The sequence below is a fragment of the Malania oleifera genome, chromosome 4 (genome assembly GCF_029873635.1).
Source record: "Malania oleifera isolate guangnan ecotype guangnan chromosome 4, ASM2987363v1, whole genome shotgun sequence".
Lineage (NCBI taxonomy): Eukaryota > Viridiplantae > Streptophyta > Magnoliopsida > Santalales > Ximeniaceae > Malania > Malania oleifera.
In genome coordinates this window covers 122,155,968-122,228,056 of record NC_080420.1, presented here as the reverse complement: position 1 = coordinate 122,228,056, position 72,089 = coordinate 122,155,968, and the positions used below count along the sequence as shown (strand labels likewise).

At 34.6% G+C, this 72,089-nt stretch overlaps 1 protein-coding gene and 2 non-coding genes across 3 annotated transcripts; all 3 read right to left on the bottom strand.

The window, feature by feature from the left end:
- Positions 1–14,588: 14,588 nt before the first annotated feature.
- Positions 14,589–60,562, bottom strand: LOC131153189 (protein SUPPRESSOR OF QUENCHING 1, chloroplastic). The gene is made up of 28 exons (XM_058105326.1): positions 60,166–60,562; positions 58,392–58,492; positions 58,246–58,302; positions 58,073–58,167; positions 57,129–57,228; positions 51,728–51,786; positions 51,337–51,461; positions 50,362–50,494; positions 47,139–47,226; positions 46,909–46,987; positions 46,119–46,179; positions 45,883–45,955; positions 44,882–44,992; positions 43,486–43,581; positions 35,266–35,388; positions 32,982–33,179; positions 31,434–31,538; positions 31,162–31,226; positions 28,377–28,470; positions 27,931–28,088; positions 27,143–27,192; positions 26,934–27,055; positions 26,720–26,827; positions 25,143–25,235; positions 17,592–17,628; positions 15,974–16,221; positions 15,669–15,818; positions 14,589–14,957 (listed from the first exon to the last, which is right to left on the bottom strand). The coding sequence occupies exons 1-28, from the start codon at positions 60,560–60,562 to the stop codon at positions 14,796–14,798; spliced, it is 3,288 nt and encodes a 1,095-aa protein (XP_057961309.1). The 3' UTR covers positions 14,589–14,795.
- A 2,513-nt stretch (positions 60,563–63,075) lies between these two features.
- TRNAF-GAA (transfer RNA phenylalanine (anticodon GAA)) lies at positions 63,076–63,148 on the bottom strand. Its single transcript has one exon. It is a non-coding gene; the product is annotated as a tRNA-Phe (tRNA).
- Positions 63,149–63,160: 12 nt separating this feature from the next.
- Positions 63,161–63,231, bottom strand: TRNAG-GCC (transfer RNA glycine (anticodon GCC)). The gene has a single exon. It is a non-coding gene; the product is annotated as a tRNA-Gly (tRNA).
- Positions 63,232–72,089: the final 8,858 nt, after the last annotated feature.

Sequence of the window (72,089 nt, the reverse complement as noted above, 5' to 3'; positions counted from 1 at the left end):
ATTTAACGTTTATATACTGAAAATACCTTTCATTTCTTACGTAATTATCCTGAAAATATTTTCCACTTTCATCAGTTCATTTTCGCATATACGTATCTAATAAACAGTCCTAAACTCAAAAAAATATAATTTAAATGGTTGACATTTTAAACCCATACCGTAACATATACACATATATATAACACAATTTATTTTCCATTAAATTCATAAAAATTATGATTTAATATATTTTTTTTCCTTTACCTGGTTTTTTGAACTATACCAACAAGGACCTCGAAAAATACATGCAGCACTCACCTGAACCCTGAATCAAAAATCCCAAATCCATTAAATCAATCCTAAATAAAATACTATTTTAACATTTGCTAGACTCATAAATTCTCAATAAATAATTATACCCTCAAATATAACCAATTTACTTAATTTTTCAAATCCCACTCTCGCTTTGGAGTGGGGCCTGAAAACCTTAATTGAAAATTTACTCATCCCAAAATGACGATGATCACGACTAACATTCCATGGTGGTGTCTGATCATCAATTTAACGGCAGATTTAAGGAAAAAATTTAGGATTTAGAGGAAATATACCTTTCCCCAAGAGTGGTGCCTACACTGCTCCCACGACAAATCCGCTCTAGTAGAAATGTCGGTGGCGGAGTTAGGAACTCAACCATACCTTCCGTTTTTCGATCAACGCTAGTTAGGCCAATGAAATCCAGGAGAGAGAGGAAGAGGACAGCAGTGAGACGGAGATAGAGAAAAGCAGTGTGGAGAGGCGTCTTTGTTTCAAATTGAAAATGGATTTCAATTGAAATCTGCCCAGGTAAGCTTCCTTTATTCTTTTTTTTTTCCTTTACTTACTTTAACTTATATGATAATAATATTTTATATATATACTTTAACCATTACATATATATATATATATATATATCATATTATTTATTCAACAAATCAAATTTAACAATACTTAATTAATTAATTGATTAATAATAAATAATTTTAATTTAATTTAATTTAATTTTTATTGTTATTCCTTTTATTTGTTTATTTAATACATTAATTTAATAATGTTTAATTAATTAATTGATTGATAATTTTAATTAATTCATTTTTTAAAATTTTTTTCTCGGGTTATTACAATTTTACTCAGGAGTGTCTGTGCATGAAGATTGATGTATGTTGCCATAAAATGTGAGTAGGGTGGAAAACTCAGTAGAAGTAAATTCTTCCCCCCCCCCCCCCCCAAATCGCACCTGAAACACTTGATGACAGTTGAATGTTGTGTTTGAATCAAAGCACGAAACATTTTATAGATGCTGATGAAATCAGAACGTTTCTTCAAAGGTATATCCAAGTAAGACAAGTATAATCATCAATGAAAGAAACATAATATCGAGACCCATCCTTTGAGGCAAGAGGAGCTAGTCCCCAAATATCATAATGGATTATATCAAAGGGTGAAAGAGACACTGATGTACTTTTATTAAAGGGCAAAGTAGAGAATTTGGCAAGCTTACAACCACTACAATCAAAAAGGTCATGAGAAGATACATTTCCTAAGATACCTGTGGAAGCCAAAAATCTCAGTCATGAACTAGAAACATGTCCAAGGCGAAATGTCATAAATAAAAGTCAGAAGAATTTGAACTCAAATGAAATGAAGACAAGTCAACACTAGAACTAGCAAATTCCTTGACCCAAAACTCTTCTAACACATACAGTCCCCCCTTCATACGACCTGTCCCAATCAACTTCTTGGAACTTGGATCCTACACAAAACATGAGGTTGAAGTAAAAAAAACACAGTATCTAGAATCACAAAGTTGGCTAATAGAAATCAAATTCAATGAAAGTTGAGGAATACAATAAACATTAGAAAGACACAAATAAGATGAAATGATGGAACTAGTACTTACCAATGGCATTAGGGTACCATTGGCAACCAAAACAGATGAAGGTGTCGAGGTAGAAGATATTGATGTAAATAAAGAGATGTTATTTGACATATGATGAGTAGCACCCGAGTCAAATACCCAAGTAAACGGAGATATACCTGAAGTGGATGAGGAGGACAAACCTAGGGAGGAAGAAATAGATAAGACTTTAGGCTTTGATGTAGAAAGAAGCTTCTGCAACCGCTCTGCAATAAGAGATAGTGTAGGCATGGTGGGAGACGACTCTTCTGATGATGTAGTGGTTGCAGTGTGATAATGTCTATCCTTCAAAATCGATTGTTGTCCCTTACTCAAAGTACTAATGGGCATTGAGCCTTCCAATGAACCTTTTTTCTTGCAATAACTACATTCATCAATGGCAACAACTATCTTCAAATACAAAGAACTACAAAGCTGACAGGAGCTTTGGTGAAGGCAAAAGCAAAAATAAATAAATAAATGAAGACGAAGACTATTCAAGCCGAAAGCGGCAACAAAGCCAAAGACGGAGGGGAGGTATGTGAATTAATTGCAAACTAAGGAACAAAAATAACATTGCGCTTATTTATTTCAAATTGAAAACACTTATTGATTTCAAGCCAACGGAACCCAAGTCCTCTAGAACTAACAAATTCTGATGCGGCAATTCTTAGTTGCTGCAAATTCAAAAAATCTCCATTCCACATTGAACACCCGCCACTGCCATTGTAAGTATATGTAGAGACCCGATGAGTTATAGCAATTAAATAATAAAAGGAAGGAAAGGAAAAGGAAATTTTAAAGGGGGTCTCAGCAAGTCCTCGTCAACGGATCGTCAACGGGGACATGTGTCTCGTCGACAAGGAATTACCGAGAGGGCTATTTCAGAGCCTGAGATTCATCGACGATGAATAAGTGTTCATCGACGAACTCTCTACTTGGTCTCGCCAACGAAGTGACGTGTCTCGTCAATGAAGGCAGGTGTATAAATAGCTCAAACTCGGGTTTTCAGCGAGAAAACCTGCATGCAAACCCTCATCTTTCTCTCTTTTCGTCTTTTACCCTTTCTCTCTAAGTTTTTGGGCCGATTTTTTTCCGGTTCAATGATCCGAAGCTGCCACACTACTCCTGGGAAGATTCTCTCCATATCTACTAGAGTGGATCATTGATTAGGCCTACTTGGGAACCATCCCAAAATTTGGGTAAGTTAGTTAATTTCAGTTTTATTAGGTTTTTGGTGTTTCTGGACTGAGAATAATATGTTAGGTAAGATGATTTTGTTGGGAAAAATATCAATTTCAGGGTGTTGAGTTGGGGACCACACGGATGTGATTTTGGAGTAATTCGTAGGCTTTTTCATAAGTCAGGTAAGGGGATAAATTAAGTCAGTCATTTTATGAAAATATATTTACTATTTTACAGCATTTAATTTCAAGTAAATATGTATATTGTATGATTATGTTGGAAATAATGTTATTGTTTAAAAATATGGTTTTCATGTATAATATCAGAAATATGATTTTAGAATAGATTCTTATATTCTGAATATATTCCCTTTTGTGTGGCATGAGTAACATTTATCATAGAAATTATGAAAATGAAATATTATGTTTTCAGCATAAGCATGTTATTACTGCTTTCAGGAAAATATTAAATGATACAGGGATTTTCAAACTAAGGATTTTATATGATATGCAGACGTAAGGGCCGAGAACTTTATATGATATGCCGGAGTAAGAGCCAAGGTTTTATATGATATACCGGCGTAAGAGCCGAGGGTTTTTATGATATGCTATGCCGACGTAAGGGCCGTAAATTTTATATGATATGTTATGCAAGGTTTTATGAAAATATTAACATAACAGATATTATTATGAAATAGTCATGTATCATTATTTGGAAATATACTATATGTTATCAGAACCTGGTTCGCTTGGTTTAGGCTTTCACGAAGTACGGTATCGTAGTTATATGATCACGATCATTTATATATTAGTGCTACCACTTACTATGAGGGGCAATGGGAGATCGGCAGTCGATGTGGTTTTATGGTAGTGCAGGCATCCCTCTAGTGTCCGGACCAGGAGGGGCAGACCCATCGTACTTATGGACTTATGTTGATCTAGCGTGTTCGACCAGCCATTGTTAGGTCCCGCCTTCGAGCCGCACAACCCAGTCATGTGGGGGTAAGACATGACATCAGTCAGCTATCCATCCAAGGTGATTTTCATGTACCGTTATATGAGATGATTTATATGTATAGAAATTTAGTATGCTATACCATGTTATGATAAATTATATTTTTCCCAAATATGATACAAACAGTTTTAACAAGTATGATTTATGTACTGTTATACGTATAAAACGAAAATACTCATGTTGCCACACACTGATATTAGTTTATTTGCTTTAATGAAATGTGTCTCACCCCAGCTCAACAAACATTTCAGGAGCCCCAGATAGAAGAGCGGATAGAGCTTTGCAACATTAGAGTTCGACTATTCTACCCTTTCTGAAGGGTAAGTCATTTCTAAAGTCTGATGAATTTTTGGATGACGATCCTAGGGTACTTTTTGGATATTTTGGAATATGTATATGTATATGATAGTAGTAGTAAAACTCTGGTATTGTGTTGGATAGATAATTTGAAATGTATATGATTTTACGCTCCCCGCTGCTTAGGTATCAATGTTGTATTTCAGGTATATTCCTGATACCCTTGGGTCCAGGTGAATTATATTTTACCAAGTTAATTATATCTTTAAAAAGAATTATGATAAAATAGGCAGGTCGTTATAGTATAAGCACGGCTACATTTTATACGATTGCTCTAACATGAACCCATCCAAATAGAAAGAAACCCCCCACGTCTCACTCCAACACTTTTACGCTTCCACACCATAAGATTCTCTACTCCTCACTGTATTTCAACAAAACACACCAATTGCAGGCACACTCAACTTTACCAAAACAGAACAAACCAAAAGGAACTCCGATTGTTGTCGCCGACTCGTTGAGCTGCGACTCTGCGTACCGTGAGTCCGATCTGAAATTAAGAGACCAGAGACAAGACGAGAGGGAGACGAAATTAAGACTGAGAGTGCATAACGCCGACCGACGGAACAGTCATTTCCACGAGGAAGAACTCTGACCGACGAAAACAAACCTGCTAGAAAAGAACCGAACAAACCAGTATGTGGTCGCCTGCGAGAGAAAGAACGGACGAAATCTGCAACCAAAAATTCTGAACAAGCAAGAGTACAGTGGCGAGTGCAGCGTTGAACAACTGAGAAGGCATTACACCTGCTCTGATACTATGTTAAAGTTCATAATCCAAATGCAAGAGAGAGAGAGAGAGAGAGAGAGAGAGAGAGAGAGAGGGTAGGGTAGCCGCACACAGGCGAGCAACTACACCAAAATGCATACTTTACAACTCAATACAAGTGAATACATAAAAGAATAAACATAAACCTAATATATGTACAGAGACTAAAATGCCCTAGATAATATATATTATTATCTAACATGTCTATCTCTCAAACTTTTGAAATAGTATTATGTCAAAATAAAACTATTTGTTCTCTAAAATTATATGGAAATTCTAAATTTCTCTTTAAATTATCAATCTTCTAAAGGTGAAGAAATATACGGTTAAAAATTAAAAGAGTATATACAAATTTTATGAACCTTTTTCAAAAAATGTATGTATATTATCCCTTAATCGTAATAGCTTAATAGAGTAGATGTCTCCCTTTTTTTATTTTTTGCTTTAGAAAAAACTCTCGTAGTCATTTCTTACTCAACAAAAAATTATAGTAACTCAAATGAAATAAAAATAGTACCACTTGATTACTTTGATCTCCTTCCTTTTTTCTTTTTCTTTTTTGGATTACGCACCGGGTATCCACGCGTCCGTTTTACGATCCACGTGACTAATCCTGCGCCCCTTGAAGTTGACCCCACAACTCCAAATGGAGGGTAAATTCAGGAGTCCAAGGGCGGAAACGAGCTCATAAGAGTTTGAACACCTGATCTCGTGAAAGGCACTCTTGCAACCCGCATTACCACCTGAACCACACCCTGGGGGTTCTTTGATCTCCTTCCTTTCTTCACCATCATGTTGTGAGTGGGCAATCTTGTTAATGAAGGAGGGATCATATGTGAAAGTCAAGGACATCTATGTGGTTGAGTTCAGATTTTTCTTCATGGTGACTTAAAAGTAATAAGATATAAAATTGAAGCGGCTAATTCTACTTGTGAATCATTTTAGGGTTTTGAGTAGAGAAAAGTTGGGATTTATTGATAAAAATTCCGAGGGCGGCCAACAACTTTACAAAGTTATTTATAATTATAAAACCCTAAACAATTTAAATGATTTGATATCACTATAAAAGAATTACATTAAACAAAATTAGACAAGAGAAACCAAAAGCTAGAACTAAAAATTAAAACTAACAATATGTTTGGCTAATGCTTTCCACATTAAAATAATAAAAACACAATTACATTCAATCTTCATTGTTATCCTTGAATCAAATAAAAATTATAAAATATGATTAAAATAATAAAAAGCAAAGAATATAAATTTAAAATATTTTAATAAAAATAAAAACTAACTATGATAAATTTATTTAATTTTATATTTTAAAATTCACCTTTTAGTGGTCCGAGAACAATCATGTAGTAAATGATAAATGTAAAATGCTAAAAAAAAATAATTTTTATTGAATTTTATTACTTTTTTTCATTTTAAGAAAATTTGTGGGTATTTTATTTTAATTATATTTCATCTTAATTTGGGTTGAATGAGTGGCTAAACCACAAAAGTCAATTCGTAATATCAAAGTGCTACAACAACATAAAATTTATTTTTAAATTTTACGAAATGACAGTAGAAACAAAAAAGATAGCAGCACAAATTAACGCATTTTTATAACAAATATATTCATCATACAATAACAAAATAGAAAAGATAAAAACGAAAACAAAATTAAATAGAAAATTATGAAATCTTGAAATAAGATTGTCATAAAATTCTAAAGACGTCTCAATAATAAACGAAAGAACCTCCAAATTAAAAATGACTAAAGTAACAAAAACATCCTAGCTATAAAAAAAAAAATTGTGTATGAAACAAGTTCCAATTTTACCACATTTAGGGTTCTATAATTCTTCCTGGATTAAAAGTTATGATAATTTAAAACTGGATATAAAATATTATTTCTGGTGAGAAGGCTTCGTGTAATTTATCTGTTCATCAGCCCTACTATAATACATATGCACTCGTTATCACAACTTTTCTAAAAATTATTTATAAAATACTTATTCATGAAGGCATAAAATTATTTTTAATGACTTAAAATACATATGCCAAAACACAAATTTTCTAAACCTAGGGGTTGATTGCCCCCTTAGCCCACCCATTGTCTTCCCACTTGCAATTCTCAATCCTCACTAATTATAGATCCAACTTAATTCAATACAATACTTTTTTTTCTCAATCTCTTTATATATATATATATAATATTCAAAGATGATGTTTGAAGATGCACCCATTGTCACAACTTTTTCCATAATCTTTTTCTTTTTGGTAGTTTGACATAAAAATGGTCACATGCAGCTCATGTTACCCACAACCAATTGATTATGAAATTCATAATCCAAAGCCAAACAAGTTGCAGAAAAAACCCTAAAAGTCATATGTGGGAAAACTTGTGCAGTTCTATTACAGTCCTTCATGACCTAATTCAAGGATATTCAAAATATATGCATGTAAGCTGTCAAGCCTTCACTTCAATCCATCATCTCTTTCTTGAGAATAGACACCAGACTTGATTAATTAATTTGGGTACTCCACAAAAAATCAACCATCTGCCCCCATATTCTTCTACCATTCATAGAATCTGCATGTGCAAATAGGATCTGTTGAGAAGATTTGCATTGGCAAAATCCCACTAGGCCCCTTGAAACTTAAGGTGGGCTGAATGAATGTGTTGAGAAAGTGGTAGCCAAAGAGATTCCCTCTTAAGTGGAAAAAAACCCTAAAAGAACCTGCCCATGTTGCGTATTTTGACTTAGGACAATTTGATTTCTAGAAGAAGAAAAAAAAAATACAAATATTGTTTTTCAATGTCTGTGATTTGGAAATTTCAGATTTTCTGAACTTTAATTCAACTCAACAATTGTTTTTGTCCAATGAAGGCAACCCCTTAATGGCTTGCATGCTCTTTCAATCAACCTAACTTGCTTAACTACAAAGACAAAAATAAATAAAATACTTAAAAAGTAATTAGGTCAACCTAAGCCTTCTTCTGGTGCAATGTAATGCAACTATAATGGTTTATTAAGGAACATAGGATGTGTTCGGTATGGTTAATGTTTTATGGTCTAAGTCACCAGCATTTGCAACTGAAAAATATTTACACTATGTTTGGGAGCATGGACATCGATCAAGTCTTGAATTTGGATGTGAACAAAATTTAATACAGTTTTATATTACATCTTATCCAAATTCAAGATCTCTCCAAACATAGGGTTAGATGACTTTACAGGCTCCCGTTCAAGGAGTTAAAGTATTTTGTAAATGGGTAGTGGGAAATCGAGCCGTGGAGCCCTGGATCGGGCAGTCGCGATTGATCAAGCCCGTGGAAGGCCAACTGTTGGCTTGCTATTGGAGCTTACCCAGCAAAGCCATTTTTATTAAACATTTGGAGGCAAAGTGTGTTAGCCCACAAACCTTTATTATAATGAGGAGAGAAAAACACAAGTAATATCAGCATGTGTCTCCTTATCTTGTCTTGCAAGGCCAGTATGCTGTTCTGCATTAATATATTTTCTCTCATTTTCCCTGGAAAATTTGTGCAGGAAAATGGCTTATTGGGTGACTCTGTCGTGTTGGCTTCGGCTGATTGGCTGCGGCGTGGGCCCGGTTGAATTTTGTTTTTTATTCCCTGCAATGATTAGTGGGTGATGTGCACAAATAGGGAAAAAATAGAAAGAAAAAAGGATGGAGAATAAGGAAGGCATGTGGTTGTTTTCATGGCACTTTCTATCACTCTGGCCTTTATTTTGTTTTCATATGAAGGGTTATGGAGTCACCTTGGACAGGTTTGATCCACATTGCCTGCTAGAATGCAGATGCAATTTCCTCTTTTTGTTTTTGTTTTTTGTTTTTAATTTCCTCTGTTAGCAAAGAGTTTTTCTGTTTTTTTTTTTTTTACAAAAAAAGAATTGCATTTTTTTTTGCCTTTTGTGTGTGATTTCATGGCACTTTAATTATGTTATCCTAGATTTTTTTTAAAAAAAAAATTCTAATTCAAAATTTTCTATGTGGGTTTTGGACTCGTTTTCCTTTAGGGTCCATTTAGATTAAGAATTTTGCTTCAGAAAAGAAAAATAAGAAGGGAACTCATTTTTCCTTATATTTTCCTTTCTCTATTAAATACTATCGAAAATGAGAGTTTGTTTTAATATAACTAAAAATTAAGAAAAACCCAATATTAACGATGTGTAAAATTAAAATTTTGTTGATAAGTTTGGTATATTTTTTATTTTCTTTTTAACTTTCCTGATAACCAAATATGGAAATATAGATTCTTTAGTATTTTCTTTTTGTTTTTCCCTAATATTTTATGAGTTCCAACTTCCAAACAGAGCCTTAATGTGTTTCAACAAGTTTGATCCACATAGTGTTCTAAAGGCTCAACCGAGAGTCAAGGCGTTTAAGGCAAGGCATGCCTAAAATGGCTCGAGGCTTATTTTAAAATACCAAATTTCAAAAAAGTTCAATGCATTACGTATCGAGACTTGCACATTTGCACAAAAGATGCTTCTTTTGAGCCTTTCTGGTTGAGGTTTATTCAATTTGGTGTGATTCTCAAGTTAGATTTTGCTACAAAATTTTAGTTCCATGTTTATATAAAAGGAATATCATAATTTGAGTTGATTTCTAAAACTCTTGAGCCTCAATATTTTCAAAATAATTGAAAGTTGTATCTTAAATCTTGAAAATAATTTGAATTTTGATATGGTATAATCATCTCTGGTTATGATTTACATAATGAATTCAAGTGAGCAATTTTTGAGTGGCCAGCCAGTAGTTTGTAATTTTTTTTTATTTTTTAAAAATAATGTAATTTATTTACATATTTTATTTTTTAAAAAAATTTCTAAAGAACTTATACCCTGCGTTTTTTTACCTTTTAAAACATTGACCCACATTGCCAGCTATACATCTTCTTCTATACTACTATAAAAGGGATTCCCTTAGTTGATGACATTTTAATTTATCCCTATAACTTTCCATGATTATTCCAAAATACTCTTTTAACTACTCACAACTCTCCCAAAATACTCTTATAATTATGTCAAATTTATCCCTATAACTACTAATAATTATTTCTAAAGACCCCTATAATTATTTTTCAATTATTCCAAAATGTCATTATACTATTTTATTTATTATTATTATTTTTTAAAAAAAATTTAAAAAATACAAAGCCGTAAACTCGTGCCCATGGCTAGTTTTCATTTAAGAAAGTTCTCTCTATTTTTTCTTTTCTCACCTCCATTTATCCATACTAATAGCTATATTGTTTGTGCTGTGACCAACCTCTAATCGCTTAATAGAGAATCAAATAAAATAAAGCCATACAAACTATTTGTGTGTAGAACAAAAGAAGTAAATTAAAACTTGGGAAGGAAAATGTCAATAGAAGAAAAAGTTAACTAAAATTGATTATTTTTCTTTTACATTAGTATTTTTTTCGTTAATAATAATTGGCACAAAGAAATATATTCTAAAGTTCAATGAACTTCGGCTTGTCTAATCATCATTTTCTAGTAAAATTTTATCTAGAATAGGTTACCATTAGCCTATAAGTTCTTTTATTCACAAGTGATTTCAATGAGATTGTTGAAAAATGATCATATCTCAAAAGTCTAAACCTACGAATAGTCTTTTTTTTTATTGTTAGGTAAAGTTCATGAGATTTGAATTGGAGACCTTTCATGATAAATCTGTCACTATTCTTTAAAAGTGTAGATAGTGAATTTTTATTTTATTTTTTTGGGTTTATTTAATCAGATCTCCGTAAATTACTCGAGAAATGTATGGTAACCCTGAAATCATGATTAGATTAAGTACATGATCACAAAAATAAAGAGTAAGTCTCATAGTTAATGTAGTTTAGATTAAATAAAAAAGAACCTTAAAAAGAGCCACATGAGCCCCATTATGCAATGGACATGCCAGAGAGGCTGCCTCCCCCTGTGAGACAAGCTGTGATGTCAAAAGGGAAGAGTCAATCTATAATATTTAATTTAGAGGTGCACTGCATATTACTGGGATAGATAGAAGGTCACACTCTTTAAAAATCTCTCTCTCTCTCTCTCTCTCTCTCTCTCTCTCTCTCTGTTTGACAAAATCCCATTTCAGATTTGTTCCTTTGCAAATCTACTGACACTCCTGGCTGCCAAGTGCAGCTGTTTTTTTTTTTTTTTTTCTCTTTCTTCTTTTTTAAAGTTATCTTGGCCAGGAGATTTACTCTTAAGCATATAATACAAAGAAAAAAAAATTCATGTCCAGTACATTTTTGGATTCTACTGCAGACCCATCTCTCTCTGCTCTCTCTAAACAATGTGTATTATTTGAAGTAGCTGATTTCAAAGTCAATCACAGAAGAGGGTTCAGTTGAAGAGTATATAATATTTACCAAAAAAAGTACATTTTATAAGTTATAAATTTGATTAAAAAAATTATTGGGATTTGTTAAAATTCTATGACAATTGGGAACCATTCATTATCATAATTGTTTCCTAACTTATGAATAAGAGATATGTAGGATACAAAATAGAAAAATTCAGTAAAATTCACTTAGGACTATTTATTTTGAGTTATATTAATTAATTTTAATAAAAATTTAGTTAAAAATAATAAAATTTTATTTAAATATTACTTAAAATATTCTTATCACGAGAAGTAAATCATCATAAATTGATACATTGGTTGAATAAATACCATTCAAAACATACACCCTCCCATAATAGAATGAGTCAATATTAATAACAATTCTCCTCTGTCTAGCATTTGGTATTTGTCTCATTAAACCACCAATTCTGTATTGGTTTTCCCAATGAGATTCTTACTTATCCATTGCTCCAACCACTTCCCTTTGAAAGTGCCAATGGGGTCTCATTGTCAATTAATAAAAGGGATTATTTTTTGAATCCCAATCACCGAATGGGAACAAGACAAATTAAATCCCTTGATTGGACAAGACAAATAACTCCATTGGGTCTTTGTGCACTGCTCCCTAACATGGGTTTTTGAATTAAATAAGACAGAGTTGTTCTTAATACGCCTCTAGCTATTCTTTAAAAATTATGATCATTAGATTAATAATGATTAGTCATGAATTCTTAAATTGGACAGACAAATCGTTGCTTGTTTTTGTTTGATCTGTCACGAATTTAGGGTTTTAAAAATTGTAGAGCTGCGACTCTAACATGCATATTGTGATTGAAGAAGATTTAAAGGCTCTTCGCGGTACGTGCTTCTTCTTTTCTTTTCTTTTTTTCAATAATTCCTCTGCATTGCCAATTTTTATTTCACTTTAAAGAAGCTTGACCTTTAAAAATTCTAAAATAAGAAGGTGGGTATCCCGAACAGAGGGGTGAGGTGGGGCGGGGCGGCGGAAATGTTTTAGACTGGAATGATGACCCCACTTCCGTGCGAGAGAGAACCATATGTGGTGGCTAGCACATAGAACAACTACTCAACTTGTTGCCCTAGGCCAACATTTATGCCTCAAGGAGTGGAAAGGTGTTGGGTTCAATTTGCAGTTTATGCCTCCCCCAGCCTCATGCCACCCTTCTAGGGTTTATCCCACTAGGGTTTAGGCATATGTGGGCAGAGCATCTGCATATGATTGGTGTTTTCAATAGGGCTTTTTTCTCTTTTCTTTTTGGATGGTCCAATGGAATTTTCCCTAGCTAAATGTGAATGAAAATTTCCCCAATCACTGCTTAAATTTTTTTTAAACAAAAGAAGGGAAAGAAAGAAAGAAAGAGGAAAAGGAAAGGCTATAATAACAATGGGGGGAAGGGTGTGATTGAAAGAATGGTAAAGGTAGATCTAGTTGGGGGTGGAGGGTGCAGCTTTGCAGGAATTAGGGGGTGAAGCTTTGCAAGGACATTTTTTCCACTGGCTTGGTTCTTCTGTTGGCGTTTTAACTTTTAAGGACATTTGAGAATATACTTGGCTCTTTGATCTCATCACATGGACATTTTTTTTACTCTGGCTTTTGCAGGGAAGAACACGAGGCACAAATAACAACTAAACCTTCATTTTAGCAATTTGGGTCGCATATTGACAAGGAAGAGTAGTACCAAAATAATAAGGATTTAAAACATTCACACCTTGGGTGCCTCATGTTCCTTTCTGAATGATTTAGAAACGGGGGAAATATATATAGAGGAATCTTTGAAGAGACCAAATAGCAAATTTGAAGGTAGAACACATTTTCTAGACAAAGTAAAACTTTGTCCAACTGATGATGAGGACCCAAACTAGTCATCCCAAAGACAATCATATGCAAGTGATTCTATGATATAATCATATGAACAAGCACTCAAACACTCATTTTATGATAGAGAAAATGTAACCCAGAAAATACCAAAACAGAAATCGAAAATCGAATATAAAAAACGAAAAAGAAAAGAAAAAAAAAAAAAAGACTGATTAGAACTTGGGATTCCATGGCAGTGTAGCCACAATGTTTGGTTACAAGTTCAGGGAGAGGAAATAAAGAAAGCCAACCAGAAAAGGACCCAGTCAGTGCATAAAATTTACTTGCAGACTGCATAGTGCATTTCAATATATATATTTCAGGCAGAAATGTTGGGAATAAGATAACCACGGGATTTGGCAGGACTGACGCAATTTACGCTGTCAACTTATGATAATATAATGTGTTTTAAAGCTCAAGACCAGTAAACAATTGCAATCCTCTAGCATTATTTGATTAAAGATTGTACTTATCTGATAATATAATCCTTTGCCCGGTATGTGGGGTGCTAATCCGCTCCTCCTGCATCAATAAAAAACTCAGTTTATACAATCCAAAATAATTGACTGCACCGTAATCATTCCGCCAATTAAAGTCAAGTGCGCACGAGTGGTCAGCAATCCATCTGATGATTTTCACAGAACAGAATAATGACAATGATGATAATAATAATATTATTAACAACAATAACACTAATAAAGAAATAAATTGAGAAGGGGAGGCGAGGCGAGGGGGGAGATGCAATCAAGACAGGCATCTGAAATGTGGGCACTGGAGGGACCTAATACAGAACCACAAATTGTTAATTTGTACTAAAGCTGCAAACCCAGATGGCCATTTAATTTGAGAGTAACAAAATACCCAGAGCAAACATGATATTAAGATCAGCAGTGGCAATATTATATTCTAAGTAAATCAAATGGTTCGCATCAACGGTTTGCATCAACCATTAGTACATAAGTTTACAGCACAGAGAAGAATACTGGCTTGCGTCTCCCAGACATGGTAAATTTCTTTTTCTTGTTCAAGCTAAAATATTTTCAATATAAAAAGGGACGATTATTAGGGTAACTATGACCAGAGAGAACATAATTTGCTCTACATGTTACTTCTGTAAGGAACAAAAATCTATTGGACTTCAAATTATAGTAAAATGCAAAAGTAACAAGCTGTGTTGAACAATGATTTTTTTTCCCCATAATTTGAATGCTACCATTGTACTACTTTTTTCAACTCACTGCAACTAACTGCTCTACCCAATTGAATAACAGTGGGTCAGGCATTATGTACAAGTTTCATTTGTGTACGCTTAAGCATCAGCGGGCAACTGGTAGTTGTAAGCTTGTGGAAGCTCTGGGCTTCACCATATATGCAAGGGAAATATTTGAGGGCATAGAGTCGGGAACTTCTTCACCAAAGGGTACTTCGAAAGCCAAGGGTTGGTATAGACAGACCTCATCTTCCTTGCAGTAGTAGACCTGAAAAACACACGCCAAATTGGATGGTACCCAAACTAAAATAACAATTTAGATTGAATTTAGAGCACTACCCATAAGAGCAGCGTGTCTACTGATTTCACGATACGGACTGTTCAAAATCATATAGAATTTTTACAGATTACATGGATTACAATGCCCTAATTTCTGTTTGTTTTATTTTCTTATATTTTATTTAGAAATTTTCAAGAACTGTTAAATTTTGTTTCCTACCATTAACTTGTTTACAAAATTTGCAAGTGGATTGGGGTAATCAACCATAATCATATCAAAGAATAAAGGTGTTTGCATGGTCAATGACCACTCTATACTGGAAAAAGATTTAATTGGTACTTTCTTATTATTAAGTGATCTAAGACATCAGAATATGGAAAATTTTAAGGCCAAAAATCGCTAGAATGTAGGGCCCACAGGATACATAAAGCTAAACTTCTCATGAAACTAGATTGATGAGCCATTTGGTGCTACGACATCCAATAGAAAGTCTCTTGGCAGTCACTAGGATGCATAATTACCAAACAGATATTGGGCCTGAGGCATTAGCTTTACAATAATCAGAATGCACAAAGATTGAACAAAGAACAGGCAGATTTTGGCCCTCCTTGAAATGGGTAAAGATTAAAGAGATCCTAGCAGTCCAGGCATAAAGCAAAACTCTTTACTCCAAAAGCTTATTTCTATAAAGAGCCATACCTTGCAGTTTATTCTCCCCATGAAAGCAGAAGGAGAGGATCTTTTAAAATGAAGTACTGCAGATCCATCTGGTCTAAGATTCCCATCCAAGGGATCAATAAATACTGTATTTTCTGGCTCAATTTCTACAATGAACTTACTGCGTGCTTCCTGCACAAGAATTTAAGGAAAAATGTCATGACATATATAAATGAATCAGCACAGAAAAGATTTACTTATTAATGAGTGCAAGAGGGATGAAGTACAGTTAGAACAATTATAATGCAGTCGGAAACAAGGGTTAGAGAGAGAGAGAGAGAGAAGACCTTTGAGAAATGGTAACCTTCAGGCACAGATATTTCAAGACACAAGTTGCCCTCGCTGGATGATCCACCATTAATCCTAATAGTCTGTATGTCAGCTGATGATCGCTTTCTAAGGCGTTTCAAAGATCTCGATTTTGTTGCAGGAGGCTGAACTCCTTTAAGCTCTAAAGTAAGAAGTTCAGCTTCCTCCTTGCTCAAGTCCAAATATCTGATTACACTATTGTTTGTATCAGCTATAAAAAGTTTTCCTGCAAGATATCAATGTAACACTTAAATAAAGCATATCAATAACAGAAGGTGTGATGTGCAGGAACCTTGGACAATAAATTTCTCTGTTCATCAAAGAATCAAAAAAGGTAGAGATGCAAGAACTCGAACACAGTAACAATGTATAAATGCAACACAATTACACAAGTCATCAAATGCATCCCCAAAAGAGGAGTGTTTCCACAAAGTTCTATTTACAATTAGCTAAAATGAGACAGGAAACTAATCTGCATTTCAAGGTGAGTTCCTCATCTAGGGATCCTGTTCATATTGGTTTGTATGAAATGTCATAAATCCATAATACACCAGGGATCTTCCAGCCAAATAAGGTTTCTCTTTCCACCATCAATTTGACATCTAGCAATTAATGCAATGTCATATCTCCAAAGTACACAAGGGAGTAAGGTCTTCCAGCCCAATAAGGTTTCTCTTTCCCCCTTCAATTTGACATCTAGCAATGGAGTTTGAGCAATTTACTAGGGCAAACTCTGAATATGTCATGAATCATGCTAGAGATTTGAACATTCTGATGAAAAGATATTGATATCAACTTTAATCCTTTCATAACTTTGACTTTGAACCATATTCTTCTGAAATATTTTAAATTCAATCTGCAACCATATAGTCACAACTACAAAGGTATTGAACTTGCACACAATCATCTTTAAAAGATGATCATGTTTTCTGAAATCCAAAAAGTGTTGGGGGTTTTTAGAACTAAAATTCAACTGCCAGAAAGAGATAGGAAATAAGAATTAAATCATTACTTCTTTTACAAACTGAATTCCTAAATTGATCATCCAATGAGATGCATTTCTTGAGCTATGCACAAGGAAAAAGCAATTTCCAAATTAAAAAAGGAAAAAAGTATATAATTCTGGCATGAGACATTCAAGCTTATGCTGCAAATTCACAGTATTGTCATAAATTTATAATGTTTTTAGATATCTTATCTAGAATCCATACTAAATACAAGCACCAAAAGTAGGCTTTCTGTTATTTTCCAGATTTCATTATTATTTATAATTTCCAGTTATAATAATAAATCAGCAATGAGTCCACATGTCAATAATACTAATGAGGATCAATCACTTAAAATCAACATTTTTATATTTGGAAATCAGTTGAACAGTCATCAAAATTATTACATGGGCCAGTTAATTAAGGAAAAAACAGAGCTCAGCCTCATTATGTAAATCAAACAGCATCCACTTTCTTTAATGTAAGTATGCAACTAAAAGGACATAAACTATACACTCACAACTTACATAAACTTCTGAAGTGAAATTCAAGAGTACACTACAGAGCAACTAGTAAATTACTAATGCAAATCAATGTTTAGGAGCATCACCATTTTCTGCTTCAACAAGTCCTGATGGCTCTGAAAGCTGCAACAACAAACATAAATGCATTAAATGAATTTCAGGCTATGAGGTGAAAACAGCTATAGGGCCACACAGCTTCAGTCTAGGAATGAAACAAACATCTCCATTCATTAATTTTGCTTGTATGAAGACATAATACAGATGGCATATCAAGGACAACCAGAATTACAGCTTGACCATGTTCAATATGATGCCTTAATGTTAATATGCTGTCATCTGCATATCAGTACATGCTAATCATATCCTGTCTCCTGGATGTTGTAATGTCTTTTAGAGTGGAGACCAATAAAAGTTAGATACTGTAACATGCCATTTTTTGCTACAGATGGCAAGTGCAGGGTGGTAGTCATTACGGAATATAGCTCATGGGATGTGATGTAAATGGTGTGATCCCAAGAGGGGGGTGAATTGGGTATTAAAATTTCTCCTAGGTTCAATTCAGATCGCAGCCAGTATTATACAACCTAGGGTCTATCTAAGCATTCACAATTCCCTCAATGAATCAAGTATGCTAATATTTAAAATCAATATGACATTCACAGCAAATTGAATATTAGCATACTGAAACCACATTATATCTCATTTTAATTAAAGCGTGTATGTAAAGTGATTAAGCTATGAGTCCATACATATACATGCAACATGTCTCATTTAATTCAAATGTGTGTATGCAAATAATTATAACAATAAATGAATAGGCATACACATATGAAAATTAAGGTGCAGAAAATAAATGAGATAAGGAGAGACACACAATATTTGTTATCAAGGTTCGGCAAAACCAGCCTACGTCCCCGCCTTGGGCATACCCCCCAAGGATTTCACTATCTCTGCTCAGTTAAACGGGTGAAACAGAAACCGTTTACAACCTTTCCTTACGGGACAAGGTAAATCCCAGCTACTCTTATTGGGCGGAGCTATAACCCAGCCACACTTTACAAGCAGTGCCAAAACCCAACTTAATTACCAGGATGAGTTCAACTAGTCTCCCTTACGGCGGAGACTTCCCAGTTCAATTTTCAAGCTGAACCAAACCGGTCTCCCTTACGGGGCAGAGACTCCCCAATTCAATTTACGGGCTGAACCCAACCGGTACAATAAATAAAATATTTTGTACAAAATAAATGTTTCTCAGAAAGCGGAGATGTACAACTTAAAGCTCTACAATGCACTCTCTAATGATATGAAGTAAGCTCAGAGAGTAAGGGTGTTATTTTCAAAATAATATTTTCATTCTTTGAAAAATAATGTATATCATAAGTGCTTCAAAGATTTTACCCTAATAAGAAATTTTCTACAAAAAATATTTTTCAATTCGAAGTAGGAGAACCAAGGGTTTTGGTTTTTCAAATGATTTTTACAACATAAAAATTTATTTATGAAAGCATGGATGCAAAAATAAATGCCCTAAAATACAAATGCTCTCTTTCAATAAATTTTCAAATGAACAAAAGGAAAGAGAGTAAGAGAGTAAAAAATTTGCCCCAAATAAAAGATTTTGCAATAAAAAGTTGTTTGGGGGAACTTTGATTAAAAAAATATTTAAGAGAATTTTAAAGCTAATCAAAGTTACTAATCAAGCTAATGAATGGGGTATTTATAGAATTTCAGAAAATTATGACCGTTAGGGACACGCTCGGTATTTTGGAATTTGTTTAATGAAAAATTAATTACGTTTTACCACGGGTAATTACCGAAACCCGAGAGGTTCGGTCAACCTGTCCAAGTGTCAGTCGGTTGTCCTCTCACAACGTATTTTAAATTTTAAAAGGGTTCGGTTGGCCGAGCAAGGGGCCGATTGGCCGAGCATAGGGCGATTTCCCTTTCTTCATGGATTCGGTCGGCTGGCCAAATGGCAAGTCAGCCGAGCCTTGAAGGCCGGTCGGCTGAGGCTAATTTTGAACTAAAAGAATGGTCGGTCGGGGAAGGTGGAAAAATCAATTTCTTTGGTCGGTCGACCGTGGACGCTGTGTTCATTTTAGGGTTAGTCGGCCTAGGCATAGTCAAATATTTGACTTTTGCCCAATGGTGTGGTCGGTCGACTGAGCTGTTTATAATATAAATAGGTCGGTCGACCGGACCTAGTCAAAACCTAAGTTTAAGCCCTATTTTTTACCTTAAAACATTTTAAAACCTTTTGTATGATTTTGGCTTTTATGAAAAAGATTTGTCTTTGAAAGTTATAGATCTCCTAAGGTCAATCTATGGTCATCTAAGCATTCAATCCATATCATGCAGATGCATGCATTATTACAAACCAAATAATAAAAAGTAAATGCAATTACAATTAAAATCAAATGTCTTCTTTATCTTCTTCTTTGCTCTTCTGACTTCATGGAATGCATCTAATCGTATAGGCTTTAAGTCTTACAAGTTTCTATCTCCGTTTCCTTATGTGTTAAATTAATGGATCTGTTTACATGCTAAATACACACATAAGAAACATGTGCTTTGTCAGCATCAAAACAGAGATAGAACTCAAAAAGTCAACAGGATGGCAATCGAATGGTTTCAGTGCAAGTGTACCATGTAACTTAACTCATATAGATGGTCAATCGAGAAAAGAAGAAGAAAAGCAAAAGAAAAGAGTATGGTATTCATCCCCTAACAACTAAGCTTTTGGGGGCAAGTTGTGAGTTGGTAGGCGGTACTCAGGTAGGTTAACTTGGTATTAGAACTTTACATTCCTGGAATTCCAGGGGCCTAGGTTTTGACCTCATCATTCCTTCCTTGCCCCTATCCCCATCTTTGGCCACCTATTTGTTTGCCTCTCCAAGTGCATAGGGGCGATGTGGAAAAAGTGCCTTAGCCCCATATTCATTTATAGCCCCATATTCATCGTTTGCTTATGCATTAAACAAGAAGCATTTGTTTATCATGCTCTCTTAGTTACGTAAAAACTATAACTTCATAATTGACAAATACAATACAAGAATCAACACATTTTAAAGCCAAGGACTACTACTTGTACTAGAATAGAAGGGGGGCAGTGGGAAACAAAAAACAAAAATAAAAGAAATAAACAAGCATAGAACATAGAGCAGGATTCCATATTAACCGTCTACAATGGAAGCACATGAGACCGAGGTGGGCCTTGGTGCACGAGTAAGACTGCTCCATCACGACCTTAGCGTCATGGGCCTCAAGCCCAATAACAGCCTCCCTGCATGGAGTGATAAGGCTGTATAGATCAACCTTGCCACTTGTTTCATGAGCATTATTATTAGTCTGTACAACATCACCACCACCACCCCCCCCCCCCCAACCAAAAAAAACAATTGTGCCACTAGCCACCAAAAACCTTATAATGTACTATTCGGTTGCATAAACTTGTCCCTGGCCCCTTTTCACTTCTATGAAGAAACATTATTTTTTACATTATTATTAGTGATCAAACATTGTCTATCTCATGACTAATTCTCATCCAATGTCCTCCTATCTTTTTTGTTCAAAGTCATAATTCATAAAGCCTTTGTATAGCACCCAAGTCCACATCAGTTCTTCAATGTTCTTCACAGACAAAGACAAAACCATCAATGTAGACCTTTATCATTTACCAAGGCTGTAATTTCAGTCATGATAGGAATATTGTGGAAACGATTAAACTTGATGGTCAAGAAATTAATCGCACTAGTAGATTTAGATGCTTTGGATCTATATGCAAATGACGTAGAAATTGAAGATGTAATACATAGAACTAAAGCAGGTTGAGTAAAATGGAGAAGTATTTCAGGCGTATCATGTGATCGTAGAATACCCTTGAAATTAAAAGAAAAGTTTTATAAGAGGCTACAAAACTAGCTAGGATATATGAGAATGATGGGTGTCCATAGTCATTTTTTGCCCAAACATTTAATAACCTAATTGGATAGTATAAAAATTAAGCTAAAACAAAGAGGGAAGAAAAAATGTACAAGGCAATCGACCAGCCACTTATGGCGGTCAACGGTCCCTATCTTCCTTGGTATTTTGCGCATAAGCAAAGAAATTTGGGCACCACCCCAATAGTGGTCGAATAATCCCAACGAATGGTTGACCAATTCAATTAATTTTCAAATTTTGAATTCTTTTTATCTGATTAGTTAATGAGTTCAGGGGTGTCAAGTGTCTTCTAAGGCAACAAATCAAGTTATTGTTGGTTGGCAATTGGCAGTTATAATAGTTGGAATTTAAAATGTAAAATTCAAAATTCCTAACCCCCATTTCCCTCCACCATGCATGGTCTATAAATAGACCACGCATGGCCTTTTGTCTACATGTCCTAGTGGGAAGTAGGATGAGATTTCAAAGAAGAAAACTTGGTTTCTTTAAGTGATAAGAATTAAGAAGATAATTCCTACTTGGGAGTATCTGGGAATTATTATTCTCTCAATCTTTTCTTTTGGATCTTGGGATGTGTGTGCAATTCTAAGTGCATCTCCCACTAGAAATACAAGCCCTCACATATTCAAGTCGTCCTATCACCCACCATCTTTAAATTTTCAAGTTTTCATTAGAATTTTGTATGTATAAGTATATTTTTTTTGTTATCTTCCTATGAGATTTTTTTTTCGTGGGTTTTTGTGTATTTGTGTTATTCTAGTGTCTCTGGAGTAGTCTACATGCATATTGCAAAACCACTTTTGGTTTTGGCATCATATCATATGACATGACATTGTTCTTTTCGCAAGTTTTTTGTGCATTTGTGTTATTCTAGTGTCTCTGGAGTATACTACATTTGGTTTTGGCATCATATCATTCAAAAAATGCATTTTTGAAAGAATGGTTTTAATTATCTTTTTCTCCTTTTTCTCACGTATGCATGTTGGTTTTTTGAATTAGCATGTTATCTTGGATAGGAGCGGACAAGATCCATGCCTTAGATTTATAAAAATTGAAATTTGAAATAAATTGGGAAATGTGCATGCAAACAGTTGAACGGTCTCGTGGCACAATCGACCACCCCTACTTTCTTTGCAGACAGTTGACCGGCCTCTAGCAAGGGGTCGACCATTTAGTCCAAAAGTTGTTTTACAACCCTTTTCTCCACAGTTTCTTAGATTTCTGAGTTGTTGATTAATCTAAACACTCATCAAAGTGTGTGGTCGAGTTTGATTGCTGATGGATTGAGGTAGTTTAATGGTTTTCTCCATAAAAACCAAAAATACCTTTATTTAAAGTGTTTTCAAGAAAATAAAATTCTGAAACGAGTGTCCATGATATGACTTTTGGACATTTTTAATAAGTTTTTTAATTCATTTTCCAAGAGATTTCAAGGCAGATTGGTGGATCTCCCACCAAAAAATCAATTTTCAAGTTAATTTAGAAAATATGACATTTTTCAAAATAATCACCTATGAAATGGCCTTAAAAAGATGATAATTTTTCTAAAATGAAAAGATTTCAAGGCTTTGTTTTTACAAACAATTTTCTGAAAAATCAATGCTTTTTTAATTAAAATATGGATTTTTCAACTAAAGTTTTTAAGTGTCCTCAAAATTTCCAAAATATTTTTAATCAACAAATAGAAAATGTTTTGGTGAACTACAGATGACTTGATTCCTCTTTTGAGGAGATGTAGGCAGTCTACTTTGTAAATTCAGCCATAACGACCAAAAATCCTTTCCTTTTCTTTTCTCTTTCTTTTTAGTGTTTTTTTCTTTAACAATTTGAAAAGGCATTAAAGTAGTAAGGTTTTCATGAGATTAAGTCCTCTGCTTATGTCTTATGAAAGCCTTTTCAAAGGGATTTTGGGTGATATACATTTTCTAAAATAAAAAATAATGAGGGAGGCTGTTCTCTACAAGCGGTCGACCATCCATTAGGGGACGGTCAACCAGCCTTACCCGAGAGCAAGGCACAGTCAACCAGCCTCTGGAGGGTGGTTAACTAGTCTCTGTTACCTCCAATTTTTCATAAAATTTTACATATGTTATTTTAGAAAATTAATTTTTCTTAAGGGAGACACATACATACACACAAGTTAATAACGGTAACCATACATAGAATGAATGTTTTAGGGTGCTAATGTCTTAATTCTACTTGAAAGGAATTAAAAAATTACCTTCCCTATTCACAATTGTACTCCCGAACCTACTCTCTTTGAAAATGGATTTCCTTTATTTTGCCTCCTTAGAAAATTAAAACAAAGTGTTGACTCTATTTTATAGAATAAAAAGTGATTTAAATAACCAATTGTTTGATTATATATACTTCACTTATTTTTCCAAATGGTCACCAAACTAGTTGGCAACAAAACAGGTCACTTGAGTCCAGCGTCGACAATAGGCAACTAAGAAACAACATATCTATAAGGTAAAAGTTGTTTAAATGAGAATGCTAAGGTGGATGAGTAGTATAAAATTGAAAAGATAAATTAAGGAATGAACACTTTTATAGTAAGTTAGGCATGTAACTAGTAGAAGATAAGATAAGGGATGGGTTGGCTTAAATGGTTTGGATAGGCCAAATAGAGCACCTATGAAGAATGAGCCAGTTAACATTAGAGGTAGAAGGGGTAGGGGCACCTAAAAACACACTTGGAATGAGATAGTGATTAATAGCCCTCAAATTGTCAAGGAAATTGCCCGCAATCATGTAAATTGGCAAAAAAGGATTAGGCTGGGACTTGGAAAATGATTAGGCTAGGTTTGTCTTCTGTTGTTATTGTTGTGGTGGTGGTCGGTTGAGGATATGTGAAGCTGCTGAATCATTTAAATACAAAATCTGTTAAAAAATCTGCCTTGAGGAGAGGGAGCTGTCAGTTCTCCACCTGCAAGGACAAATTTATAAGTCACAGTTTTGAATTTCAGAGTAATATAATCATCCCAAGGTGCTCTGCTTCATTTGTTACATTTGGAGGTCAAGATGAATGGAATATGCAGGAATAAGTTTTCAGCTTGATGACAAACTACAGAAATGAGAAGATACATTAAAAGACACGTTCTTACAACACATTTAAACTTATTATCCCATCCAAACCTTTGAAGTACTTCTACAGTCTGGTAAAAGAAAAAGTTCCCAGTTAAATTCACAGTTCCATACTACAAGAAAAGGTTTTGCACTTCCGTTTGCTCTTTCTTTTGTACTTGGAATCGGCTTTTGAATGTTGACATGAGCTAACAGGAATTGACACAAACAAGGACATGGAAGCTGCTCAAAATGTAGATATGGGGACATCATTTTTTACATTTATGTTTGTAAATTATGCCTAGCCGTGTTTAAGAGTGTGCAAGTGCACAACATGAAGAACCGAAAGAGCTGACTGAAAAAACAGAAAAATATCACTCCCCCATCCACCCCCCCCCCCCCCCCCCCAAAAAAAAAATATATATAATACCTTGTGCTTCTGCACATTCGTAATTAAGTAAATCTGGACAGTTAGAGCACAGGTGGAAAATGTTAGTCATGTTAGACATTGCCTCATTTCATAGTTATCGGAAAATTAACCTCTTATGGAAGGAAATAACACCATAAATATACCAGATTTTCCTCCAAAATTTTGTGGGTAAGAATAAATCTACTAAATAGATTCTAACCTGAGCTGATAGTGCTGTTCCATCCTTGAAACCTGCTTTACCTGTCCCAGCAAGGGTACTAACCCTTTTACTACCTAGATCCAATTTCCTGATCTGAAAAATAAGAAATAAATTATATTAGTTCACACACAACCGAGCAATCTATTATATCAATTTTTTATAATGATCATTCTACAAACTAAAACAATAAACTCCAAAAACAAGTTCTCCAGGACGTTTGAATTTACATGAACTGATAGCAACCATAATTAATAACTAGCAATTTATATAAAAATACGCATAGCGTATATCTACTCAGTTTAAACCTCTTTGTGTAGGGAATCAAAGACCATTTCAAAATAAACATTCATTATCATTAATCTGCAGTAATTAGAAATGATCAGAAGATCAATTCTATTCTCTTTTTTTTTGGGTTGATTGGAGGCCCACACTGGGCCTGGGCAGCAAAAGATGGGGAGATCAGTAGATCTTTAGATAATGTTATCCAGACAACAAAGGAAAGGCTGAAGATCTATAGATCATGTTACATGTATACTCAATAAAAGAATCTCACCTAAATATGTCTTAGTTACTAACTTACTATGTAAGCTTGAGTTTTAATGATTTTATCAGTGTACTAGTGGGACTTAAGGCTTGGTTTGGTGTTGTTGTATACACTCCACCATATAAAATAGCAATGCATCTCATACATTCACCATATGATCCCAACCAACCCTTTTAAACCCACATGAAATATCATTAGGTATCCCTGACTTCGGAATAATTTAGGCATAGCACTGACCAAAGACAAGATAAGGGCAGGGCAACTTAGATGGTTTAGGCATCTGAAATGCAGGCCTAGTAGAGCAGTTGTGAGGAGTGAGTTAGTTATTGTTTCTAGCATGAAAAGGGGTAGGGGTAGGCCTAAAATAACTTGGAATGAGGTAGTGACGAAGGTTTTAATAATTAATAGTCCTTAATCTAGTAAAGGAAAATGCTCTCGATCGTGTGAAAAGGAGGAAAAGAATTCATGTAGCCAACCCCACCTAGTGGGATTTAAGGCTTCTTGTTTATCCATGCCTTCGCAATCCTCATTTTCCTTCACATTTTCTAAATTAACACACCTTTTTCCACAAAGCATCAACATTTCACCCATTTCTAAGGTTAAAAGCATACCTTTTGGAAACATAGAATTGCCCTATTCACATACAGAAACCAACCACAGTCAAGGCATATTGTCATAAGATGTTTTAAATGCCTACGATAGTTAAAATAGCATGAACAATCTTAATTTTTATAAAAAATAGATTGTTTGAATCTTTCTCCAAAAAAAGACAAGAAACGCTGATGAACACTGTGATTGATGTAGTCATAACTGCAGAACAAATGAGAATTTAATTTCAAAATCAATGGGCAACAACAGCCTTGGCTGTTATATCATGTGTAAAGAAGAGTATCATTTAAAACATGGTACAAGAGGCAAACTTCACCATAAATCACTGAATTGCAATTCCAAGATAAAATTTACTGCAATGTTCAATGTTTCCTAGAACGCATGCTACATTACTGCAGTATCATCTGCACAATTCAAATACTACCTTGTGGTTGTAAGAATCTGCTATAAAAATTTCTCCATTCTTTCCACACAAGACACCCAATGGATGTTGGAGAAGCACTTCAGTCCCCTTTCCATCATGATCCCCATACTGTGAAGATTGAACACTGTAAGATGGCCATAGATCACATGGATATTGTGAAGCTAGAAATTTTGTGTAAGATGGAAACAAGTATCTTAGTTGAAAATGAAAGTACCTTAAACAAATTGTCTGAAAAAACAGGATCACCACCAGCTAGCAATCTTGATCCTCCAGTTTTCAAATCAAGTGCTCGAATGGAGCTACTCTCGCTATCAGCAATATATATCTCCTTTGAATCTACAATACAATACACACACACATTCAGGTTAGCCTTTATTAAATTCTCTGAAAGATACAAAAATAACAAATATTCCAACATATTACCTGGAGATGATGAAATTCCCGAAGGTTGTGCAAATGATGTACTTGTTGGGCTATCTCAATAAATGAAACAGAAATATTAGTAACGTCAAAGTTTCATGCAGATCAATCTAGCAAAAATAGTACATCAATAAAACGGAATTGTGCTGTTATACATAGGAAAGTGAACAGCAAGAAAAGTAAAAAACGTTGCAGTCATATATAAAATGAATCAAACCTAAGAGTTTTCTCAAAAGAACTAAATGACTTGTGACTAAAAAATCAGGGGGGGGAAATCAAGATTAAGAAGTCCTCAGAAGCAATCCAAACAATTCAATATATTTCCCTTATATTTTCACTTTTTACTTTGAGCCCCTTCCAAAGATAAAATTATTTTCACATTATGGACTATTGTCAAACAAATAGAGTGATATCATTGTAAACAGGGTACTTTGTCAAACTGCTTGAAATGTTCATCAATTGAGAATTCATATCATTATTCAAGCAAAAGCCAATAGTTAAGTGGAGTACTACTACAGTTGGGTCAGTCTGCATAAAGGCTACACATCACTCAACAAAATTTATAACCAGACAGAGTCACATGTGGACATCTATGGGGTTGTGAATAAGAAAATTATGCTCTAAAATAAAATCGTTAACCAATCAATTGGACACTTGATGTAAATGATGAAAACATATATATATATATATATATGTTTATCAAAGCAATACCGAAAACAATATATATATAATTGAAGAAAAAGCAGGCAACTTATAAATAACCAGCCCATTATCATCAATCCATATGTCACCTTAACCCATTCAAGTTTCTTTCATAACCATCGCCGCTAAAAGCTCTAGTAAGTCCATCCACTGTACTGTGTTCCCATATCTGATGTTGACCAGCCATTGCAATGTAAACTGTCCCATTGACAGGCTCAAAGCAGACATCCCAAGGAGAATTGAGTAGCTGAAAGAACATGTAAACAGTCTCACTGCAATGTAAACCTTCTCATCTGGAGAGACTGATGTACGAGTTGATCACTCTAAACAAAATCAGAATGTTATTACACAACAATAAAACACGTCAAACAAAACAAAGCACATCTATATATGACATTAATAAGGACCTTTTTTTCCATAAGGCATTGTGGACACAACCTAAAGTAAACTCCACAAATTTTGCACATATTTTCATTAACCATTATAGCTGCAACCTAAAGTAAAATCCAGAATTTTTCATTCCCAATATTCTTGCCTGAGTGGTTCCCTTTCTCCCCCCTTTGTAGTCAGAGCCCTTGGTTCCGTTTCCAGCAAGAGTTCGAACAGTTTCGTCAACAAAATCAATTTCCCTACAAGAGTAAAAGTGGACCACTAATAAGAAGTTTATGACCACAAAAAATCTATCAATACATAAATACTTCCACATATTTTTAAAACCTCAACATCACCATTAACATGGGCATTTTCTTAGCTATGACTAAAAAAATTCTCACACTGCATTTGGCAGCATGGATTTCATGTCCTGGATTTAGATTTGTGGATTTGAATGAAATTCAATATAATTTTTGTTGCAATTTGTCTAAATCAGTATAAATTCAAATACAAATTTCAAACTCCAAGCTCCCAAACAGAGGATTAATGTAAAGATGTTTCATAGGGAAGACGCCAATTGTTAGAACATGCAACTACTATCTTGGAGCTGAACTGGAGGTCTCAGATTTTAAGCTCTAACTTTTAAAAGGAATCGAAGGGGTTTGGGGTGCAAAATGAGCTACACTCATTGTGTACTCAGGCCCAATGGACCAGAAACTGTAAAGATAAATGCCTTGGACTAGACTCAAAACTTTTCATACATTTTTTTTGGGGAGGCAGGAACGCTAGAATCTCACCATGTCTCCTCTCTCTAAATATCTCCTGCTGTTTAATCCACCAAACCCAAGCAGTTTCCTTCAATTTTGGTTCAGCCAAATACAATTTTCTAGCCTCATTCATGTCATAACATCGAAATAGTACTCCAAAGAATACACCCAATCATGCCATCACCATTAAAACCTGAAACTTCTAGTTTAATTCACCTGCTCAAATTATCATTTCTGCCTTCACGCAACTTAAAAAGTACATCCTGTTTGGTAGGAAAATCAATGGGCCTCTTACCCAAGGCTGCAACTTCAGTTGCTAGCCTATTCAAAGCATTAGTAATAGTCTCCAAGACATTCTCCAGATTTTGTACCCTACTGGAAATAATTCCACTCTTGCAGACAACTCAACATTAATCAACATGCTGCTTTTTAAAAATAATAATAATAATAACTACAAGGACCCTTCCGACAATTTGCTAACAATCCTCAATCTATTCATGCAAACCACAAACTCGAGTCTAAAATTCTCAAGAACAACCTTTAATTTCTCCTTTATTGTAAAGCATCTCTTGGAAATTAAACAAATTCTTATGAACAAGTAGACAACTTACAAATTACAGGTCCGATTTTGATATGCTGATGATTCTTCTAAATGTGTACCAAACTCAAACAATCAACCTTCCTATAAAAAAATTCACAAAATTGCAGGGATTTGTGGGGAAAAATTTAAAATACAGTGCCTAGAAGCAAATATTTACGGCTTTGGAAGTTGCAGAACAGGGGAAAATTTTCCCACACACATGTTGCCAGCGCCAGTAAGGTTGTCGCCGTGTGACCTAGAGGTCACGGGTTCGAGGTGTGGAAACAGCCCCTTGCAAAAATGCAAGGTAAGGCTGCATACTATAGACCCATTGTGGTCCACCCCTTCCCCGGACCCCACATACGCGGGAGCTTTGTGCACCAGGCTGCCCTTTTTTACATGTTGCCAGTGCCAAGGTAGATGAGAGGGTGACAAGTTCAGTGATAGTGACGTGATGAAAAGAGCACAGGAGGTTAGAGATTTTGAAAGGCCAACATCTGGGAAGTCTGGGGAAGTGCATGGGACCACATGCTCAGTCAAACAGTGAAGGGTCCCTCTGTCTCTGATGGTGGTGGAGGTGTCATGAAAATCTAACGGAAAGGGGGTGTTTGAAAACCTGAGGGCAAGACTGTAATTTCCCTTTTTTTTTGTAAAATCTGGGACCGGCAAATAAATACACGTGATGGTGGTGGAGGTGTCATGAAAATCTAAAGTAAAGAGGGTGTTTGAAAACCTGAGGGCAGAAACTAAACACACCTAATAAATTACTAATTAACTAAAAATCTAACAACAACAACAACAAGAATTGAAAAACTGGGGTGTTTGAAAACCTGGGGTGTTTGAAAACCTGAGGGCAGAAACTAAACACACCTAAAAAACTACTAATTAACTAAACAAATCTGGGCCAAAATGATCCATACAAATACCTGCTTCTCATCCTACACCACAAACTTTCCTGTTTATGTTCATTGACCAAATTAAAATTCTATACTTGTGTTCTTTACTTGTATTCTGCCATATACCAGTGCCTTTTTCAATACCAACTTAAATGGGAGAGGTGCCCTCATGAAACTCACTAGCAAAGTCTTGCTGATTCATAAACATCAATATGCACATTTCACTGGTATCTCCCTTCATTCCAACATTCATTTCACAAACTTGAAGCAACATGGATTAAATTTCCATGTACTATAATTTTCCATGTATATGTAAACATCAATTAACATAGCTTATGCATTTTACTTTAAAGCTTTTGGCACCGACCATTCCCAAGTTAAAACCTTAATTTTTCTTGGAGGTAAATTTTTTAGCATGAACCGATAAAATTTGAGCATGAGCATTTTTAAAGAATAAAATCCCACTTTTTTTATCAGAAACCAGAATCTGGTGAAGTTTATTTTTCCTTTCAAATTGCAATAATCCAAATTCACGTAGCCACATCTCTCAAATCAATCAATGTTTGAAACGGAAGTCTATGCAGTGACAGAAAGAAGATAATTGCTCAAACTAAAGTGGGAAAAAATTGTCACCATTTTAACATTGAAATTGAGATAACTAGGGCTGTCAAATAATAAAAGGAAATTTTTGAAGTTGCCAACTACCTCAAAGCATGGTTTTCAGTATCTGCAACATACAGGACATTCTTCTTTGCATTATAAGCAAGGCCCTAAAGAAACACAACCATATTATGTCCAGATCCAACACCAAATATCAAACATGAAACATCCGATGAAAAATTTGCGCAGGTTTGTAAACATGTCCGAATGAAGAAAGTACAGAAAGTATTCTGCTGAAAGATTTTTGCATGCTTCACAGTCCAAAAGAACCATTCAAACTTGGACATGATTCTGAAAATGTTAACTGCAATACTTACCTGAGGGCGATTGAACATGGCATCATCAAAGGAACCATCACGTAAACCCTCCTCTCCAGCACTCCCAATTTGGACAATAAAATTGCCATCCAGGTCAGTTAAAACCTGAACTTCAAAAACGGTATGATGGTTCTACATCAAACCCAGGAATGCATCAAGATAGAATAACATGCAAACAACATCCCTCAAGATGGATAAATAGAGCCAAAAGCCATCCAAAGCATTCAGACAAGGCTTCACTAATGTTATTGGTTATTGGTTATTGGTTATTGGTTATTGGTTATTTGTTATTTGTTATTAAGTATTACTATCTATGTTAGTAACTGCAACTTAGTAAGACTATTATTGTCATTGTGACGTACTTGACATACATCATAAATAGAGAGCAAGACCTACTGCTGTGATTAGGTTTCCCAATTTACACAACAATTTTTCAAACCAAACATTTAAGGCCATTGAAAAACTTTTTCAGTATAGAAGTATCAATATCTTGTATGGGACTTGTTGGACAGTTAAACAATCTTTAGCAACAAGTTTTGTGAGCTAGTTCTTGATTTTTCTTGATTTTCTAAAAACAAGTCACTGGAATGCAATCATTTATATCTTGAGATAAGGGGTTCCAAGAGAGGTATATTTTATATCAGCATCAGGGTCACACTCATGCTCAAGGATATATAGATGCAGATTGAACTGGGTCACCCTCTAATAAGATTCACAATCGGGTATTGTGTTTGTTGGTGGTAACTTGGTATCCAGGAAGAGTGAGAAACAAATTGGACCACTGAGTCGAGTATCCAGCCAAGGCCCACACTACACATGAGCTAGTTTGGCTCAAGAATATGTTAGAAGAACTTGGTTTTCCAGCCTTGACCTGTGTAGCTGCTATTCACATAATCACATTGCCCCAATCAAGTCTTTCATGTGAGAATGAAGCATATTGAAGATGACAGTCATTTTGTTTAGGAGAAACTTGTGCAGAAGCTCTAGAAAGAATTGAGGGAAAATGTATCCTTATTTAGGTTGTGACGTTAGTCTAAAAATATAAGATTGTAATCAAATGCATTTATAAATCTGTAGTCAAGTTGCCGGTAAGGAATCACGTAGCCCAGAGGGAAACTACAACTGCAGGTTTTGCTGCTAGCAACCAATGATATAACCAGACTGCATTGAGAGAAATCCTTCTCTAAAGAGATGGTGAAATGACATAACTTCTTTGGAAATATTTGATCACAGAGAATTTGGATTTGAACTTTATGAGAACACATTCCACATTCAGGAAGCAAGTACTTCAGAGCAGATATCAAGTCATGTGCTGCATTTTTCAGGTGAATGGCTAAAACTTCATTCACTGCCTGGTAAATGCATACTTAAAAATGTATGCATAGGCATGTCTGTGCCAGACCATGCATGCAAAACTGCAGATAATCAAGTGCACAAGTGTGCGTGTGTTTTGCGTGTGTGCATATGTGTGTTTGTGTGGGTGTGTGTGCATGCGAGACAGAGAGAGAGGGATACACACAAAGAGAGAGAGAGAGAGATAGACCATACTATGCGGTTGTGGTTACTGTCTGAAATGAACAAACGGTTGTTAAGGACATCAACTGCTAACTTCCCAGGAAACTTTAGAGGAGATGTCAATAAGCGGGGATCATTGTCCTTCTCCAAACGCAAGGGAATGGGCGCACTGTCTAAGAGTTTCTTTTTACCGTAAAAAAGAAGTGCTGCCTCCACTAAATCATCAAGATCCTTGCAGGAAAAGAAAAATAAAAAATAAAACAAAACACAAAAAACCAAAAAACAAAAAAATTTGTCAAATTTTTGATTGGCAATATTTTATCCATTAGTAAAGTCCACAGCAGTACAACTCAGAAATGCATTAGAGCACACAACTGCAGCAATGCCCAAAAAAATTAAGAAAATACTCTCAAGAAATGCCTTTTCAAATCACCAGAAAGAAGCACTGGAGCTTATATCAAGCAGAAAACATTTACAAGACTTGCCTTTCCAAATGACTAGCAAGTAGCACCGGAGCTTATCAAGCAGTTATCAAGCACATTGAGGGGGCATTTGATAAAATTAAACATTAAGCAGCAAATACTGAATGCAGTTTTGAATCCCTAAATCGGTTTCTAATTATAACTAGAGCTAGTCTTTGAATCTCAAAGCTGAATTTTTTCATCCATTTGGTAACTAATGTCTAATTATATGCATTTTTTTTGTTTTGACCCTCTTAACTGTCAAGAGCAAAACTGTTTGTAAAAATAAAAGGCATTTTCACAAATCAAAACAATTTTTTATTATAGAAAAATAATGTCTCTCAAATATAAAACATAAAAATATTAGTTTAAAATATTTTATTTTAAGAAAATGTTATTAAAATTATATTTTTAATATGCTCACCAAACTCAAAAGCCCCTTTCACACCGATAATTACTAGTTCAGAAACCTCAAAATATTATAGCAATATGCTAATATCTTGTCTTTGGCCGCCCAGAAACACAATAAGCCTGGTATAAAGGACAAGGTTTTGTTACTGCCCCAGTGAGACGTCTAGAAAACAGATGATCCAAGAAGGAACAGAAGTAGTCACATAACAAAAAAGTGTATTTTATATCTGAAGCAAACATACAGATCTAACATATCCAAATTCACATCCAAATAACCAGATCGGAGAATTCAAAAAAGGAGAAACCCTATAAACAGGCAATTTACTAATGAAATTGTATCACTTGGCATATGCAGGAAGTCCTGAAAACATCGAATCAATCATGATCAGATTCAAGAACTAATGAACTGCTTGACGGCCTCTGTGCCCTTTGCGTGCTTAGCCAACCTGCCAGGCAGAACAAGCATCAGATGATGGTAGGCTCTTGTTAGCAAGCAATCTGTGAGGCCTCCTAAGCGAGCTTCTCAAAGATGTGTTGCATGGAGAGGAGGCAGTGCACAGGGCTGTCTTGCATGGAAGGAGAATTAAGCATACCAGGTTGGGTTTGGGGTTTCATGTAGTTTGGGTTTTTTAGGGGCAAATGTGTCAAAATGGGTATGGGCTTGGTGCTGACCAAATCAGCAAGGGGCAGAATCTAGAGGACACTGAGCACCTATTCAAAGGTTAAATAAACAACAGAGACTCATGTGATAGTAGACCATTAGGAGCCTAGCCTCTTTTTAGAGGCTATAAAGTGCAAACAAATGCTCCCAGACACAATTTGAAAATTTGAATGAAGGGGAAATTATTTGATGCTATGAGTGATCCAAAAAAAAATCCATACCACAAAATTCATTTTTCAGTAAAAATTGAATCACACAATGACCCCATAATCATATCACATCTCTGAGGGATATCCAGGCTTTAACTGCACTAGTTCCCTCAACACCCATCAAGGGAAATGTCCACTTCAGAAATTGGTTCAGCCTCTACCCATCAGTTTCTCACATTAGATACTCTTTTCCGCTATTGTTTGCTCAATTTTTAAGATTTTCCATCAGATAAACAATGCTTCTAGAAGGTAGCATGCTGAAGCAAACCAACAAAAGATGCCATAAGTTCATTTTCTTAAGTATTAAATAGACGATCAATTTTTTTTTAAGTTCTCCTCCATATTATTGGAAATTTATAATAATTAGGATTTAACCATACATGTCTCTGTGTGTCCTATTTTGAACTTAGATGATTGTCTTTCATCTATGGGTACTGAACCAAAACACGTTGATGTGTGCATTAAAACTATCAAATTTGAGCAGCATTTCCATGTTAAAACAAGGAGGGACTTGATACAAATGTGAATCTGGTTCTCAACACATCTATAGGGAAAGTTGAGGCAGAAACAAGTACCTGTAGGTGACCTTCGCCTGAAATTTGAGCAAGAAGTTTACTGTTGGGCCCAACAATGGCAAATGTAGGCCATGAGCTTACACCTAGCTCTCGCCAGAAGTACATGTCGGCATCATTGACAACCTAAGTCAGTAAGAAGGCTAAAAATGATTAATTAAAATTCCACTAAGATCTCTGAAATCCCATGCTCTAAGAAGTTCCTGGTAGCGCTTTATGATAAAATCCATGGAATTAAACAATATTAAATAGCATGAATTCAAGGAAAGAACATTGACTCCTGCAAGTTACAACCACCAAAACAGAAAAAAAAAAAATCCTTGTAATTGTTTTTTTTTTTTTTTTTTGGATAAGAGAAAATTTAATTACCAAAACAAAAGGACATTAAAAAGAGAGGAAAACGAACCTCCAAAAAGCAACAAAAGAGTACAAACTACAAACAATTCAAACAAGCTAAGCTAAAGCTACCCTCCACTCTTTTCAAATAACAGAGAGATGGCCCCCAAAAGAAAAAGAAAGGGCCCACAAAGACACTCAAAATTGTCAGTCAGATACAGTGCCATAATTAGTCTCCATAATTAGTCTCTCTAATTATGGCATGATTTTATATTATTGTTGTAGATATTCTGTGATTAGTAGGCTGATTGTAGTTGATATTTTGTAATTAATAGGCTGATTGTAATTGCCTTAATTAGTCTCCTAGATGGCTGTAATCGCTGATTTTTAGCCTTGTAACAGACGTTTCTATTTGCTATATAATACGAGAACCCTCAAAGAGAGGTATTCAATCCAATTGACATGGTATCAAAGCGTTATCTCAATTAGGGTTGTTCTAATTTTCTTTTTGGTTCTTTTCTGTGGGTAGCAGCAATTTCTGAGTCATCGGCAGTTTCTAACTGTTGGCAGTTTTTTTGGGTTTCCGGTCGATGTTAAAATGCTATTCGGCAGTTTTTGTTGGGTTGGGATTGGGTGGTTGATTCTGTTTGCTTCAGAATCTTTAGTGGTTGTCGATCAGTGGTGTTCAGTTATCCTTGATGGTGGCTATCGGCGTTCTATTTCTTCACAATCTTTGGTGGTGTTGATCTGGGGAGAGTTTCTAGTGCATATCTTTGCCAATTCAAGTTTCTAGAGGTCCCATCGAAGGTTGTTGACACGTGAATCAGGTTTTTTTTCTTTTTTATTCAATTTTTTGTTGGGTTTCATCATGTCTTCTAGTGATTCCTTTGGGGTGCATTTTACTGGAAAAAATTACTCTGCCTAGGATTTCCAGTTTCATTTATTTGTTACGGAGAAAGAATTGTGGGGCCAAATTGATGGTAGTGATCCAACTCCTACAGAGCCTAAGGAGTTGGCCAAGTGGAAGGTTAAAGATGCACGTGTGATATCCTGGATTTTAGGGTCCGTTGATCCTCTTATTGTGCTCAATTTAAAGGCCTATAAGACTGTGAAGACTATGTGGGAGTACTTGCTAAAGGTTTATCACCAAGATAATACTGCACGTCGATTTCAGTTGGAATATGAGATAGCTAGTTACACTCAAGGCAATCTCTCCATTCAGGAGTATTTTTCTGGTTTTCAAAATTTATGGGGAGATTTTTCTGATGTGATTTATGTTAGCCTTGTTGGCTACACTATCATGGTCTTATGTGTTTTGATGATATTAACCTATATATGGTTTCTAGTGTTTTCCATCTTTGCAAATCATGTTTAGTATAGGTTCAATGGCAATTACATGAAGTACTAAAATCAGAGGCAATGATCGGACCGAGTTGACGTTTGAATAGGAAGATCAAATAGACACATACTCGGAAAGGACTCAAGCACATCCAAGGAAGCTTAATGTTGTATTATATGTAATGGGGTGTGTGTTTGAGGTAGTTTATGTTTAACTCTTACATTTTGTTTCTTGCATGATTTCTGAGCAAGAGTTGAGCAAATGCATGCATACTAGGACACATGAATTTATTGGATTTAACCTGAAGTCACAAACTCATCTTTCATGGTTTTCAAAATTAATTCAAAGAGTTTGTCAAAACATTCATAAACTCAATTCTGTTTTCCAAAGGGGCAAGTTTTCAACATCTTAGTATTTTTAAAATCTTCATACTTAGTCCCGGTTTTATCAAAATGAAGTTTTATGTCCAAAAACTTCAAGAAGTCAAGCATATTTTCATTAAAGGACATATTGACATATAAGATATCAAAACGAGCTTTCAAATATGTTTTATCAAACAAGATATCTTATATTCATGGGGAAACTCTTTCGGACAAGTATTAAACTTAATTAGACTTAATATATTTCATATACTTTTGTCCAAGAATGTTTTAAGTCATTAAGGCTTTTTGACAAGGAAAAACAAAGCAATCATCGACTGACGTAGTGCAGCCTCGAGTCTTGAACACCCTTTGGTATTTTGGGCATAATTTTTGTTAGAAAAGTTCAAAAAGGACGATCTTGGTGTCACTGGAAAGTTAAGAAAAAATCCCACAACTTTCATGTTGATGACTTTTTCTGATTCAAAACACTCGTCGATGAGTGGGGGCCACTAGTCGACGAGCCCAACGGGCAAAATGACGCTAACGAGCAAAAACGGCTAATTTTGTTTGGGAATTGCTCCCAACGGTCCAATAACAGCTAGTTGGGTATTTTGACTATAAATACAAGCTATTAGGCTTGTTTAGACATGGTTTTGGTGATTTATACGAGTCCATAGTAAAAAATATCATTTTATTCAAAATCTAGCACTTTGCATTTTAGTTATTCATTCCAAGCGCTCAATCTCTTGCTCACTTATCTTGTTTGAATCATTCCTTGAGAGAGTAGTGTGAGGTTTGATTGTATTTGATATCAGCTCATTGTGAGGAGCATTGCTTTGTATTATCCATCATCTTGTAAAAGGTTCTTTGTGAACCGTTCTTGGTGAAATTTCTTTGTGAACCGAAGTGAAGGCTCTTGGTGAGCGTGGTAGGGATTTGTTCCCGAGTGTAGGGATTTGTTCCCGAGTTGTAAGGCTTCTCCTCCGTTAAAGGAGTATCCTTAGTGGATTGCGGAATCCTTGGCTTTGTGCTAAGGCGTGGACGTAGGCTTGGTGTCGAACCACGTTAAATACCAGTGTTAAGTTTTTCTCTCCCTATACTCTTTATTTTGTCTTATGCTTGATTTTATTTTATCTATTGTGATATAATTGCTTGCAATCTTGCCAAGTATTTTATTTTGTAGAGAATTTTTATATCCACAAAAGAGTCCATTCACCCCCCACCTCTGACTCTATACTCCCAGTCATGTTTACCCCCATAACTGGGTTGTGCGGTCCGAAAACTGGATTTAACTAACTGACCGGTCAAACTAAATCAACATACATTATCATTAAGCGAAATTTTTCCTATTAAGTCCTGGCTTGGAACCAGGTGTGCACTCAGGAGAAATCTCCTACTATATATAACCACTCCATAAACAGTGTGGGTGCACTCTGATCCGTTTAAACTTTAAGCTACGGTACCGAGCATTCGTAATTTTCTGTATCCTCCGAGCCATAAGGGGTTTTGAAAACATCTTATTATATAATTTATGCAATTAAAATAATATCATGAAAATCTCATTTTTAATCATATTTTCATGAAATACACAACGTAAAAAATAAACTCATGTCATCTTTACTCATATTTTCATGAAATATGCAACATAGAAATAAACTCATACCATACGATTTTCATGTTAAAAATATTTTCTTGAATAGAAATTAATGTTGTAAAATACCCAAGGGGTTTAGAACATTATTTAACTCAAAAATAAACGCAGGTATATTAAAGATAAAACTTGTATAATAAATATGCGTAAAAATAAACTCGAAAAAATTTTATGAAAAATAACTAACATAATCAAAATTTACTTACTCTTACTTAACCCCGTGAGACGGTCACAACGAATATCTTTAAAAATGAGATCAGAAAGAGTGGGTGAGTGAGAATTTTTAAGTATAACAAAAATTCTCCCTCCACCACTAATTCTTTCACTCACTTATCATTCTCTTCCTTTGGAATTTTTTTGTAAAAAATGAAGATTAAGAGCTTCCTATTTATAGAAAAATTTTAGGAAAGAAAATGAAATTTATAAAAGTGTGGGGAGAGGAGTGAAATTATAATTTTTTTTAAATGAAAGAATGGGCATGGAATGGGCTTGGGATGGGGATGGGGAGAGAGGGAGTAGGAGAAATGGATGGGAAGGGATTTTGCCTGGGAAGGGGTTTTGTCTCCTTTCTGTTTTTTTTTATTATTATTTATTATTATTATTATTATTATTTATTATCATTATTATTATTTTTAAGTTATGTTTTAGTATTTATTATGAAAGAAGAATTAAGTTCAAATTTCAAAAACTTATGTGGGCCCCACACAACTTCGAGACCCAAGTGGGCCCCATGTAACTCCAATAATCATCCCATGGTTTCATGAACTCATATGCACTAGATGTGGAAATACTCACGAGGCAACTTAATGTATTATATAATAATTATATATATTTTATCATATATTTCTACAACGTATGTCGGTCGAAGATATTATTTTACTGTGCATATTATTTGTGAAGAAGCATAAACAGTACAATGAGCACAGTAAGAGTCAATTATCGAATAGATTGTTTATTATGAAGGAAGAAGCCAATTCGAGTCCAAGACTCATGTGAGAATAGGATACCTATATTATTATTATTATTATTATTTATTATATATTTCTACAAATTATGTCAATCAAAACATTATTTTATGCATATATACTTGTTTACGTGTACAAACAGTGTCTACCCTATTTATCCTATGAAATTCCATTTTGATCAGACCGACCTCCAGGGAGCGACTAAGCTGCAATGGTCTCTGAGCACTCGCTAAGACAAGATCTTTCTTAGGCATCAAATATGGAATCAAGGATCCTAACAGATAAACATTTTCGTATTGATACTAACTAAATGACCATTTTTATTATTTTATTGTTATTATTATGTTCTACTTGTATTTACATTTTTGGGGTTATCACATGCTACATGTTCTGCGATTGTCTAGCTTCGTGGGCTTCTGGCTGAGCTTGGTTTTTCTCAATTTGATTCTACTCCTCTTCACGCTGCTAATACAGTGCCATTCAAATAGCTGTTAATCCTGTTTATCATGAGCATACAAAGCACATTGAAGTAGACTGTCATTCTATTCGAGAAGCCTTGGACACTCGGATTATATCTCTACCTCATTTTTCTACTCACCTCTAGATAGTTGACGTCTTCATAAAGGCTATGACACGACAGCGCCATTAGTTCCTTGTGGGCAAATTGATGCTTCTTGATAGGTCAGCATCAATTTGAGGGTGGATGTCAGTCAGATACGGTGCCATAATTAGTCTCTCTAATTATAGCATGATTTTATATTATTGTTGTAGATATTCTGTGATTAGTAGGCTGATTGTAGTTGATATTCTGAAATTAATAGGCTGATTGTAATTGCCTTACCTAGTCTCCTAGATGGCTGTAATTGCTGATTTTTAGCCTTGTAACTGACGTTTCTATTTGCTATATATAATATGAGAACCCTCACAGAGAGAGGTATTCAGTCCAATTGACAAAAATACCACTCTTTCCCATAAATAGCTAGGAGAGATTGAATGATCTTCGAAGGTTCCTGCATTCTTCTCAACAACTCTTCCATTCCTACTCTTCCTAGAAGCCCAAAACCTCACTAATAAGAAATCCCACATTCTACTGAGTGTCACTCAAGCTTCACCAAAGCAAGAGAAAAGAGAATTCCAAAGATAGTTTCCAGTCTTTAGTAGCTTTATCAACTAATCATACATTGTCACGTCTTTTATCCAAATTCCTAAAAATCTATTTTTATAGACATAATTTGAGTGTAAATTTATAACACAGCTTCAATAATTATTGCAAATATTCATTTTTATTGTAAGCCATCACAAAATTATTTTTTAAAAAATCCCTTCCTTTAATTTGGGTTATGTGAGCCAGTATTACTTTTTGTTCCTTTAACTCTGTCTATTTTGAGTTAAAATACCATCATCCATTAATAATGTATACATTTATTTATCTTACATATAGCTTTAATCTTTGTTTACATTTTCATTTCCAAGCAATAGTTTTTTTCTCATGTTGGCTGTTCATACAATATTTGTACTATGAGTAACTAAACTATTGGCTAATTAAATTTGATATTTTTATCCAATAACAAAATTACATCATAATAATAAACAAATGCTTCAAAATAAAAGGATAAAAATATTTTTTAGACTACAATATATAGATTTTATTATAAATAAGCATCTAATATTTGGTTCATTTATTCTAAATGACTTTCATCTCTTAAAAAGAATATTTCTTACCAAAAATGAAGATTAGCCAATTTATAATTTATTATGGAATCTTAGTTCAAATTGGATATTCTCTCACAGCTTTGCCTAGCACCATGTGAGGGCTAAAATTTTACAAGCTTCTTGGGCTAGTTCCATTCGTTTCACAAGAAACATTCCCAGGCAATCCTTTATCTGTTGGCTGGTAGTCTACAGAATCCATATGTTACAGAAGCTGTGGAAATGAGGCAAATCTGAAAGGTACTTCAGCAAATCTGTGTAACTCAGATTCCGGAAATAGAGATCATCTTTTCTTTTGAAGTTTACCTTTTTCTCTCAAAATTTACTGCAAAAACTTTCAGGAAGCTGGGGGTCAAAGGCCTTGTCAGAGGTAAGGGACTCAATTTGAATGATTTTCATCTCCTGGTGGTACTAAATCAGCTTCAAGTATCTTCTGCAGGCTTCATGTATTTCTGTGGTATTTGGAGAGCAAGGAACTGGAACTCTAAACTCTATGAAAATTGCAAAGACTTTTCTAGATGATGATTAAATTTTTCAAAGGGTCCTATTTGATGTTAGGTGTTGATATAAAGGCATAACAGCTTTTGATTCCCTTGTTTTGCTGTAAGCTCGTTTTAGTTCTCTTGTCGTAGTAAGCTAGCTTAGTTATTCTGTCCTGCATTATTCTACCCCTGTGCTTAATATATTGATGCTTACCTTCTTCCAAAAAATAATATAGTACAATGTATGCTCAGTAATGATAGAAACCTTTGGTTTTTAATATTGAACTCCTATTAATTATGACATTTTATTTGAAGAAGATCTAATACATAAAATTAAAGTAGGTTGGCTAAAATGGAGAGGTGCTTTAGGCATGTTGTGTGTCTGTAAAATACCTTTAAAATTAAAAGGAAAATTTTATAGGACTGCTGTAAGACCAGCTATACTATATGGATCAGAATCTTGGGCAACCAAGAAACAACATATCCAAAAAGTAAAAGTTGCCGAAATGAAAATGCTAAGGTGGATGAGTCACATAACGTTAAAGATAAATTAAGGAATGAACATATTCACGGTAAGTTAGGCATAGCAAAAAAGAATATAAGGAGGGCCAGCTGAGATGGTTTGGGCACATACAACTTAAGCCAAATAGAGAACAAATGACAAGTGAGCCAATTATTGTTAGCGGTAGTAGAAGGGTTAGCTAAAATGACGTCGAACGAGATATTGAGTAAGAGTTTTTATCAGCCCTCAAGTTGTTGGATGAAATTGCCCATGATCGTGTAAATTGGCATAAAAGGATTCATGTAGCTGACTCCACCTAGTGGGACTTAAGGCCTAGCTTGTTGTTTGTTGTCGTCGTTGTTGATTGTTATGCCCGAACTAGTTTTATTTGCACAAGAAATAATTTAGTTGATTTATTGATTTTATTATATTACTATAGAACTTTAATATTCCTATCATTTTACAATTATTGCGCCTTACATACCAGATAATTGTCATTTTTATGTATTTTACAATACTTTAGTTCTAAATCATGCATTCTTATGTCTACTACCAGTTTCCAATATTTCATAAAATTTCAACATTTCATCACTAATTTCCACCATTTTTTATAAATTGAATTGAAACTTCTATATTTTTGAATCATCAAAATTTTAGTCAAAATCAAATTTTAAAACCCAATATGGACCAATTCTAGTTTTTTGGGAGAGATCATGTCACATATCAGCTCCAACAAGTTTTTCATATCTAAACAGTTCAAGGATGGCGAGTATCGTACAGAAAAGAGCTATTAAGTACAAATAGTTCTGCAAAACCCAAATTGCTTCTAGAAAATTCTAATGCATTACTCATGCCATGTTTCAGAAATTGACCTACCGGGTGGGTGATTCCATAGCGTAATACTGCATTGCGAATGGCTTCCAAGTCTTTCTCATTGTCAAACTTTGCAGAGTGCACTCCCACAACGGTGAACTGACAAACATGAGCACAAAAGTATGTAACAACTATACATGCAACCATAATTTGATTACTGAAACAATCATCTCACAATTCTACACAGAAATCACACTTAATTTGGAGGAATTTGAACAAGAAATACATAAGTGCTCACTGCATGCATAAGACAGAGAGACAGAGGAAGAACAAATCATCAGGTTGTAATTGTTCAATCAACAGTCATTCTCAGGTGCTGTACCTACTCTCAAAAAACTGGCACTTTGAGAAAGGGACTTATATTCATTCAACAAACTGGCTCACTCCCAAATTGAATGATTTTTCATTAATTTTTCCTACAGAATGCAGGAATCTCTTATCCTACTAAAATAATTTTTCAAGACACTACCACAAGGATTCATATGCCTGTTTTCTCATAAGCATTTCTTTCATATATGAATTGACGTTAAATATATTTAAAACTCCACTTGAATTCAAATGAACATACCATGGCTGGCAACATATGAAAGCTAAGAAGGACTTGAAAGGAATGATATGAAGAACCAACAATATTACCATAGCACTATAGCACTACTCTGCAGGGCCTAAATTTTCTGATTTCCCCCAAAGTTTGTATAAGGACTCATGGTTGACCAATTTCTTTTTCAACATATATTTTAGTAATCTCTTGCTCACAGTATAAAAAACTTGGAAAAAAAAGAAAGTAAATGCTGAATATCTTTTCTTGCAAAAAACTTAGGGAAAAAAAGGCAGAATACTGTAATTCAACAAAATATAGGAACAACATAGCAAGATCAAGGTGAATTTAATAGAGCAACAATGTCATTGACAACTATAATCTACAGCAGAAGCACCCACTGGTCTATGTCTCAATTATTTATACACACATTTTTGTGTGTATGCACATTTTCACTTGATATAAGGCATTGTAGTGGTGGTTGAAATTAATACACACACACACACAGATTTGGCCATTCCAGTTCTCAGAGACTGGAAAGCCACTGTTAAATAATGTATTTGTATATTTCCCAACATAAAAGAAGAAATTAAATTTAAAAAATGTTACGTTAGACTTATCATTTTTGTCACATAAGCTATTTTAGCCATGCTGTCAGTGGAATGGCTCCAGTGTTATAAAAATTTATTCAGAAACAAGGCAATGAGTCTAACAGATATAAAGAAGTAAATACAAAAAAGATAGGAACAACACAAAGTGAATAAAACATTTATACATTTGATCGATCAGTTTCACAGAGGTATTATTTATACAAGGTCCTGGGTAGCCAAGAGATGCAAGAGGGAATAAATTAAGATTTACCGGCATATCTTTATATTTTTTCTCCAAAAACTCTAGATCCGGTAGCACGTGCATACAATTTATGCAACAATAAGTCCAAAAATCCAGTAGAACCACCTTTCCTTTCAAATCCTGTTCAAGCATATAAATAGTTTAGACTGAAGCTCAGCTCCAACAAATGTGGCTGTAGGATATAGGATTTTAGTGAAAATAAATAAAATGTACTACTGTTACATAACAAGAGTTCTTCCACTGGAAACTGATTCATAGGGAAAAGAGACACATCATATAGATAATTTTCAACAGATTTCAGAATAATTTACTTTATGACAGTGAGCCCACACTCAATGGTAAGGGTGTTACATCCAAATCTGAAGGTCATACATACATATCACAGAAACAGACTCTCCAAGCATAGAGATAAGACTGTCATGTACCCTGGACCCCGATGGCATGGAAGCATTGTCCACTAGGTGTTACATTTTTCAGAATAATATACTGTAAACCAAGTATGTATTTTCCCAAATTGCAACAATAGCTCTAATAAAACAAGAAATAACCCCTGCCCCAAAAAAACTGTAGCTCTCAGATATAATACTCCGTGGGTTTGATGGATGATATAAAACTAAAATCCAACATTTCAGAACCAGCTTTCAATAACTCACAACCAGAATCAAAACAATAAACTTAGTCAGAGCAAAGAACAATGAGTTATAAAGTAAACTTGCTCAATGGTCAAATGACTACCATTCTTGTGATGTTTCTCTGGTTCACAACCACCAATACAAGTAACAATGAGTGGTGGGCATAGTGCACAATTTTAAAAAAACATATCCAAAACTCATATAACATAATTTGAAATCTTGTTCAATGCTGATACATTGAACAACCAGTAAAGAGAGAGAATCAATATATATATATATATATATGCATAAACAACCACATACAAAAACTAAATTTGAATTTTTTGAACAATAAATAGAAAGTAGCAGCAGGCAAATGGAACCTCATAATGAATTTACCCTGCGTAATTGAAGGGGAGCAGTATTTAGCCAATCAAGTTTATAAGGAAACTCTGGCACAGTAGTAGTTCCCCTTCATAAAGAAAGATGACAGTTAATTAGGTGAAATTTTTATTGAAAAAAATATATAAAAATAAAAAATATAATATCTAACACAAAGATATGGAACATAATTAATAAAATACAATTATAATGGACAGCATGAATTTGATAAGAAGGGGAGAATTTACACTCACCTGGTCTCCAAATCTGAGATATAGTTGACGAATTGCTGGATTCGTGCAGATTGAGATTCACCTATAATGAGTAAAGGAGTAACCAAGGTTTTAAATTTTGATTTCAACTTAAATTTTGGAACTCCAAAATATGGAAATTTCCATGGAAACTTCAAATTCGATGTTAATTTCGATTTTGATTGAAAAAGTAACGAAAATCAGTAGTAAAGCATGAATTCTTTTATGAAACTATAGAAATGGTTATTCAAAATAATAATGTAAGTTTTAACACTAATATATTACAAGTTAAACACATTTATGCTTTGTTTGAGGAGGAAAAGTTGTAATATAATATGTGTATCGAACATTGTTAGATAGTCTGCATTAAACTATTTAGTTAATACAAACGAAATTCATAAATCATTTAAATATTATTTATTATACAAATAATGATAATTTAGACATGAATAGTTATATAAAATGTTAGTGTAAGTTTATTTTTTCATATCATTTCAAAAGTTCTCGTAATAATCTTTTGTTTCAATAAAAAAAAAATTAAGAGAGAAATTTCACTTCACTCCTAAATCTCTCATTTGAATTCCGAGGAAATTTCATTCTATAGTTAAAATTTCAAGGAACAAAACCATGTCTAGTACAAAGAAAAATGATAGGTACAATCAAAAGAATGCCATCTCCGAGAACACAAACATACATTGGTAGAAAAAAGAAAAGAGCAACTGAAACCAAAATGCAAGGTAGGAAAGAACAAACAATGAACCAGATGTAAATATTTCACTAAAAATGTCAGTACCTTCAGTCCGTTTCACAGTAGGACGAACGACTCCAAATAACAAGTCCCAAATAGCTTTTGGTGATGCATATTGCATTGCCTGCAATGCATTGCATTATTGAAATTTATAAAAATAAAACAAGATAATATTTCAAAATTCATAAGATCTACGAAGAATAAAAAATTCAGAAATTCAAAATAGATCTAAAATATGTAATATTTCAGAGTTGTTTTTTGTTAAAAAGTCATACCTTCCAGTTTGACAAGGCAAAATAGAAACAAGATACAGCAATGGCCAAACTCCCATATCTCACAATATCTCGCCGAGAACCCTGCAACCTGTCCATAGATTATTTCTCCAACCTCGAGCTAATCTTGCTTTAGATATCTATGCAAAACCCACAAGTATGAATAGCCAATGATTCGACCTAACCAATCTATACATGTGGATCTGGCATGCAAAATTTCAAGGCATTAGAATATCTACTCTGTAATCTAAACTTTTAATTAATGCACTAGCAGACAAAATGGGATAGTTAACTATATCAATCAAATTGCAACTAGATGTGCATGATATACATGCACAGAACATTAAATCCAATGAAAATCATTCTTTGATTTTCACCTGCTGAACATAGATTATCTTGCATGTATAAACATTAACTTTTGATCACACCAGTTACAGAATGGTGTCAGAATAGCCAGTTTTACACCTGCTGAGATTGGATTATATATATCAAACATCACCATTATCCCATTATCATATCTGCACATATGCAAAAGTTGCTTTAGTAAAATATGAAGGCACCCCAATTTGCATGCTGCAATTATTTATCATGATGACGCACAAACCACTACACCTTTTTTTCTTTTACATGCTCCGGTGGATACAATTCACTAATAGATTGAGAAACTGAGCTACATAATGCATATCTTCTTGATTTTTACAAGTATGATCAACAAAGATATAATTTTCCATTTGTAGTTTGAAGATGATGTTTTGCATCTTTACAAAGCATTCCATGATTCATTGGGGATTATTAGATGCAAGCTTCATTGAGACTGAATGGGGTTCAAATATTAATCTTCCCAAACTGACCCTTTTTTAGTAGGTGGTGTTAACACAATTTAAGAACTTGCAGGGGGCACAAGAGGTGCAGGGCTTCTTCTCTTCCACTTGAGCAATTGAGTCCACCCATGGGAGCACAGTCAAGTGCTCTTCTTTCAAGGATCCAGTGGGTGAAGCATTTTTTAAGTAGAAAATAAAGAGATTTCATTAATAGGAGAAAAATTACAAAAAAGAGAATAAGTCATCTACCAAAAAAATTCTGGAACAAACCAGAAGGAAAAAACTAAAAAACACAAAGAAAGAAAAAGAAACATCAAGTAAGATTCCTCTGATCTCACTGAACTTTCGAAAAGTTAAATCCCTTAAAAAACACAAACCTAACGCACTAAAAAGAGGCCAAGTAGTGAATCTTTTCCAAACCAGCAGCCAATTCAAATTTTTCCCCAAAAAAATCAGTGCATTAGCTCCAACCATAACTCCAACAAAACTGCAAAAATACCACATTTCCGTAACACAGTCCTATCCTTTCTCAATTTTTTCCCCCAAAAGAAAATCAGCGCATTACGCTAACCATAATCCCAACAACATTGCAAAAGTACTACATTTCCATAATGCATTTCCATAACCTTCCTCCTTCCAAAACACTCAAATAAAGTAGCCAGTAGGTGAAGCATTACAAGTACCAGTTTTCCTTGTGCAGAAGAACTTAAGCATGGATAGCATTGCTTCTAGAGCTTTTCGTCCAATCATCCATTTTATTCCAATTCTCTTTTCACCATACCAACAGGAATGCTCAATAAATCAAGCAGGCTGCAGAGGCAGCTCCAGTGGAATAGGAAGATGATGAACCCCGATATCACTGTTGAAGCAAGCATAGAATGTGGGTTTCATGTCAGACTCTAGTTCACATGAACAAAGTGAATTAGGCACGTGGTCATGACACTTTGAGATTTGAAATAGGAAATAAAGAAACGGATGCTTACAAGATTTTTTTATACTGGCAAAGACTCATCATACTCTATGTTTAGGTGAAGGTTTGAAGACTTGTAATTGCACTCCTTGTAGCTAGCTGTTAATGAAGTTGTCGTAAAATATTATCATTCAGCACAATCTGCTAGATTAAAGGGTGTGAGCTGGGTCTAAGTTTTTTGCCTCACGAGTCAAAACTTTTTTCCAGCTCACCATGGCCTACCCTACAAACAGATCCTTTTTCTCCTTTTTTTTCCTTTCATTGGCTAATCAAATTCCACCAGTGCTTTCAATCACATATTATGTTTGGATGAATAAATAAGATAAGATCACAGTAACTGTTCATCTCATGTATAGAAGATGAACTATTCCAAATCGACGTTTCACATGCTAAAAGAGTCATGAATGGGTTACCACTAGTTGATTAATCCCAGCATTAGTCACTAAGGGTTTTAGAACCTTTCTATACAGATACATGGTAAATTTTGCTCACCTCAGGCAAGGAAAAATAAATAAATAAGGATCACATAGATGTAAACAGCTGTTTGTGACCAACAGATCAAGAGATTTTGGAAGCAGCATAAAAGAATTTTAGAGCATGTTAAGCAGAATATCCAGGGAAAACTTAAATTGGAGATCCTCATAAGCATATTCCAAATGGATAAGAAGGCTTGCAACCTGTAAACCATTTTCACAAAATTTTGGTACCCTGTTAAAGTTTAAGATAATTTTGAATAAATCTGCAGCAATGCAATTTGCAAAATTGTTAGATTACCACATCACCTAAAAGCTTAAACTGTTAGGTTGAGAGGCAGCAATGTATATCAAACTTTAACACTCTCTCGCACATGCAGCCCAATTGCATGTGGAGAGATAAACAAATAATAAATAACACCCACTACAGGAAATAAGACAATTTTTTTTTAATAAACGAGAACAATAAACGCAGGCAAGAAGAGTAGACCCAAGACATCCTTGAAACCATGGCTTTGATACCATGTTAGATTACCACTTTACCTAAAAAGTTAAGCTATTAGGTTGTGGGCCAACAATATATATCATGTTTTAACAGAAGTCATATTCCAAATAGAGCCCTTGAAAACGTTTGGTCCCTTTCCTCATTGAGTAGCTTTCTCCCTTATATCGATGGTTCCAAAAAAAAAAAAACATGACTTAAATTCAAAAAAAAAAAAAAAAGAGTTGTGGGATGAAAGAAGACAAAAAAAAAAAATTAAAATTGCAACTATACTGAACATATTTCATGTAAAACAAAATAATTTATGGTGTGATGATAACCCATCATACTTCTATTTAAAAAAAATTTAAAAATTGCAAGTATACTAAACATATTTCATATAAACCAAAATAATTTATGGTGTTATGATGATGACGCATCATACTTCAATTTACTTATCCTAATGCAGAACATGTCTTACCCCTCAAATGAGGAGATCTTATCAGTGGGAGACTCTGTATTCTGGATAGACAAACTATCCATTCCTTCAATGGGCGTTGAGGTTGACACTTGTCCAAAAGAATTAATATACTGAGTTCCCTGCATCTTCTCATCTGCAAAGGTTTGTCTTCACTTAGGTTTCATTATAACATAAAATAAACAATCTTAACCACTGTCCATGAAAGTATAAATAGAGAACACTACTTCTAGTGCCAATTGTAAGATTTGCTCAGCTGCGCTGCCTTTTTTTCGTTAAAAAAAAGGACTTTTTTATTAGTAAAAAAAATAAACATTGATTAAAAAATAAATAAATAAATAAATAAAGAAGAAGAAGAAGAAAGGAATACTAGTCAGAGGATGAGAAAACCTTGTAATTAACAGAAAGAAATGGAAAACAAAAAGGTCAATAAAATAAAAACATCAAACAACAACACTGTCCAATCACATTTATCATCAGTGAAGCAGGCCCTATTTAACAATTTTAAAAAAAAAAAAAAGAAAAAAAAATCTAGAAGCATAAGTCCATAAAAGGGCAAGAAAATGATTCTTTCCCACAACTTCAAAGATAAAGATTGAGAAAAATTGAGTATTTCCCTGGAGCCACAGACAATAAGGCACCCCAAAAATGCACATTCACCCATCTTTTAGCTCCCTTCCTTCCAGAGCCCATGAAAGAATGATCAAAAAGGCCTCCAAGGTCCCCAGACAAACCCAATGCTCTCCAGAAAAAAACAAACTGAACATAAAACTAAACAAAAATACAAACTAAGAATTTTAAAAATGGTAAAAAAGGGCTCACTTTGGCTTAGCAGAAAGAAATAACTTTCAACATGTATAGCGTATTACAAGAAAGGTCCTAGTTATAGTATTCAAGAAATGGCACAGCTGTAGCTTCACCAGTCTACATTATTAATGGTACAAAAAGAGAATTGTAGCATAATCTCAGACTACATACTATGGCAACCAGAGTCACCACTGAGAATATCATCAAGTGAAACACTTCCTATCTCCTTTCTGATAAGGGATGGCCCAGCCGGTCTCAAAGTTTTCTCTGATAATGTTGTTGTCACAGCTATGCATCTGTCCACAGTCGGAAACAGTCACAATTAAGCAGAAGCATAATCCACATAAAAATATCCTATAGAAATGACCAAAACAGACAAGAAACACCCAATTTTCTAAAATTATAGAAAGTACATGTAGGAAAACAAAGAGATTCAATTTGAAGCCGCATGTTGGAACACAAAAGCAAACTATTTTCTACGGCTGGTTCTAGAAAATGCATTGAACATAACTTTCCATTAACATCTAACAACAATAGAAGCATTTAATGTCAGCAGATTTACCTCATTTCTGCAGCTTTGGCAGCTTCTACTCCAGCTAACGCATCTTCAATTACAATACACTGGGGGAAAAGATATGCAAGTCATTTGTTGGGCTAAAAAACAACCAATAATGAATCAACAGATGAGCTGCTGAAGAGTACTAGAATCCCCAGGAATTCAAAGGCTAAACGACAAAAAATTTCAGCAGAAACTCCTTAGTCCTTACAAGGCACACACAAATAGAATGAAGTGCTCAAAAAAATTAATTACGTTTATTATAATTACTATATACAAAAGTAAACACAGCATAAATTATTTATTAGACAAAAAAAAACCCCATATTTTAGAAATAAGACAAAATTTCTTTAAAATATTTAAGTAAAATAAGATAAAAATTTGAATTTAAAGAAATCATTTCAAATAGATTAAGAATACTAAAGATTTAAAAAGAGCAGCCCAGTGCACAAATCTCCCACATATGCGGGGTCCACATGCCTTTGATTTGCTTTGGATGCCAATTCAAAGGGGCTCTATTTCTATAAATAGCAATAATAAATTTGGGTCATTCTAATGGGCGAATACTTATTGGGGTTTAAGATGTTCTATGCGAGTCCTTAAAGGAGTGTTTGCTCAAATATATCCTTTGGTTACTCCTTATAATATATGCCGTGGGCAATGGATCTCAGATTCTTTTTGGAAGATGCTTGGGTGGGTGATTGTGCTCTTTCCATTCCTTTTCCTCGTTTACATCGTCTCTTTTTAACACATAAGAATTTCAACGCTTCTTTTACTAATTCAAATGGGTATGCTTCTTCCTAGGATTCCATTTTCACAGACCTATAAATAATGAGTTAGAGGAACTCTCTTCTTTGTTGGTTCTGTTGTAGGGCTGTCATCTCTTGAGTGAGAGAAATACTTGGGGTTGGGTTTTGGATTCCTCAAGTTTCCATTCTTCAAGCTCTTTCTTTGAGTATTTGATCAGATGCTTTTAATTCCTTTTCCCTTCATTGTTGTATCTGTGTTTACTTGTTGGTTGTTCTTAATAGAGTTAACACCAGCTGCTCGTTGAGGAAAACATTGTGAAATTCCAAAAGGTAATTACTATGCTGAAAATTTTCGAAAAATCCAGGATCAACATGTCCAAGAGTGGAGTGGCAGTTAGTAATGTGGATAACAGAGTTTTAGAAAGGTGTAAGGATAACAGAGTTTTAGAAAGGTGTAAGGCCCTGGTGGGTTGTGCTACACTGCTACCTTGGTGTGGCCACTCAACTATCTCGGTCCCCCTCTTGGTGGCAATCCCAATCCAGTAGCATTCTGGGATCCTGTGATTGAGAGGGTTGGTAGGAGGTTGGAAGGGAGGAAAAGAAAAAGTATTTATCCTTAGGAGGTTGTACCGCCCTCACTAGTGCAGCCATTTCTAATGTTCATATTTACCTTCTATCCCTATTTAGCTTGTCCGAGTGTGTTGCTGAGACCCTTGAGAGAATGATCCATGACTTTCTTTGCTCTGGCTCTATTGAGAATAAGAAAGATCATATTGTCAGTTGGGAGGTGCTGAATAGGCCAAAATCAGAAGGAAGGCTGGGGCTTGGTGATGTGGTTACCAATAGCATCTCCCTTATTGGAACGAAGTGAACAAAAGTATGGGACATGGGACTCATGGAATGGATGGTGTTGACTTTTTGAGTCTGATCCCATTTTGATAATGACAAAACACAATTATCTCATCTGTGCATTGAGCCTTTTTAGCAGGATCATTATTTAGCATGCACGGATGATACGAATGCTATGGAAGCCATGAGAAACTTGAAGTGCATACGACCTGACATATTCCATGAAATTAAAAGAGCAAAAGGATGAAGATATCTCAGATTTTCAGTTGTAATGTATGTTTAGTCCCACTTGTATTTACATATTTTATAAGATATAATTGGGAGCTCAAATATGGCTTTGGATTAAGCATAGGACCTCCAAGTAACATGAAAATTTTTTTTCATAAAATGCCTAACTTATACAAATGTTTTTAAATGGTTTTAAAGTTAAAAGATGGCAAAAACTAATTTTTACAAAGGGGTTAGTTGACCGGCCAGCCGACCGAACAGTATAAATGAGCATTTTTCTCAATCCATAACTTCTTATCCTAACAAGTGTTCAACATAAAAGTTGTGGGATTTTCTCTTAGCTTTCTATTGATACTAGGAATGTCTAATTTGGAATCATATAGAAAAAGTTATGGCCAAAACACTGAAAGGTGTACGCAGTAGAAAAATTTCCTTCATGTTTCTTACATCACATTGATGGGCATTTTTCTTAATCCATAACTTTTTATCTTAAAATGTGTTCAACATAAAAGTTGGGGGATTTTCTCTTAACTTTATGTTGACACCAAGAACGTCCAACTTGGAGTTCTATAGTAAAAGTTATGTCCAAAACACTGAAGGTCGCTCGCGCAGAACGTCGGTTCAGCGCGGATACGTGCAGAATTTTCTTGACTAAATTGATCCAACATCCAAAACCTAACCTAAGGCCGAGAACACTTTTAAATATGACCTCTAAACTCTAGAGCATGAGTTTTTGTCTACCTTTTGAGAGTTTTGAACAGATTGCCAAACTTTTGCATACTTTGCCTACACTATCAAGTTCAAACATCTTTTGGGCATTCTCTCAGCTTCACAAAGGGCATTCACGCACGCATCTTGCTAGCACGTTTGATATTGAGGTTTGGTATACAAGGTTTTATATTTGGGCATTTAATCTTCATTGTAAAAGCTTTTCTTCTCTCATATTTTTATTTAATATTTTATTGAGAGAGCAAGAACCTTAAGTTTCATATTTTTGTTTGAAAAATTTTGTGGGAAAAGTTCATTCTAGGACTTTAAAATCTTTGAAGCATTCTTGATATTATTTTTATTCAAAGATTTAATATTCTTTTATTCGTGCCAAAAGTTATTTGAGAAAACACTAGATCTCCAACACATATTATTTAAAAAATAAATTTTTGGAGATATTTGCATTGGGTGTAGATCTTTGAGAAAACTCATCATACATATTTTTATATACAAAGATCATATATTTGATTATTATTGTAATCATCACATACATTCATTGAGCTTCAAGTTATATCCTATGAATGTGTTTTAGGAATTTTCTTGTACTCATTAGCTTGTTCAGAAGCATCTGAGTTTTCATCAATTTTATCAATCTATTGTATTATCGGTTCGGGTTGTGAACCGGGGAAGAGGAAGTTGTGTCTTTTGTAAGCAGCGAAGTAAGAGGAAGTTGTGCCTCTTGTAAGCAGCGGAGTAGGAGGAAGCTGCGCCTCTTGTAAGCAGTGGTTTGTAACGAGAAGCTCCGTCCGGGTTTAAGGAACAGATTAGTGGAATCCTTGGGTGTTTTGCCCAAGGTGAGGACGTAGGCCAGGTTTGGCCAAACCTCGTTAAAAATTTGGTGTCTACGCTCTCTCTCTGTCCCTCTTTATATTTCCGCACTTATATTCATATTATACCTGCTGTGCATGCTTTACATATTGGTATATATGAATATCTAAAATACGTGAGAATAATTGGGTAATACTGAATTAATTGAGATATCCACAGATTAAATCAATTAAGTTGTATAATACTGAAATCGGTGTATATCCAAGTTTGTGCTTGTATGTTTAGGTTTTCAATTAAGGATTGAAGTACCAAAATATTTTTAAATACCCAATTCACCCCCCCTCTTGGGATTACACCTAAATTAACAGGTGGGACTCTGCAAGAAGCAACAAAGTTTCTCATGCATGCCCATGGAAGTTTGTGTCCTGAGTTGCTTGTCTTTTCTTTCCCTTTATGCATTTCAAAGTAAAAAATGGCAGCAGGGTTAGATTCTAGGAGGATGTAAGGGTGGGAGTGTCAATAGTTATGCTGCTCATTTAGCATTATTAGTATGTGCTAAAGTTATGTTAGTGTGAGTTCGCAAGGATATTATGATCATTGGTATGTACTTGACAAATATTGTAAATAAAGGGAGAGACCTATCATTGAGGTCAGGTCTTCCATTTTACCTTGTTATTCAACACGGTATCAGAACAAGATCCAACCTAAACCCTACCGCCAAACCAAACCCTAAATTTGATCATCCTAGCAAAGTATGACAAATTAGTATCAATTTCTTCAGAAAAAAAAAAATATAATAGATTACAAATCACCTAAACATGACTTATAGACTTATAGTTCTGACTTTGAACATATATATATATATATATATATATATATATATATATATTAGTTTATAGTTTCCACAATTTAAAAAATATAACTCATTAGTACTAGATGAACAGATGCTATAAGTATCATATATTAGTTATTGAAAAGAAAACATAAATTCCTATGATAACTAAGATATTTTTCTTTTACTTTATAAAAAATTTTCATCAATAAAGATAAAATTCATAAACTTAAGTATGGTGTTTAACAATTTAAAGCGAATGGATGGAATTTAGCCTACAACAGTGGAAGAGGTTCCTAAGAAAGACAGAGAAGCTGGAGATCTTACGGATAAAATGGACTTAAAGTAGACTATTTGGAGGAGATGAAGTACACATGGATGGTGGCAAAAGTTGTAAGTTGGAGGGTCAAAGGGAATTAGCAAATTTGAAGAGCGTGGTAAATTATGACGGGAAGGAGTTGAAAAGGGGTCTCCTTGGTTAACTTTGTCTAGAGTTATTTTGAGATCATGTGTTTTTTATTTTTGTTTTTCCATTTTTCTTTTTCTTTGGGGGTTTTTCTTGTTTTTATTTGGTAGATTCCTTGTCCCTGCACATTGTATCTTCCCTTCTATCTATCTAATATAGCTTTTTTATAGAAAAATAATAAAAATAAAAATAAACTTTAGTATGAAGAAGCACTATCAATTACTACAGAAAAAATTTATAATACATACAAATTACCTAAATATGATTTATACTTCTTACTTTGAAAGATTAAATAATTTACATAGAAGTAAAAATCATTCACTTATAATATATTACGATACCTAAACATGATTTATAGTTCTTACTTTGAAAGATTAAATAGTTTACATATAAGTACTTAAGATCATTCACTTGCAATCACATGCAGTGCACATGATACATACCTATTAGTTTATAGAAAATACCAGTGACACTAATTTTTTCCCATTGCAAACTTCATGAAAAGGTGATCCAGCAAACCTCAAAGCTTATCTCAAGAAAATGTTTTCCAGAAAAAAATAAATAAATAAAGTAAACCCTATATAGAAAGTCTATGAATCTCTATGAATCTGTAACATTAATCTTAGGCAAATAGCTCTTTCAACTTTACCAAACAGAAGGACGAGAATAACACTTTCAAGTTTCAAGTTAGTCTCTTGCCAATGATGCCTGCTACAAAAAAAAAAAAATGCATATCTGCTGCTATACCTCGCTAGGGGGCACATTTAGAATCTTTGACGCAGCTAAAAATATATCAGGTGCAGGTTTGAGATTCTCAAAAGCATCCGCTGACACAATAGCATCAAACCTGATAAATGTGGGGCAACAAAATAACATCAAGAAAAACCATGATGCAATAAAAGAAGCAAAACTTAACATTCATCCTTCGAGAGTTCCAAAAAATTAAGACCTATGAAACCCATTCCATACTCAAAAATTCAAGGCAATAATTTTTCCATAAATAGACATCCAAAAAGGGGAGCTTATTTTCTCAGAGATTACCTCTCATGCATCAAATTGTCAGATAATGCACGCATAAACACAAAGGTTATGTTAGGTTTGCATAATGCTTATTCCTAGGAACAGCATGATCATAGTCTAGATATGATAGCTTGCAAACTAAATAGTTTTGCTATCATAGATTCATAAGGCAAATGACAATGCAAAAGCTGGGTTCATCGTACATGGAATAGGATAAGAAGAAGCATTCTAATGGTGAAATGTGGGAATAATCATTCCTTGCATATTCCACATTATGACTTACCAGAAAGATTTTGCATTTTCATTTGCTTTATGACGACAATACTTCTTTTGTAAACTATCAAATTCCTATACTATAATCATTCTATTCCTACATTCTGTAAACCAAACATAATCTAAGCATAATAATTAGGTTTTCCAAACTCTCCTATTACTTCCATTTTGGACAGGCCAAATTTAACTTATGGAATTTTATGCCCCATTACACCCATACAAGATGATTTGTTTTAGGGTTCCCAGAGTCTGAATTTACTGGAATTCAGTTCAGAGTTAAAGATTTAAACCAAGATTGCAATAATTCAATAGCAAAGCATATATAATTATTTCAATTTTTAATTACAAATCACCAAGATGATAAAGTCAAAAGAGGAAATATTACAGACTAAACTTACATGGACAACGATAAGCCCGCAGCAGCTAAATTTGCATCCACCTTGATACGGTCAGCACTAGATGCCACAGCAACTTTAAGGCCATTGTTTTTACACTGTTGGACAGTAGCATTCCCCAATCATTTCGTGCAGGTTAAAGTATCATTTCACTCATTATTCATTGACTCGCATACCTGAGTAACAAGTTCAATGGCACCTGGGAATCCAATTCCAGAGTTTGGCCTTGCATACTGCAAGAGAAGGAACATATTGATTTAACAACAGAGGCCCTCATTGCAGCGTACAACAAGAAAGAAATCAAGCATGATGCTCCAATCACCTTCTCTAGATATATCTCGAAAAACCTCTTCTTCGCAGCTTCAGGACTGAATCCTACAACTCCCTTTGCGGTAGCAACACCTCCCAAAAAGTTTGCTTCCCCTGGACATTAGTATACACATTTTACTGTTGCTTTCATTCCTTCAAATTTAACACCTAATATGCTACAAAAGATCACCTTATTATCCTCAAATGCTGTTCTTGCTCAACCTTACATTTGGTTTGCAAAATCTCTACTCTTAAGAATAGGATGTTTATGTACATGGATTTGAGAGCTTATGAAAGAAAAAGCAAATGCTAATGTAAAAAACTATTATTAATCCATAACATGGAATAGACAAGGAATGATTCCAAAATTTTCCATGGGAATGGACCCAATGGCTATTCCTATTCTCTTCCATGTTTGATGGACTTGCACACACTTTTGCATTGTTGTTTGTTTTATGATGACAAAATTTTCTCCTTTGTAGCAATTAAATCCCTACGTCATGACCATTATTCTTATGAATATATATGCCATGAATCAAGCATAAACTAAATATGTTTCCAACTTCAACTGCCCAAGTTGCCCACAATGAATTAGGTGGACAGTTCAAATTGACAATGGACTATGAATCCTTGTCAATTACTTAGGTCCATTGTCAATTACTTAGGGCTCTGAGGAATTAGAGGGGGATCAAGCACAGACGTAGGGAAAGCAAATGCGAAGCTCTTAGAACCACTATATTCTACCAAAAAGATCCTGGCTATATTTACTAATTTTCCTCGACCTTAAAGAAGAAAAGCATTGTCATTTTTGGCCTTGTAGAATCGGTACAAAACTAACCCAAAAAGTGTTTGGAGGTTAGCAATCCTCTATATCTTAAAGGGGAATTTTAACCTACAACATTTAGTGAATGGGTGATACATGTGTGCATAAATATGTAGATAAATTACATATGCATGCGCATTTAATATATATGCATATATGCTAGTGTATGCATGCGTGTGTGTGTGTGCATGTTTTTGGGCATGCAAAACTCACAGGCACATAAAAACATTGGGCAAATCAACTCCCATGCATTGCCAAATCCACCCTTAAATTAACCTAACATTTTTCTCTTTAATCTCAATCTTCCAAACTCAACACACATAATGTTTAGAAACTACATTTTACTTTAATAAGCATCAAAAGTCACTCAACCCCATGAATATATTTGGTTTGGGGAGAGGGAGTGTTGGCTGCGGGGCAACACACATAATATTTAGAGACTACACATTACTTTAATGAGCATCAAAAGTCACTCAACCCCATGACTACATTTGGTTTGGGGAGAGGGAGTGTTGGCGGCGGGGCAGGCAATAAATGAGCCGCCAACCTGGGGACAAGTGAGTCAACTCAGCTTGTGACCTCCTCGAGCTTGGTTCAACCATAGTGAAGCTCAAGTGAAGCTTTAATAATTCGAGGAGCTTGACAAGTTGAATTTGAATTTGTGGAGAACTTAATAAATCTTGTTTTCATTATTTTATTATTTTTTTAATTTCATAAATAATATATTATTTATTTTATACTTATAGTTAGCATTAGTTTTACCAAAATCGAACTTAATCGAGTCAAAAACATTTGAATTTTTAAAAATCATAAATGAGTAGAGCTCGAGTTCAACAGCTTTAAAATGGATTGAGTTCTAGTCTGATTTTTGAGTTCAAAATTTTCCCTACTCGAATACACTTCTATGCTACATAATATGAACAAAACAATTACGCATTAGACCGGGCGGGAATTAATTAATTACCTGTGCCCATGAACGGCACGAAATCGTCGGCGGTGACTTGGACGCCGATCTCGGCGAACACGTCGACGGCGGCCATCCGCGACGGCTCTTCACTGTTGCAGAGAACTCCGTCCATGTCGAAAAGCACCGCCGACACCTTGCCCCACTCGCTTCCGGCTGCGGCACCCGGAGGATTCCTGTCTTCCAGCTTCACACACGCCTGAGCCGCCATTTTCCCGAGCCTGCGCACGAACGCGTGGCCACTGGGCCGTCGTCGGGTGACGGAAATGTGGCCGGAGATCAACGGCGGGAAGGAGGAGGAGAACAAAAATGTGAGGTAGGATTGAGGAGGAGAAGGTGATGAGAGTCTCAAGGCCATTAGCTCTCTCCAACCAGATGCGCGTAATGCTACTCTCATTTTGTTTTTGTTTTTTGTTTTTCTTTTTGGTGTTTTCTGTTTTTATTTTCTTTCTGTTTTTTTAAAAAAAAAATTGGGTTTGTTTAATTTGATTCCATAAAATTGCCTTCAAATTTTTGTGTCTTCGGCCATTTAAAGCACCTTTCAATGCTTAATTGATTATGAAAACAATAAATATTAAAAATAGTTAACGCCGCAATTTAATTAATATTTTGATAAATTATTTTTGTCTTATTGTAAATTTTTTTTTTAAGTTTTATTGCAATTCATAATAGACAATAAGATGTTGCCGTAAATAGTTAAATTTGATAAAAATAAAATATACATATATACATATATATATATATATATATTATACGCCCAAATTTGATAAAAATATCCATAAGGTTTTGATAGTTATAAAACCAATATTTGATATCTCACATAACTGTTCTTAAGTTACCTACAATCCTAGTAAGCTTAATAATAAGGTTACAAGAAAACTAATATTGATGTCTAACATAAATCCCACTAAATAATTAATAATCACTTGTGCGGTTACAGAAATCGCAATTGATGATTTACATAATCGTTGCATGTAACTTCTTAAAATATAAAGGTACCTCATGAATGTCAAGTTGAATGAAGGTTTGCCTCCACCACTACTATAAAAAGGGGGAGGAGGTAAGAATTTTATTATTACTCGTTTACATTTATTGTTGCAACTTATAGCATCTAACAGTTTCCTAACTTAGGTATCAGAGGAGGTAAGTGCGATTTGCCTCATATCCTTATCAAAAAATAAGTGTGTATTCCCCTACTCAAGCCAAATTCACTATCAACCGTCAATACTTTCACTATAGTGTGACTGCACTAATATTCATCTGTAACTACGGTACTGAACATCCACCACATCCAGTTCATCAGGATTTTTAAAACATATAATTGCAATTTATGTAATAACACGGTATAATACTCTCATAATTTTTCCAACGTAAAATTTGTGATAAATCTCATCATTATTTTCAATTAAACACATAACAAATATAACACCGTAAAATTCCATACATACTTAATTATGCATTAAAATAAATTAAACTTATGTCACATGATTTATATAATAATTATAATTTCATGAATTACCTAAAAACTTCTCATAAATATATATTTAGTAAGTTTAAGCAGGTATGGTCAACTTCACATATCAAAATTTAATCCCCAACCTATTTAAAAACTCAAATATGATCAAATTCTCGTAGTTTAATTGAACTCAGATATCTATTTAAATAAAACAAAATTCGTGTAGTTTAATTTAATTCAGGCATATATTTGAATAAAACCAATATAATTAATTTAACAAACTTAATTTAAACCAAACATATAAATATAATTAAATTCACGTAATTAATTAAAAATATGCATATTTTAAAAATAAAATATAAACATGAAAATAATTAAATTCTCGTATTCAATTTAAATTGGATATATTTTAAAATAAATTATGACATAATCTAACTCACTTACCACAATCTTAGAGTAGTGCCTACGGCGTGCAAAAGATAAAATTTTCCCCGTCAAATCCTTGAAGAGCGAAATTAGGATCCAGAAATGATATTTGCTTTTCAATTTCGCAGAGAAATTGAGAGAGAGTGAGAGAAATAGCGGAGATAATGAAGGGGGGTGAAATGTCTCATGTAGGTTCAGGATTCTTCTGGACCCTACCCTAAATATATATATATATATATATATATATATATATACATAATATATTATTTAATTAATAATTATGATTTACTTACTTACTTAATTAATTAATTAATTATTTTTACACTTACAAGCATATTGTTTTTGGGATCTTTACACCGGAGTACACCCCGGGTTCTCAAAGTCATTCTTGTTTGATTTCTTTTAGGTGGTCACGGTTGAATAACGGTTCAATAAAAGTTATTCGATTTTTTGCAGTAACAAACTTAATTAAATTGGGAAAAAAGCATTCAAAAATAAATAAATAAATTACACACAATTTTAAATTTGAAAATATAAAAAATTGATACTACACATCTATTTATTTATTTATTTAAAAAAAAAGTTAAAAAATATACAACACATGCAAACTTATAGATAAAATAATTGTTTTTTATGTTTGAGAATTATTTTTTACTAAAAAATTAGTGATAAATTGATCGGTTTATATAAAATTTTAATTTTAAAACTTTGCAAGCAAGATAACGTAAATGTTATTTTATCACGAACCAATTTTCATATAATCATATAGAAAATATAAATATAAAATTAGTAATTCACTTATTTATTTATAACTCTACATGAAGGCATTTAAAATTTATAAAGGAAATAATTATTTTTAAATTTTGAGAATTGTTTTTTCATTTTTGGAAGAAATAAATTAGTGAAGGGAGGAGTTTGTAGTTTCAATTTATCGAGGCATTGCATTATCCTCACGGTGACCACTTACAATGGATGAGGTTGGATTGCGAAAAACAAAGGAAAAGGAGAGAATAGGAAAAGGATAAAAATGCGGTGAGCGTGGATCGAACACGCGACCTTCAGATCTTCAGTCTGACGCTCTCCCAACTGAGCTATCCCCGCAAAGTCCGAATTTGCACCAGCCGGGAATCGAACCCGGGTCTGTACCGTGGCAGGGTACTATTCTACCACTAGACCACTGGTGCCTCGTTCCTGAGTGATGTCTACTGTTGTAATTTTTTAAATATATAAAAAAATATATGGAATAGGGATCCGCTTATGACAGGGCTTGACAGCCCACTCTCAAGATTCCTTCTCAGTCTCCAAGACTGAATTCTGCAAAATAAATATATAATTATACTGGACCAAAGCACTTTAAATTTTTTGATTTTATATTTTCAAAGAATTACAATTTATTTTTACCGTTTTTAAATATATATATTTTGACAAGTGTGCCAATTCTTTTTTATTTTTATACAAATATTGTAAAATTAAAAATTAACTGATATTTGTGATTCTTTATAAAAAACTAAAATGATTTTCCACAATTAAAGGCCTCTAACTTTTTCTGAATTTTTGAACCTTATGAACGTTGTAGTAACTGTTATGAAATTTTAATTTCCTATGACCTCACATATTTAAAAACACTTATGTTACTGAGCTATTTTAACATCTATTGAGTATGAGTTTTGCAATATATAGAAATTCAATACTAAGTTAATTTAAAACTGATGGGGTTTTAAAATAACCTAGTATATAAGGGAAACCTAATAGGATTATGGTCCCAAAGTCAGATTTGAAACAATTTCACGTTCTTTCTTTTCCCCATCTAAAAAGAGGAATATAAGTGAGACACTTAGGGATTTGACTATGGAAAATCAAAATTCTTCGCTAAAGGCTGTTGGACAACCAAATTAGATACATTTATGAATCCAGGTATTTATTCCACGTTTAGTATGGATCCAGGTATTTATTCCGCGTTTAGTTTTTCTTAATTAAATAACAAGATGATTTTGGGTTATTAGATTTTATGGATTAAAGTTATTTCTAACAAGTAGTATCAGAGCCTAATCATATTGTTGACTAAGAAATTATGCATTATTTGATTTACGAATGATATTGATTGTATTAAAACCCTAGATCTAGGTGTTCTATTATAAAGTTTAAAGAAAATCTAGATTGGAAATGTTGTGGATCAATTGTTTATAAAATCAATTTTGGTGGTGTGCGTGGTTAATATTTTTGGTTAAATTTTTTATTGTCGTTGGCGATAGTTTTGGTCGCAGTCAACCTAGAGGAACTCGCCGCCGAGATCAAGGACGAGAGACAAACCACAAATTTTCTATGGAAGCTGAAGGCGGAAGCAAGCTGGGAGGGAAGTGCAATGTGGGTGCGGCCGAGCACCCGGAATAGAATATGGCACAGGCGAGGGAAAATTTCACGGCGTAGATTCGTCGACAAAGAGGTTGCAGAGACTTGTCGATATCAGGAACGGTGGGCTCTGATACCATGAAGAGAATTATTAATTTTGTATATATTCTTCTTAATAATACATTGTTGTACATGGCATTTTATACATAATCAATGATGAATGCGATAGCTATACACAGTGAATTCAAAGTAATCTCAGCGAAGATTCATGGAGATAATGGAGGCTTGACCGATGGAGTGATTGACGGCTTGATTGGAGGAGCAATGGTAGGTGTTGACTTATCATGCCCCCATAAAATTGACTGGCTGTTGAGGACACCAATCTTGGTTCGATGAGAAAAAAAGGAGAATCGAGTTAGCGGCTTGGTAAGGGAGTCAGCTGGTTGATCAGAAGTATGAACATGGGAAACGCGTAGGCGACTTGTAGCAACTTGATCGCAAACAAAGTGGAAGTCGATAGCAATGTGTTTCATATGAGAATGAAAGACTAGATTAGCATAGACATAAGTAGCATTCATGTTATCATAGTAAATGACCAAGGTAGAGGTTACGGGTACACACAACTCTTGAAGAAGATTCATTACCCAATTTATTTCAGCTGCAATAGAGGTGATGGCTCAATATTCAGCCTTGGTGGAGGAGCGAGCGACAGTCTTTTACTTTTTAAAACTCCAAGAGATAGGATTGGAGCCAAGAAAAAGAACATAAGCAGAGGTTGAAGTCTGATCGTTAGAATCACCAGCCTAATCAGCATCGGCAAATGCATGAAGTATCTGTGGTGATTTTTTGCGAATCATAATGTCAAAGTCAAGAGTTCCAACCAGATAGCAGAGCAAGCATTTACCTGCGGACCAATGAAGAGTGGAAGGAGAATGCATGAACTGAGATAACTTGTTAATGGCAAAGGACACGTCAGGACGTGTCAACGAGAGATATTGTAATGACCCAAGAGTTTGACGATACAAGGTAGCATCAGTTGGTGGAGAGTCATCCGACAATATGAGAGCTTCAGTAGTTGCAAGAGAGGTAAAGACGGGCTTGACATTTTCCATGTTAACTCGATGCAAGAGGTCTTGGATATATATTTTTTTTATACAAAAACAAACCATTAGAGGTAAAATGAGCTTCAATCCCAATAAAATATGTAAGATTACCAAGATTCTTAAGAGAAAATCGTTTGGAAATATTGGTGATGAAGGCAATCACATGAAAAGTAGAGGATCCAATGACGATGATGTCATCCACATAAACTAATAGATAAAGAACTGTGCCAGAAGAGTGAAGCATAAACAAGGAGGTGTCCGAATGAGAGTTGATGAAGCCTTTCGAGATAAGAAAATTGCGAAGTTCATGGTACCATGCGTGCGGTGCTTGTCGAAGCCCATATATGGCCTTGTGTAAGTAACTGACATGATCAAGAGGATCGAGTTGGTGAAGCTAGGGGGCTAATCCATGAAAACCGCCTCAGATAAGGAGCCCTGCAAGAACGCATTATTTACATCCAGTTGGCGAAGAGACCAATCGTTAGTCACAGTAAGAGTAAGTAATAATCGAACAGTTGCAGGTTCGACAACTGGGCTGTAGGTTTCAGAAAAATCTATCCCAAGTGTTGATGGAAACCTTTAGCCACTAAGCGAGCTTTATAACGAGCGATGGATCCATCAGGATTTCTCTTAATTCTATAGATCCAGTTACACCCAATAACGTTTTGTATAGGATTGCGTGGAACAAGATACCATGTGTGATTGGAGAGTAAAGCATTGTATTCGTCGCTCATGGCTTGTTGTCAGGAGAGGTGTTGCTGGGACTGTTTGAACGTGGAAGGTTTACTAGTGGAAGGAGTGGTGGTTGTGTGAAGGTCAAAGATAAGGATGAGGTTGTGCTAGAATTGTAGATGAGATACTTACCTAGGAAGGATTTGATGCATCCGATGGTGGAGGCATGGAGGAGGGTCCCGAGGATGAAATGGCCTTGTGGGGGAGATTCACTCTGATAAGGAGAAGACTCACCATGTGAAGTAGAAGTAAGAGGAGGAGATGCAGATTCAACTCGAGGGATGGAGGTGACAGGCACTTGGAAGTGATTAGGAGAAGTTGTAGGAGTGGACACCTAAGTTGATTTAGATAACCAATTGGTGAAGGAGGTAAGATAAAAGGTGACGCAGTGTGAGACTTGATATTCTGAAGGGGAAATGTGTGTTCCACAAAAACGACATGTCTAGAGATGCAGAGTTTATTGGTGGAGGGATCAAGACACATATAGGCATGATGTGGAGTTGAGTAGTCAATGAATATACAAGGCCGGGACCGTGGTTGGAGTTTGTGAGAGGTGTAGGGGCGCAACCATGGATAACACAAGCAGCCAAATATTTTTAAGGATAAATAATTAGGTGACTGCTTAAAAAGATGAGAGAATGGAGATTGGTTACGTGTTACTGGAGAGGGCATTCGGTTGATAAGGTAAACGGCGGCTTGAATTGCTGAGGACCAATATTTGAGTGGAACAAATGCATGATGTAGCAAGGCTAGTGCAGTTTCAACAACATGGCGATGTTTACGCTCAGTCATGCCGACATGTTCTGGGGTATGGGGAGGAGATTTGAGATGTTGAATACCAACTCGTGAGAGAAAATGTCTGAGGTTGGTGGCTTCGCCACTTCCATCTGTATAAACTGTTTTAATTTTTGTATAAAAATAATTTTTAACAAAAGATTTAAATCGTTCAAATACAGAAGTAACATCCGATTTTTTCTTTATAGGATACAACCAAGTATATTTAGTAAAGTAATCCACAAAAATAATGTAATAGTGAAAATTATCAAAGGAGTGGAGAGGAGTAGGACCCCAAACATCCATAAATAAAATTTCCAAAGGTCTAGAACAAGTTAAGGACGAGACACCAAAAGGGAGTTTGTGACTTTTATTACATAAGCATGCGTTACAATGATGAGACAAGGAACTGGACTTAGAGAAAAGTAGTTTATGAGATGCAATTATTTGAAAGTAGACACACGATATATTATCAGGATTATGCCAATACTACCTACGTCCCCGCCTCAAACTCACAAGTAATAGGATTCTACTATGGTTGGCTTAACGGGTGGAGCGGCCCCTAATACAACACCTTACAACCTGGTGCGCCTAGTTCTCTTAATCGGGTCTAAACCAGTCCGAGACTATTTGCAGGGCTAGTCTCCCTCTTCCGACCATACGTCGGGAATACAACGGATAATCAAATATTGTGTACAAAGAAATGTTTCTAATACAAGTCGATGTGTACAACAATTACAGCCCAAAATACACTCACGTATGATATGAAAATAAGCTCAATGTGAGAATGGTGATTTTTCTCAAAATAACTATTTGAAATCTTTGAGTAAAATGTATGCAGTGAATATTTCAAAGATTCAATCCCAAAAGATCGCTTCCCAAAAGTATTTGTCAAGAAAAATTAAGTGGGAAAAACTTGAAGGCAACTCTCAAAATGATTTTCAAACTAAAAAGTTCAGGAGAGAGTAAAAATACTTTACAAAAGAATGAATGCCTAAAAATAAGACTCTTTCAACAATCCCTTAAAGACAATCAATTTGCAAGCAAAAGAGTGAATGAACAAATCAAGACTCCCTTGAAAATGATTTTGAAATTTATGAGACAAAAGAGTATGAAAAATAAGCTTTGAAGATGAAAAATATTATAATTATATTTGAGAGAGTTTTTTAGTTAATCATCTTGCTAATTATGAGTAATGATGGGATATATATAGATATTGGGAAAAATATGACCGTCGGGGACATAACGGGAATTTTGGAAATTGTTTAATTATGTTTACTAAAAATTAACTCTATTTAACACGCGGTAAAAATGTCCAACTCGAGAGGTTGCGATCAACTATATTTTAAGTTCGGTCGACCCAACTACCAAGTTCAGTTGACCGAGACACTTTTGAACTAAAGATATAGTCGGCTGAATTAAGGCGATTTTGCAAGCGTTCGAGGTTCGGTCTGTTATTTATATGATTCGGTCTACTCAATAAAAAATGAACTAGAGGTTTAGTCAGCTGAACAATTGGGTATCAGACACGAGCCAGTTCGGTCGACTGTGGAAGGTGTGTTCAAAATCGTTCGGTCAGTTGAACCTTGGTCAAATTGTTGACCTTTTAGTGGTTTGGTCGACTAAGCTGAATATACATAGCTGGGTTCGGTCGACTGAGATCCTTTCAAATTTTATTTTAAGTCTAGATTCTTGCTAGAGTTTACCCTTGATATACATGACATGATTTGTAAGATAGAGGAGATTTGTGCAAGTGATTGTGTAGGGACCTAGGGTCAATTTAAGGTCTTTGAGAGTTAACCCCAAAAATCCAACGTCAGTCGACCGAAGGTTGACTGAAGGTGATAATTTCAATCTATGGTCTTGACCTTACATCCACATCATGCATGTCATGCAATTATTACAGACCAAATTAAAACAAAATACAATACTATTGAAAGAAGATGTCTTCTTCTTCTATCTTGCTCTTCAAGTCTTATGGAATACACCAGGAAGTATGATCTTGAGGTCCTTCTAGCTTCCATTTTCCTTTTATCTCATATGCATGTTAAATATATAGACCTGTTCACACACTAAATGTATACATGAGATACAAACATTTTGTCAGCATCAAAACAGGGATCGGAGTCAAAAAGTCAACAGTTTCAGTATAAGTATATTGAAGTAAAAAGTTGCAAAAGTAACTTCTATTTTATAGACGCGTTTATATTGAAATATTAGGGACATATGTGTGTTGTTTGTGCGAGTAATGATCGGCCCAGAAGAAAGTTATTGTTAGGCCAAACAACTTGCATACTTGCGGTGATAAATACGTTACAATTGTTAGGTTATATATGTGAATAATAAGTCGGTCCAAAGAAAAACTTGTTATTTGATAGGACTTATTTTAAGTATTTGATTACTACACGAAGGATACTACTAACAAGTTAAATAGTCGTTTCTTCCCGTCGAGTGTTTTGACACCATACAAAACCATCGACTATTTTTCTGGACTCTCCCAAATCGTCGACTGTTCTTTTCCCGACAGTCTTCAGCATGAAAGGAAATTTCTGCTACAGACATCTTTCAATATTTTGAGTATAACTTTTTATGTATAATTTAAAATTGAACGTTTTTTGTATCAACAAATAACTAAGAGAAAATCCCAAAACTTTTGTGTTGAACACTTTTTAAGATAAGGAGTGTTTGATAGATAAAAGTGCTCATTAATGCTACTAAAGAAAACATGAAGGGTTTTTTTAAAAAGAACTTGTTTTTGGAAAAAAGTTTTCATGAAAAGTTCAAGCCTCTAAGTTCAATCTAAGGTTTTGGTCATTTTGTGAGAGCTTCAAATTAAATCATGTAAGATGCATGCACATTCAACACTAATTACAATTACAACCCATAAAATAAATAAAGTCTTCATGCCTTCTGCTCCTTAATACTCCACAGAATACGTAGATTGGTGTTCTTCTCAGTGCTCTTTACGATTTCCATTTTCCTTTCCCTTATGCGTGTTTTGAATTATGAACCTGTTCACATACTAAATGCACACATAAAATACATGTGCTTTGTGAGCATCAAAACAGGGATCAGATTCAAAAAGTCAATAATCTCGTATGATTTTAAGATAAATTCAGTTCATAATTGTGTATACCATAAGGTCAGTGGGAGTAAGATTATATTCCTAGTTTTGTATGTCGATGACATATTGTTGGTGAGCAATGCCTATTGCACGAAACCAAGAAATTTTTGACCAAAAATTTTGAGATGAAAGATATTGGGGATGCCTCTTTTGTATTAGGAATTCAGATACATCGAGATCGCTCTCGAGGTATACTTGGGTTATCACAAAAGAGTTATATCGAAAGGGTACTTGTTAGATTTGGCATGAAAGACCGTCACCTAGGAAATAGACCCACAGCTAATGGGAGAAAGGTGCAGTCTCAGTCAATGCCCCAAGACTAAGGTTGAAAAGAAGGAAATGCAAAATATTCCTTATGCGTCAGCTATAGGGAGTCTTATGTATGCTCGAGTATGTATGAGTCTGGATTTGGCGTACATAGTTAGAATTTTAGGTAGATATTTGAGTAACCCAGGATTGGATCATTGGAAGGCAGCCAAAAGGGTTTTAAGGTATCTTCAAAAAACAAAGGACTCCATGCTTACCTACGGGAAATCAGATAAACTTGAGATCATTGGGTATTCTGATTCTGATTTCGCTAGATGTCGAGACAGCAAGAGATTCACTTCGGGCTATATCTATCTGCTGGCTGGAGGTACTATTTCCTAGAAGAGTGTTAAGTAGAATCTCATAGCTTCATCTACCATAGCAGCAGAATTTATAGCATGCTACGAGACATCTAATCAAGGAATTTGGTTGCGAAACTTTGTCATCGGGTTGCATATCTTGGATGGGGTAGAAAAACCGGTTAAGATTTATTGTGACAATAAGTAAGCAGTGTTGTATTCAAACAACAATAGAAGATCCACCAAGTCAAACCATATTGACATCAAGTTTCTGGTGATTAAGGAAAGGGTTCAGAGTCGTCAAGTATCCATAGAACATATTGGGATACACTACATGGTTGCAGATCCACTCACCAAGGGTTTACCGCCCAAGGTGTTTCATGAGCACATTGGTCGTATGGGTGTCGTCTTGTTTGATGATGTTACGGTTTAATGAGAGTTTGTGTTTGGTTTTTTTTTTAATGTTCTTTCTTGTAGACACTTATTTTGGAGTATTTTATACATAAATAAAGTAATAAAGGAATGCATTTTTAATGTATTTGTGACTCTGAATGTTATCTTCCTTTTAGAAGAGTTAAGGACTAAGGAACTAAGGTTGATCTCATAAGGAGTAAAGTCAAACCAGTTGGAATATGCATGTTAAGGTTAAGGAGCCATTGAGTGTATTAGTGGGGTGACCATTGATGGGTTTAGGTACGAATATGAGTGTAACGATGATCCCATGCTAGTATATAAGATGAACAAGATTGAATTAAGGAGATGTTATAAGGATAATAGCCGTATTGTGTAAACTTAAGGTTTGAGTAATATAATTATTTTTGATATTTATGTGTCGCCCAAGTGGGAGATTGTTAGGAAATTTTAATTTCCTATTGTGGGCTTACATATTTAAAAACAATTATGTTACTGGGCTATTTTAACATCTATTAGGTATGAGCTTTGCAATGTGTAGAAACCCAATATTGAGTTAATTTATGACTAATGGCCTTCTAAAATAACCTAGCATATAAGGAAAACCTAATAGGGTTATGGTCCCTAAGTCAGATCATAAATAGTTTCACGTTATTTCTTTTCCTCATCTAACAAAAGAACACAAGTGAGGCACTTAGGGATTTGACTGTGGAAGATTAAAACTCTCCGCTAAAGGTTGTTGGACAATCAAATTAGACACATATATGGATCTAGGTATTTATTCCACTTTTAGTATGGATCCAGGTTTTTATTCTGCGTTTAGTTTTTCTTAATTGAATAATAGTTATGACTATCGTTCACCAGAGCTTCAATCATCGGCTCCCTTGTTATTAGATCACCAACTTCCTTGACCTTCCGACATCGGGCAGACATTAATCTCCATA

What these genes read in the sequence shown, in the direction of transcription:
- LOC131153189 (XM_058105326.1), bottom strand. Translation starts at nt 60,562, where the DNA reads ATGAGAGTAGCATTACGCGCATCTGGTTGGAGAGAGCTAATGGCCTTG. An exon ending in CAGGCGAAGGTCACCTACAG is followed by an intron (nt 33,180 to 35,265) that starts GTACTTGTTTCT and finishes TTTTCCTGCAAG; the next exon opens with GATCTTGATGATTTAGTGGA. An exon ending in ACTTGTTGAAGCAGAAAATG is followed by an intron (nt 16,222 to 17,591) that starts GTGATGCTCCTA and finishes GATATCTTGCAG; the next exon opens with GAAAACTTTTTATAGCTGAT.